The sequence below is a fragment of the Dermacentor variabilis genome, chromosome 11, assembly GCF_050947875.1.
Source record: "Dermacentor variabilis isolate Ectoservices chromosome 11, ASM5094787v1, whole genome shotgun sequence".
Classification (NCBI taxonomy): Eukaryota; Metazoa; Arthropoda; class Arachnida; order Ixodida; family Ixodidae; genus Dermacentor; species Dermacentor variabilis.
In genome coordinates this window covers 12398606-12470694 of record NC_134578.1, presented here as the reverse complement: position 1 = coordinate 12470694, position 72089 = coordinate 12398606, and the positions used below count along the sequence as shown (strand labels likewise).

The following is a 72089-nucleotide window of genomic DNA, read 5'->3' as shown; positions in this document are numbered from 1 at the left end:
TGTGTATACAGACGGATCGTGGCAATTTTGTCAGCATCCTAATTTGTCATACAGGGCCTGATAGAATAAACCTTTAAATTATGTAAAGTGACATCGTCTGCCATCACCGAACTCTTTGCTATCTTCTCCCCTTTGCGCTTCATAGCGTCAGTAGATATCACACAGAAGTTGCTTATTCTCAGTGATTCATAGGCTGTCCTCGGCACCTCACGTCACTAATGAGCCCCGACCGAGGGGCCTTGATTGCACATTTAATATATGCAAGCTTTAAAGAAGACAGAAAATCCAGCGCTTGATATCACATTAGAGCGGATCAGTGGATACCAGGAAACTGCCTTATTCGTGGAAACAGTGCAGCGAACGCTGCGGCAAAGCAGTTGCTCGAAAATGAAAATGCATTAAATCTTACCCATATGACGTCCGTCTCTTGCTGAGACAGGCATACTGTCGGCTCACTACAAACACCTGGTTTGATCTAAAATCAGTGTTCATAGCTGTTCTTCACAGACCTTAACATTAAATTGTTCATTCCACTAAAGTTGACTGAGAATAGTAATTGCGCAACTTTTTTACGCCGCCTGCGTATACGTGTTGCTTTTTGTACACATATAAATGCGTTTCTAGTCCAATGTGCCATTGCGGCCGCGCGGACGAAGACATACAACGCGTCTTGTTGAACTGCCCACGATACGGCACTGCGAGACAAAGACTATAAGCGGATTTATTTGTGCTAGGCCATCCGCCATTCACTAAGAAGAAAATTCGATAAAACTATAATAGTGTTGAATATGCTATAGCCATTCCTCATAATTTTCTTACGATAATGAACTTCCAAACTAGTGCAACCATTTAACAGTAACCGTTGTTCTTCTCTTGTTTCTTATGCACTCTGCAGCTGAGGATCCAATGAATCACAAGATTGTCACCATGGATACCAACCACACATGCTTTGTCGTGGTTCGAGTTAATAATGCTACACAACACGGCAAGTATTTCATCATCACAACTCATTAGCTCTGCCAACAGCGAGGTATCGCGCGTGAAAGCGGTCTTTTTTTACCTGTTTCAAGAATGTACAAGGAAGCTTATTGTTAAAGCGCATAACAGCAGCGACCAGTGGAGCCATTCTACAGTGCGTCTCCCCTATAAGCTGTCCTGCATGCACGCTATGCGTATTTGTTTTTTGCCATAAAGGAGTAGCAACATGTCTGCCTTTGCTGTAAGGTTGCTCATCAAATAGAGGAGCCAAAAAAATGCCACGTAAGCAGAATGCATGCCGAAATCCATGCTGCGAGCGTGCCGTCTCTTGCCAAAGAGCTCTGCAACTAAGTGGCGATATCGGCGCTGGGTAGAGACGCATCGCCGCATTAACGCTTTAGTGAGTCGAGTAAATGTAACCAATTATTCGTATCATGCCAACAGCAGAGCAGCGCAGTGGACACGTGCGCCCACACTGACCTTTGCCATTAGAATTAGTGCAGAAACTCCCCAATGGGGCTTGTCAGACAGTGCGTAAGCATTATTTTCAGTCGCTCATCTTGCACTCGTGCAACGAATAATTGACGATTAATAGTGTTTTATGGCGCAAGGGCTACAACGGCCAAAGAGCGCCAGTAACGAATGATTGATTTGGTGGACGAGTTACGCACACCGCGACTCACTGTGTCGAGGCAAGTATGGCAACGACCTGTCGCAAATACTTAATTGGGGTACCTAATTAGTCGGAATTAATTATCTCGGGCGAAGTTAATGTAATCGAGAATGATCTGAATTAGGGTTAAGCAACGCAATAGGAATTCATTATGGTTCACATCGTTAAAGTTTATTGCGCTTAAATAGTGCATTCGTAATTAATCCTGATCACCCTTAGTTATTCCTGATTAGCCCTAATCAAGTTAACATTAATCAATCGGTGTTTGGCTCAGTTATATTTCTTTATTATTTGAAGGTAAATCACAAGCTCCCGTCGGAGCACTGAAATAATCTTAAGTACCCGCAATTATTTTTCAATAGGCTTGAACAATTTCCCCTAATTACTCTAGGCTAGGTTATTTGATTTAACCTAATTAATTTTTATTAGCCTGTAGTTCTTCATTATTCATTCGACATGATGCTTAAGTAGTCTCATCAGAATTAATCTTTGTTAGGTTTTCTTACAATTTATGAGTCTTCATGAGTCTTAATTAGGCTTAGTTATTTCATTGTAAAGACAAACGGATTTTCGATTATTGTAGCCCTAGAATGCTTACGCTACGAAAGACTGAGCTGTAGTTAGCAGCTTAGACGACAGCGCTGATATCGTTTGTGTGGCCTTTCATTTTGCTGTGTTCTCTTACCAACACAGAAAGCTAAAGTTGAGCAAGTCAACTAAGTTCAAAAGGGCACACACATTAAGCACAAGAGCGAGAAGAACCTTTCAAATGAACTAACTTTATGCCTTTTGCCTTCTTTATCTTTTTTTCAGAGTGCTACCTTGCAGTCACGAAGAGCGCGGCAGAGCAAAACGTTCGCGGTCAATGCGAAACCGTTTACAAAGATTACTGCGGTGGAGAAAGTGTTACCCTTTACGACAGTACCTGCCAGTAGTAGTATAGCCAGCCGCCAGAATTGTGTCTACGCTTAGAATATACATGTAGAAATAAAAGTGATTGTCTAAGCATTCATTTTTTTCTGTTTACTTAGATAAAGCTGTTTCAAATGATATTTGTTGAACTAGTTGAAATAAAACTAGCCCGCTCCTGCTTTTCACGAGTGGGGTCAGGTCAGTTTTATTGTAATTATAACACAGTCTAATGCACTGCACATGGGATGAATGAAAATTGTTATGGCAGAAACTCCCCAGTGGTACTTGTCGGATAGTCAGTAAAAATCATTTTCAATCATTCACCTTGCACACACGCCTCTATGACATTCGGAGCGCGTGTGGTCGCATAATGGCGGCATTTGAATAATTGATTATATAATTACTTATTAAGGCTTCATTATTCGCATTATAGTGAAGTTTGGTTAATGAATGAAGAAGAAACTTTATTATAAAGAATGGTCCGGCAGTTTTTGTTGTGGAGGCCTCAGGTGGCGGCTCGAAATGCTTGGACTCGGGTGTCATCTTCGGCTTGCGGGACGGCCCAGAGCTGGTGTTCCAACCCCGAACTTTTGAGAGCCGCCTCCCAGCGGTGGCGACGCCGATGGAGAAGTTCCCCGGCGTCCCCCGATGCTGGGGTGGCGTCGAGAATGAATGAATTGAATTATAGCTTACTTGATAGAATATTCGAATAAATAAATATTCAGCACTTAATTTGTTAATAGAATAGTTAACCATTAATTGGACTAAATGGTTGTATGAGGACGCCATTTGCTAAATAATTTAAACATATAATTTATAACTTAGTAAGATAAATGATCTTAACTACCATTATTATTTTTGTACTGTATTATTTATATTTGACTTTAATGACTCTACATTAGGCTCTTTAGTTTACCATAAATAATTTTAACTTCTTTCATTTCTTCATTTTCTTTATTAACCTCACTTCGTCATTATGCTTACGTAATTTCTTCACAATTCATCTTCTTTAAGCTTCCTCACCCTTCATAAGTCTTCAAGGGTCCTATCTAGGCTTGAATAATTGCATTGTATTTACTTCTATTAGTCCTTTGTTAACCTTAACTACTTCTAATAGCTCTTCATTACTCACTCTATATAGTTATAATCATGAACCTCAGTACTCATACATAGTCATAAGGCATTCTCATATAGTGCACCCCTATAGGACCCCATGTACGCCTATGGAGCACATCGGTTCACGCGTTACACATAGATGGGCGGATGGACGGACATATTTCCGAGGGAATTAGCCCTAGAATGGTTACCCATTATTATAAAAGAGTGTCCGTACAGAACCACTGGATATATTTGTTGCTTAGGAGGCGCACCAAGATTGTTTCTTTTTATTAGGCCCTCTTAATTGGGTTGACATAGACTTATTTATAGGCTATCAGTCTGCACATATAAACAAGATTTCTGCAACTGTATATTGTGCAAATGAGTTCGTTTGACCACGCTCTAAATGTTTTACCATACCATACCATATAATAGCATAATGTTTTACCAGAGTTGTGGACGCTATGTGAACGATATTGTCATCTGCGAAAGCTTGCCGGAATCTGAGCCGACGAGGAAGAATTGCGCCTATGATTCAAATATCGCCACTCCTGCATTTCGTCACATTGTCCCCGTTACCTTGCGCATTGCTTTCATGAACCTTTGAATTTTGACTTAAGTGTAATGTCTTGGCGCGCAGTGCTTCAAAGAGAGAAAGAGGAAGAAAATACAGGGACATTTATTAGACACCGCTTTTGTGCGGCAGCGAGCGGCAGCGTTTGCCACAGCAACGTTTAAACTCTATAGCGGCTTGCCGTAGAAAAAAAATGCGCAGATCCAAACCCCGTTCCAAGTCATGTGAATTCGTGCTATAAATGGCAATTCAATGTTATAGGAATAATGGCAATGCATGTGTTTGAATTTATTTTTGATCCTATGCGTGAGGTGTATTCGTATGAAATATGGTTCTGTTTATGCACTGCGCCAACGTTAAGCAATGCCGAAATGCAAGCACCAAATTACGAGGATGCGCAGTGCAAGTCGTCTCCGCGGCATTGTCAGGACGGCAACAGCGAGGTACACACAAAGGAGAGTTCCTCCCGTCAAGATGTTGTCTCGTGCCTACAACTCAACCCTTTACACCCATAGAAAAGGTTGTTTAGGTGAAATAGTACACCCATTTAAAACGGTGATTTTTATTATGCCCTTGATTCCAATGTTTGTTGCCCAAATGCACACTAGATTTTATTTTTGCCCGGCATTATCTTACATTTTATCACAACCATAGTCTTTCGGACGTGAGACTTGGCAGTGGCGACGATGTGCCGTCAGCATCGTCTAACCACTCTGTAATTTTAGTGCGAATTTCTGCTAGTAAGGCTGCGCCTGTAGCACTGGGAATGCACCAGCCAGGCACGTGTCAACGCTGGAAAGCATGCCGGTTGATAGTTCCTGCGATGAGCGCGTAACGTCACCGGAAGACTACGTGAGGACACTCCCCGCTACAGGCTCTTTCACTTGGCAGTGCTGACAACGTGCCGTCGGCATCGTCTAATCACGTTGTATTCTTACTGCAGGTCAATTCCTTTAACCATGTCATTTTTAACCTTTTTGATGTACTCGTTGTGGTCGCTGCTGCCTAAATTCAACTTTTCTTGAGTTTCGTTGTGTCTTGCATTCATGGGAGATATGTCGAAAGACATGCCAGAGGACTCTGTAAAATTCAAGGTAGATTTCAGAAGTGAATTGCTTAAACTGAAGGAAAGCACTCTACGGACAATAAAAGAAACAGTTGAAAGGGATCTCAGAAAGGAAATTTGCGAATTGAGAACTGAACAATAAAATATGATGCAAAATATCGAATTTGCACGCACGGAAATCGAGAACTTGAGGGAACGATTGTATGATAAAATTGCCAAGAACGCTCAGTTGAAGAATAAATGAGACACTTCAGCGTGAAACAGACTGAAACAAACATGAAACGCGAACAGAGGATATTGAAAAACGAATCATTCAAGCGGAACAGTACTCCAGGAACAAACATGTTGAAATGCAGGGTGTTGAAAGAAAGGAAAACGAGGGCGTTTTAGACACCCTCTTTAAGGTAATGGATGCTATCAGTGAACCAATTTCTAAGTCAGATATCGAAGTAGCCATCATGTACCCACCCGTTAGTAACAACACTAGCATCTTCGTGCAGTTTAAATCTCGTGCTAACCGGGACCTTGCACTTCGAAAGGCACGAAGAACACGGTCCAATAATTTAAAAATCGGACTCGACAGTCAAGCACCGAACTTTGTGATTGAACACCTGTGTCATGCCCAAACACGACTGCTTGGGATGGCCTTCAGGAAAAAGTATGAACATCACAGAAAGTCAGTGTGGACGTACAGTGGACATATCTTCGCCAAAAATGGCAATTCTGCTCATATACACATCAACACGAAGCACGCCCTTACAGAGTTTAACAGCAGTGAATAGCGTTAGGCCTCCAGCACGCCACACAGCCGCTCACCACTAATCCCTTTAGTTTCACGAGCCTTCATATATATATATCAGCTCTAAAACTCACCGTTTGTTCCGCCTCTTTCAAAAATGATGCCATCACTGAATTTCTGAACACTTCTTCTTTCAAGTTTCACTCATTATTCTTGACTAAAACGTGGTACTCTGATGATCCCACTATACTTTAACTTGTAGGTTACAATAATTATTTGATAAATTGGCCTCATCAGCGCAGATGGTGGGTCGCTAGATATGTACAAAACCAAATTCATTACGAACTTATCCACGACCAACTTTTTTTTTTAGATAGAACGAACTTTTATTCATGTCAATTCTTGTACACCAAAATCAGGCCTACCAAAGCCTCCCGAAGGGCTTGAGTGGCAGCGCCTGGCAGACAGCAAAACAAAGGAAAATAGAGATGTTGCAACGAACTCGACAAACAAACAAAAACAAAAAAAGAAAAATTTAACAACTCAGAGAGACAGATATAGAAACAACTATTACAACAGCAAAAGGATGACAGTAATGCGAAATTAAGACAGTAACACTCGATTAAATCATTATGGGGCAGGAAGTAATGCGGAGACATACCGCAAAATTTTTTTCAGGGTGTATTTTGTTCTCATGCGGAATACACTAGGTGGCATACTATTGAAACAGGCAGGTACGTAGTATTGACGTGTGCTCTTTCCGTATCGGGTTGAGGAGCGAGGAATGCAGTAACGGTATTTTGGTCTTAAATCACGTGCAGGAACATATGGAAGGTGAAATGACTGTACCAGAAATGTTTCAGCACAATAGTTTCTGTTAATAAAGCGTTAAAATTTGGAAGCTTCAACTTGGCGCCCGTTCCGGACAGGATCACCAAGAAAATCCTGAGGAGCCTGAACGACGACGCCATCGAGAAGCTCTGCGAGTACATCAACGCGTGTTAGAAGGAGGGCCGAATTCTGCAAGAGTGGAAGACCGCGGACGTTATAATCATACCAAAGCCGGGCAAATCGCTGGAGGTTCGAAACATGAGGCCGATCTTCCGCGCGTCTTGTGTCGGGAAAGTGATGGAGCATGCTTGCCTCAACAGGATGACGACGCTGCTCGAGAAGCAGGACGCCTTCGGCACCTACATCATCGGTTTCCGCAAGGGACTTTCCACGCAGAACGCCATGCAGCAGATCAAGGAACAGGTCGTGAACGCTCCGAGCACGCACGTGCGCGCCCTGCCCGGGCTGGACCTCAAGAGCGCCTTCGACACTGTGAATCGTATGGCCATACTAGAAAAGATCAGCCGACTCAATCTCGGGGCGAGGTTCCACCGATATGTCAGCAGCTTCCTGAATGGGCGCTAGGCGACGGTCAAGATCGACGGGGCACCGCCACGAACGGTCTGAATGGGTGGTTTGGGAACCCCGCAGGGCTCCGTACTCTCCCCTATCCTTTTCAAGCTCGTAATAATCGGCCTGTCGGAGCGTCTTGACGCGATAAAGGGCATCTATCATACGATATACGCAGATGACGTGACGGTGTGGATCCCGGAGTACACTAGCGTCGGTGAAATGCAAGACCGACTGCAACAGGCCGTCCAAGAGGTAGAGCGGCACCTCGAAGACACGGGACTCGTCTGCTCACCCGAGAAGTCGGAGTTCCTGCTCCACAGACCGCGCAAGAAATGACCCCTCCCGCAGGTTGTGCTAGACGCCCGTCGTTTGGGCGTCCGCGTCACGCGAGGGAGGGGAACCGAATACCGACGATGTCCAAGTTGCGAGTGCTCGGCCTGTGGCTGGAAGAGAACGGTGCCAACCGCGAGCTAGTTGCCCTACTGCAGAAGAAAGTGGCCACCGCCACACACCTCGTACGGCGGGTCGCGAACAAGAGAAAAAGAATGAATGAACACAACGTTACGAGGCTGATACAGGCCTACGCGCAGAGCCACAAAGCGTGCGTTGCCGCTTACGCCGACTGCAACAGGAGTGAAACCGACAAGCTGAATGTGGCGATCCGCAGGGCGTTCAAGACCTCCCTGTGAGTACCCCAGTACACGCCAACCCACAGGCTCCTCCAGCTTGGCGTACACAACACCCTCGAGGAGATCGCCGAGGCGCAGAGAATCGCGCAGCAGCTGGAGAGGCTGTCCAGCACCAGAACGGGAAGACGAATCCTAGACTTGCTCGGGATTCGATATCACGAGGCGCATGGACTAAAGGAATCACTGCTACCGGAAGTCAAGGACGCCATACAGACGGAAAACATGCTGAAGAATATGCACCCGGTGCATTACGTGCAAAGACGTATACGCAGGGTGGTAGCAATCCTCGATAAGCACGGAAGACGAGAAGGCGCCCTCTTCGTCGATGCAGCCAGGCACCCGTGGCCACTCAGTGATTTTGATGGCGACGAGAGACGTCGACCACCACCGCCGCTACAACAGAATGTGCGAGACGAACCGGAATTACCAACACCACCATCACTACTACTAGTACAACAAAAACGGCAGCAGAAACAGCGGCAACATCGACACGGCCGGCCGATGGCGGCGGCGCCCGCATTCTCCATGGCAGTCGTAGATGCAAAGGAAAGGATCTGATTCATGGCATCAGCGAGGCTGCCGTCGGCCGAAGCAGCGGAGGAGATGGCCATAGCCCTCGCGGTACTCCACGGAGGTGCGTCGGATAGCCTGATCATCCACGACTCCAAATCAGCGATTCGGAACTACACCAAAGGTTGGGTGTCCTCGAATGTGGCGCGCATGCTCAATGCCCGAGCCAGGGACTTCGGGTCCGGCACCATTACAAACAAGTTCCTCAAGTGGTTCCTCGCGCACGTCGGCGAGATTGACAGTAACATCAACTACTGCCGCGACAACAACGACAACAACAATGCTAACGGCCGAAGACGCACCGACACCCCACCCAGCCACAACGAACGCGCCCACCTCGTCCCGAGGCATCTTACCCGCCGCGACGCGGTCACCCAGAGGACAGCCGCTGCCGTTGTTGTGCGGGACCCCAGCGAAGGAGTGATGGCGACGTCGGCGGCCACCCCGTCCAGCGGCGTCGCTGTCGTTAACAACACAACCCAAATCACGGCGGACGGAGCTGGGGATCACGGGGACGCTGACTGCGATGTCGAGGAGTTTCCGGCAGCGTACCGAGAGGTGCTTGCTCACAATAGGAAAGAACGAAGAAAATATCCACAACGCCATGGGCGGGTGGACATGTCCCAGGCGGTCGACCTGAGACGGTTGCAGACGGACACTTTCACCAACCCCTACCACCTGCACCGCCTGTGGCCCACGCTACACTCGTTGCCAGGCTGCCCGTGGTGCGAGCACCAACGGGCCTTCAGAGGGTCCTAACAGCAGGACCCTCTGAAGCGGGGCGCCTCGCTGAGAGATGGCAAGCCGCCCTACTCAGCGAGGCACCCGAAGACCAGGAGTGGGCCGTGCAGCGGGCCAGGGCCGTTGCCGAGGATCTCGGAAGATTTTCCTCGGCCGATGGACCGCTGACCGCCTAGCCCCGGGCACCAACAGCAATACCCGTTGGACAAATAAAGTTTATTCCTATCCTATCCTATCCATGAATATAGGAAAATAAAGAATGACTTTGAAATACTTCTGTTACGAAACTAGCTGGAAATAATATGTGAAATCTGTCGCCCACCGAACGGAAAGTATCGCGATTTCTCAATTTTTTCGAACTCTTTCTAGATTATATTCCTACAAACAACTATCTTATATGTGTTGGTGACATGACCATTAACATCTTAGAATCTGGCAGCGTGGCCATTACATTCACAAACAATAATTGCCATTGGCTTTGTAAACCATGTCACAACACCAACATGCATCGCTGTGTCTACTTCGTCTGCATTAGATCTTATAATTGCAAATTTATAAAGTTATTTGACATGTCGGTACCGTTGCTTCCGGCATCAGTGGTCACTGTCCGGTTTTCATGTTTTACGCATGTAGGACAGTCGACTCGAATTGTCCACCCCAGGAGCATTTTATTTATCAGATTATAGCAAACGAAGCCTCAGAAACATTTGGTCTCGCCGTCTTCACGTTCGACTCGTCTAGCGTATTAAATCAAAGCAACATGGACGACGCGTACTCGTAATTCATCCAGAGATTTGTCCAAATCTACACAACTCATTTTCCATTTATCAAGATCGCGCGATCAAACAAAACAAGAAACCAATGGCGGACACGCAGCCATATTGTCATGATAAAAGAAAAAAATCACTTTTACCACAACTGCCCGCATCCTGGAGTAGTAGAGGTGCTCAACGATTTTAAGAGAAAAGTAAATGGAGTAAATGTTAAACTTAGACGGGCAAAGTCACGTTGCTATCACGAAGTTTTCGCTCAGATTAATTTTAGACATCCAGATGCCGCGCCGAAAACGATGAACGAAGTTTTGGGTCAACGATTATGCAATGCTTTGCCTTACGAATTTTTCACGATGGCCAAAGACTTTCTGGCAGATCACTAGCTTATCACTTCAATCGGCGATGGAAAATACAGTTTGTCCGGCAACACGAGGTTTGACTTCGATCTACGCCAACGATATGTTTCTGGCACCAATCAACAGCTTTGAAATTATTAGCCCATTCATGAACTTAACAGCAGAAACCTACATGCAGACAATCTACAAATTAAGCCCATTAAATACGCCTTAGAATTTTCCTTAACTACGTTAGTGCATATATTCAATTTGATTCATTCGTCGGGTGTTTTACCTTAGGCTAATGAGAAAGCCAGAGACTCAGTTCCTTACAAGAGTGGTGACAAAAAGCTTGTTGGAAACTACAGACCGATGAGTACTGTTCCAATTTCTCTAACGTCCTTGAAAAAGTCATTTTCGCTCGCGTAACTAAATTTTTCGATCAAGTAGGCCTAGTCTCTGACGCTCTCATTGGATTTAGGAAAAGTAGATCAAGAGAAAATGCCCTATGAGTAATTAAAGATTATATATTACCATGTAATTAAAGTGACTTTTGAGCATTAGGCCCTCTTGTGCATTTTTATAACGCATTTGACTGCATCACTCGTCAGATTTTATTAAATAAATTATTTCTATGGAATTCGCGGCAACACTCTTCAGCTATCTAAATTTTACTGAAGTAACAGGAGCCAGTCAGTATGCGTTGGCGGAGCACCATCTTCTTTCCTCACAGGGTTAAGTTGAATCCCGCAGCGCAAGTTATTAGGACATTTTGTATTTAATTCCTTAATTACAAATATTGTCAATAGCCATAAAACAACACGTTTTACTGTATGTACAGATTATGTTACTGTACTGTTTGGTGGACCGAGCGCAGATGACAGAAGAATGTAATAACTTACTCAACCGACCACTCTCTTATTCTCTTTCTAATGGTTTGTAATATAATCCGTAACAAACGAAAGCTGTTCTGTGCGAAAAACAATTTCCCAATTCAAACAACGCTACAATGCATGGTGGGCAAGAAATATAATTGGTTGACGAATATAATATACGTGGTGTCTCATTTTGCTCTAACCTTAGTCGGAACACTCAAATTAATAGGGTTCGCAAAAAACTGTCACCTGCGAAACGAGTGATATAAAGCTATCGCTCTTTTCTTGCTGTTCGAATTAAGCCTCATATGTACCCTGCGCTCTTCGGATCACAGCTTAGTGCAATTTAATATGGAGAACGACGGCTACTATCAACATGACCAAAATTCTGGCACTTCAAAATATATTCATTCCTTACCTGGCGGATCTTCCTTAACAGCAAATAGCTTTTACGTGAAGTCTTCAAAACTATTAAATATTAAAAGTGCCACACAAGGTCAGTGCTCAAATTATAAAGTGATGTGACGTTACCGGCGCGGCTCTTTATGCGAACCGTATTAGCGCCTGTGTGATGTCACTAAAGACCGTACACAGTGTAGCAAAGCTTTTCAGTGTGCTAGAAATTTTAGCACAGTCGCAAGATTGTGCGGCTGCCCTGGGTTGCTTTTACTATATATCACCCAAATTACTGAGAACGTTGTCATGTTTCTATTTCACCGCGTACATTTTCCTCTTTCGTATTCCAATTTTAATTCCTACTGGTATCATGCTGCCTCCAATTATTTACTGCTTTTCTATGTTTCCCGATGCCATAATTTCGGATACCACTTCGTTTCTTCTTGTTTATCAGCTTTCACACTTGAACCGATTCTATCAGATCTCTTGAGCTACCGATCTTTATGCTTACCAGTTTGTGTTCATAGTGTGTTACCTCCAACTTCAATTGCCGCCTCTGAAGTTAGTCTAGTTACAATCGCGTTCATTATCTGTACGTTCTTTTTCATGTGCCTGTTTTCTAGCTGCATAATATATACGAGTCCGTAACGCTGCACCAAAACATAAGTCGCCGTTCGGTAATCTGAATCTCTTGGAGCATCTCAAGCGGGTAAATTTTTAGATGAGTTTACAGCTTACCTTTGGTAGTTACAATGCCTACAGGCGTTTTGCGAAATTCTACTTACACGTTAGTAGTCCATTTGAATGGGATGGATAACCTAGATGTAATATTAGGCGTAGTTTGCAGGATACTTATATTGTTTTTACAGCTGAGTTGCAAATGACGAAAAATACAAGCTGAAGTATCAATTTTACAAGAACGTTTGAAATAATTTGCTGCGTATATAAAGAATTCACTTCCTGAGGTCACTAAAATTTATATTTTTCTCTTACAAAAGACATCGTCAATATCCATGCAGCTGTTGACACGCAAACAATTGCCTCGTTCCCTCGTACTTATAAACGGGGCCCGTGCTAGAACTTACTCTCGACAGTCCGCTTTATGTGAAAGTTCTGTAGAACGCTTGTTTTCGTCTCCCCTTCTAGTACGTGCGTGCGTATGTGTGTGTGTTTCCGCTTATTCTCCTTTCCCATCACTAGTTATCAAGGCCAACTAACCGAACAGTTCGTACTTCTTCAGTAGAACGTATTCCAACTTGGATTGCACGTGGTATACACTTGGAGACACAGCACACACTCGTTGAAGGCTACGACGAAAAGATTGTGCACAGCTGCACAGAGCACTGTTGACCTCGTCGCTGCGCTCATTTACTCGCGACTCCCCACACTAGCGGCAGCTGGTGCGTTTTCTTGAAAACAAAACTCACGTACATCTTAGTGTTGCTCATAGTTCGCAGCACTGTATTGTCAAGGATGTGCAGCGATTTCTTTAATGCACATGTATATAGCCTGTGTTTGAATTCTACAAAGCTAGTTTCTTGATGAATTTTATTCATTCGCTGCAGGAAATTTTCTTTTGATAGGATAATGTAACAACTCGGAATTTAGTCATCGTTTACGCCTGAGATAACATTACCTACATTCCGAAAAAAACAAACGGCATGAAGAAAAGAGGTAGGGGCACGTGTTTTTAAGGAATAAGAATGAATGCACTTGCGAGAATTGAGTTCGTTACTATGTGTGGACGGCAAACGAAAAGCTCTCGATGCAAGGCATAATATGTTAATTTAGAGACAAGCGGAAACATGGCAAATGATGCGTCAGTGTGGGGGTCAAGCCAGCATCGGGCACCTTGAGGCAAAAATCGGCTCTTCCGTTCTAAAACTGGCCAGGTATAAACCCTGTCCTGAGCTCTCTGAGAATATATACAGCTGTGGTATAGCTGCTACAATGTCTGGCTTCCAGCTGCAAGTTTGCGGTGTTATACAACGCCGGAGAAAATAAGATTGCGGCGCATCATCTGGGCAAGGTCAGCGCCGAATCCCAAACTATCAGTTTTTGCTTAGAGGGACGCTAAAGGCAAATACTAAGTTCACGTTGACTGTTTAAATACCATTCCAGAAACCTCGCAGCGCTTCTTTCGTGCCAAGAAAATACTTAATTAGCTTACAAGAAAACTGCGTTTTAAGGGTTGAGTAAGGCTTTTTGCAGACTACTGTTCCTTATCTATTATCCTCTTAACGATACTACCCATTATGTTGAATTACAGAAGGAATAAACTTCAAAGGTACGCTTAGGTTTGCAAATAGACATGAATAGTAAAAAACAATGTTAAGGAAACTAGCACCCGCACTGATATCAGAACTTATGCGTAGACAATAAATGTATATGTGTAGGTTCGCTTCAAACGCTGTTGCATCTTTTATGTATTTATTTAATTGTTTTAAATCTCAGTGCGTACGGCACTGAGCGGTAAGGTTATAGTAGTTCTAAAGCGGCGAAAAACGGTCACAGGAAAGATAGTACCCAAGTGGGCGTGTGAGCATAGTAACACGACTCAAATATACGACTCTAATAATACTGTAGTACAACCCAAACTTGAGTATGCTGCTTCAATCTGGGATCCAGGTCAAATAAACCTAACGCATTCACTGTAAATGGTTCAGAACAACTCTACTCCTTTCATTCTCTCCAAATATAACAAAACTGCAAGTAGCAGTGCCACGAAACCTAGCCTTAACTTACCCTCCTTGTCATCACGTCGCAAGATGTTCCGTCTGTGCCTTCTCATAAGTTATTTCGTCATCCGCTGTTACGCAGGAGACTCATTTCCCCGCCTCTGTATGTATCGCCTACACTAGATCGCATTCATAAGGTCGGCATTCCATTATGCAGATCCAACGCTTTCTTGCAGTCATTTGTACCACGCACTTCCAATGAGTGGAATCACTTTCCACCCTCGACGGCCACCGTCGAGGACCACCTTTTTTCTTTCACATTGTTCAATCTGTACTCACAACGCCATAGCTAACTTTGCATATCTAGGCGCTATTTGTTGTTTGTTTTGATATATATATATATATATATATATATATATATATATATATATATATTGAGCTACCGCGGCGCGGTTTCCCCATCCACTTTCTTGGGTATTTATGTGTTACTACAAGAACTAACTTTGGAAGTGTTCGCCAGCGCCACCACTCACAAACCGGCGGCGGATGCGGAACATCTTTTCGGCCGCAGGCGTCACGAGTACGTGATTTTTCTGGGTAAAAGCAACGGGTCACTATACCCGCACATATCACCTGAAGGCATCAATGTTGCCGGATTCGAGATCCTCGTTGTGTAACAAGAAGAAAGGGGTTAATCGAGGGGCCCGATTTTTATTAATCATATCATGAGAAGCCCCCCAACAAATAAAGACACCAAAGAAAACAGGGGAAATTACTTGTACTTACATATTGGATGAAAACGTTAAAATAATAAAGCAAACAGTAAATTATAGGCATTTAAAGTGGATGAAAAAACAACTTGTCGTAGGTGGGGAATGATCCCACTTCTTCGCATTACGCATCGCACGCGTAATGCGAAGACCTGGTATCGTTCCCCACCTGCGGCAAGTTGCTTTTTCATCTTTTCATTGCCAAAATTTATCATATTAATTAACATTATTAAACATTAATTTATCATTATGCACGCAAGGTCACGACACTTAAATTTGGTTTAGAGCAATGCGTGAACATTGAAATGCTATAGCTTCCTTCCGTATTCATAATATGGAAGTGGATGATTCGTGTTTCTCATAACCCAGCTGCTAGACTGAGAACAAATTTCTTGTAAGGTCATGACGCGCTTAAATTTGATTCTCAGCGTTTAAATTCAAATGGTGTCGCTTCCTTCCGTAAACACGTTTTCGAAGTACCTGCTTCACTCATCTGTCTCGCAGAATTTCAAAACGTCAGCCTTCTCATTTCTGAATGTCGTTTCACTACCTTTAACGAAAAGGTTTTACAGGACATTTAGGTAAGTGGTATTTGAAAAGGCGGCGGCGCAAAAAGCGACACGATCGGAGACAGGACGAGAAGGGCGAGCGCTGAACTTCCTACACAATTGCGACTTCTTCACGAACACATATGTTATGTTCGAGCCAGGGGTTATCATCTGCGCATGTGTAAGTATTCCAGCTCTTTGTCTAAAAGCATGATGAGGGCCATGCTGACACATCTTTCCCCAAGTATAGAAATCAGCTCGGATTCGGCAGTTGCCCGCGCCACACGCGTTCTTGCTCTTCTCGATAATGTAATTGTTTTCAAGGCCGGGCGAACAGTCCTTGCAAGTCAGACAATGACTTTTCAGAAAAATTTCAAAATCCTTTCCTCCACACGCATTTCTTACGTTGTGTGCGTGCTCCGTTAACCTAGCGTTAACACATGTCCCAGTTTGGCCCAAAGTATCCTTTTCCGCACCCTAAACTAATTCGATAGACTGCGCCCTCTGCGCATTAAGGCGAATTTCAAGACTTGGGGACAGTTGTGTCAGCTGCCTCCATAACACTTTCAGACAAAGAGCTAGCATATCTACACATGCGCAAATGATAACCGCTGGGTCGTACAGCACGTATATATCCGTGAACCATTCACAATCGCGTTGTTGGAAGTTCAGTGCTCGTCTTTGTGGCCTCGTCTCCGTCCGTGTCTTTTCTTGGCTGCCGCCTTTATAAAATATGCAGCAAGACGCCAAATTTACCGCATTAATTAGATAAACGGTAGTTGGGCAAAACCACGAACCCACATGCTGCGTTCGCTCGGTGCCGTTGTCGCTCCAGCGCAGCTTCGAGCCGTAGTTAGGCGGCCGTAGGATGGCGAGACTGGATGCAAAATTTAATATGCCATGCTTATGTTACGTGTTAATGAACCTCAGGTGGTAGTATTCATCTCGCTAAAAAGCGGCATGGCCTTCACTACAGTATTTATTTATTTATTTACCTTCGGGGCCGAGGCATTACTGAGGGGAGTGGGTAGAGAATAAACATGGTACAAAAAAACATGATGATGATGTGTGGTGTTTAATGGCGCAAGGGCCAGGTTCGGCCAAAGAGCGCCATGACAGCTGGTAATGTTGACGATGTATTGTGGATGACATGCACAATGAACTCGTCATGGTAGATGAGATATGGCTGTAAAAGGGCCTAAAAACTTCCGCTGTAAGTGGAGTAGAATACATAGGTGCTAAAATAATGACGATGACTAGGGTGTGATATGGGCTATGGCAATGGATTTTCGTTAAAACATGATGCAATAAAACTTAACACTGACAAGAGAGTTTCAAGAGGGCCCTTGAATGCAGGGCTGTTAGTCGTGTGCTAAAAGTTGCCTGGCCAGATGATTTTCAGGGTGTCTGTTTCGGCTAAAAACTCTAAGACTGTTTGCAGATTAAAAAGCGGTTCATCGCTAAGAAAAAATGCAGGGTGAAGGGGTAAATTCTCGCGATATGCAGCAGGGAAAAACTTTTTCCTGTCTGTTTCTATTGCAGGGCACTGAATAAGAACATGGAGGACAGTGAGACTATTGCCGCACTTAACACAAGTTGGAGGATCGCCCCCAGTCAAGAGATGAGAGTGGGTACCGTATGTGTGGCCTATCCTTAAACGGCAAAGAAGTACTTCCTTGTAACGTGCTGTTTTCCCACTTATCCAGTTCCCCAGTTTTGGTTTTATTATGTAAAGCTTATTCATTGCTTGTGTATCCCACTTGCCTTGCCAATAATTCCTTAATTTACGGCGTAGAAAAGGATTTAGGTCTGTGGTAGGGATGGGAATATTTCTATCTCTGATGTAGGTTACTGATGTAGCGCTTTCGTCAGCTACTTCGTTCCCTTTTATACCTTTGTGACCGGGTACCCAGCATATGACAATCACTTGATTGCACATATATAGGGTGCACAATAAATTATACAGCTCATTCAAAACGGAATTCTTATGATTTTGTAAACTAATTAGTGCTTTCACGACACTTAATGAGTCTGTGAAGAGAACAGCCTTAGCGATGTTTGTGAGCCTGATGTGTTTAATAGCCGAGAGTATAGCGTATGCTTCCGCTGTAAAGATGCTTGTGTATGGGTTTAGTGTCCGAGATATTGAAAATGATGGTCCAAGAGCTGCGTAAGCAAAACCAACAGCAGATTTCGAAGCATCCGTGTAAAATTCAGCACAGGAATACTTCTCTTGTAGTTCAAGGAAATGTGATTGTATGTGAGCCTCAGGCGCTCGTTTCGATATTTCTAAGAAAGATATGTCACATTGGATAGTTTGCCACTCCCAAGGCGCTGGGAACCGAGTAGGAGCCATTGGGATATTTTCTAGAAAAGGGACGCCTGTTTCTTCTGACAGTCCTTTCACTCGGAGGGATAGAGGACGCCTGATGGCTGGGCGGTTACGGAATAGCCTGGCAGTGGACAAGTCACTAATTGCAAAATGACATGGATGCTGAACATCTGATTTAACTTTCAAGGCGTAAGAAAAAGATAAATATGCCCTTTGTAGATGAAGAGACCATTCGTTGGATTCAACGTACAGGCTCTCTACAGGACTAGTCCTGAAGGCACCTGTAGCAAGACGGATACCCAAGTGGTGAATCGAATCTAACATCTTCAAGGCACTAGACGTAGCAGAGTTATACACTATAGCACCATAGTCAAGGCGTGACCTTATCAAACCTTTATATATGCTCAAAAGGCATCTTCTGTCACTTCCCCAGGATGTACGGGACAAGAGCTTCAGAAGATTCATTGTCTTTATGCACTTCGCCTTCAGATATTTCAGGTGGGGGATAAATGTTAATTTAGTGTCTAATATGATGCCCAAAAATTTATGTTCATGGCTCACTGGGAGCTGTTGTCGATTAAGGTAAATAGCGGGTTCAGGAAATATGCCTCTCTTGTTCGAGAAGAGAACACACGTACTTTTTTGCGGGTTTAATTTAAACCCATTCTCGTCAGCCCACATTGACAATTTGTTTAGCCCAAGCTGTACATGTCGCTCACAGATGGAAAGACTGCATGATTTAAAACCTATTTGTACGTCATCTACATACACAGAATAAAACATTGTACGTGGTATGATAGCGTAGAGTGAGTTCATTTTTATATCGAATAGAGTGCAGCTAAGCACGCCACCTTGTGGTACACCTGTTTCCTGTGTAAATAGACGAGATAGCACATTACCAACTCTGACGCGGAACGTGCGGTTAGACAGGTAACTCTGGATGACATTCAGCAAATTACCTCGGACTCCCATTTCGGCCAGGTCACGGAGAATTCCGAACCGCCACGTGGTGTCGTAAGCCTTCTCCATGTCAATAAATACTGACAAAAAGAACTGCTTGTGCACAAAAGCATCGCGAATATTCGTCTCGATGCGGACAAGGTGATCAGTTGTGGATCTACCTTCCCTGAAACCACACTGTAGGGGATCTAATAGTTTGTTACTTTCAAGAAAATGAAGGAGACGCCGGTTAACCATTTTTTCAAAGAGTTTACATAGGCAACTTGTCAACGCTATAGGCCTATAGCTGTTGACTGAAGTTGGGTCCTTGCCGTCTTTTAGTATTGGAATAATTATTGCTTCCTTCCAGGCGTATGGAATGTAACCAGCGGAGAACACAGAGTTGAAGAGTGACAGTAGTGTTTTGTGGGTTTCAGGGTGCAGGTGTTTGATCATTATATACAATATTCTGTCACTTCCTGGAGCAGACTTGTTACAGCCATTCAGCGCAGCCTGAAATTCCGCCATGCTAAATGGGCGGTTGTAAGGTTGGTTGCTATTTCCTTTCCGACCCAGAGGCAGTCGTTCCGCTTGTTGCCGGTATCTCAGAAATGTGTCTGAATAGTGGGATGAGCTAGAAATCCTTTCAAAATGTACCCCTAGAGAGTCGGCTTGGTCAATGAGTGTGTCTCCTTGTGTATTTACCAATGGTAGAGGATGAGTTTCGCGGCCTTTTATTTTGTTTACCCTGTTCCATGCTTTTCCCTCGTCTATATAAGAATTAATACTAGAGATGTATTTTTGCCAGCTTTCCCTTTTGGCAAGGCGGCGCGTTCTTCTACCTTGTGATTTTATTTTCTTAAAGCTGATCAAGTTCTCGGTAGTTGGGCAGTCGCGAAGGCGACCCCAAGCCTTATTTTGATTTTTGCGGGCTTTCTTACACTGCTCATTCCACCAAGGAATACGCCGTTTAGAGGGTGATCCATTCGTTTGAGGGATACATATTGATGCAGCATCAGTTATAAATGCCGTCAAATATGATACTCTATCATCGATTGAGAGGGTACAGATGTTATCCCAGGCCAAATGCGTCAGCTCTCTGCATTGTTTCCAGTCAGCACAGTCGACCTTCCAACGTGGCAGATGTGGGGAACACTTATCGCCTTGTGTTAATTTTAAGAGAATTGGGAAATGGTCACTACCATATGGGTTTTTGATCACATTCCACTCCAGATATGGCACTAGTGTACTTGATGTTATGCTTAAGTCAATAGATGAGAATGTTTTATTTGCCACGCTGTAGAATGTAGGTTCTTTCTTGTTCAATATGCATGCATTGGAAGATAAAAGGAACTTTTCTAATAAACGCCCTCTTGCATCACAACGAGAATCTCCCCAGAGGGTGTTGTGTGCGTTTAAATCACCTACTACAATGTAACGTTCGGGGAGTTCTTCGATAAAACTCTGGAATTCTGTTGTAGAAAGTTGATGGCATGGAGGGATATACAAAGAGCTAACGGTTATTAACTTATCAAATAGCACGACTCTGATCGCCACTGCCTCAAGGGGTGTTTGCAGATGTGAATGTTGGCAGGCGATACCCTTATCAACTATAATAGCAACACCACCTGACGAGGCGAGAGCGTCACTGCGATCTTTGCGGTAAATGGCATATTGTTTCAGAAAGTTAGTATGTGAAGGTTTGAGGTGTGTCTCTTGCACACACAGCACCCTTGGGTTAAACTTGCGAAGGAGTTCCTTAATATCATCAAGATTGTGTATTAAACCTCTCACATTCCAATGCATTATCTGCGTGTCCATATTGAAAGTGTTTTATGGTGTGTGTCAAGAGATATTAGGTTGGCTCAAGGGACCTTTCCAGGCCCCTTGATGCGGGGTATTTCTTTTTTCTTGGCGCGCTCCAGGGAGCAACGCCGTTCCTTCGGCGTCTGAGACGCCGGAGAAGTTTTTCCTACATCCATCGCCTCATCAGAGGCGCTGGATGATGCCCGCTCAGCGGACACGCGCGGGGGTTTTTCGGGCCTGTCTGCGCGAGCAGTGGCCCGGGGACCGGCAGGCTCGGAAGTCTGCTGGCCCTTCGTGGTAGGGGGCGGAAGAGCAGTGGCTGCTCCCGCCAGGGGGGCTGATGGCGTAACCGCCGTCACACTCCGTGTGACTTGCGCGGCCGCCAGAAGATGTGGCGCTGCCCCCCGGCGCGTCACATCGCTGTAGGACGGATTCGATTGATTGTGGACACTAAAACGCTTGCGCGCTTCTGGAAAAGTGATGTTTAGTTTTACCTTGAGTTCGATTATTTGTTTTTCTTTCTTCCATGACGGGCACGATCGCGAATAGGCGGGGTGGTCTCCGTCACAGTTAGCGCAGTGGGTTGGAGAAGAACACTTGTCTGAAGCGTGGTCTTTAGATGCACATTTTGCACAAGTGGCACGCCCTCGGCAGCTCTGAGACCCATGCCCAAAACGCTGACACTTGAAGCATCGGCGCGGATTGGGAACGTACGGTCGTACGCGTAGTTTACAATATCCCGTCTCTAATGAATCAGGTAGTTCACTTGTTCCAAATGTTATTATTAGATGCTTTGTTGGAATTTCCTTGTCGTCACGCCTTAACTTAATTCGTTGCACCTTCACCACGTTTTGGTCTTGCCATCCGTCCAACAGCTCGCTCTCACTAAGATCAAGGAGGTCGTCATCAGAAATGACACCACGCACAGTGTGCATAGACCGGTGGGGGCCCACAGATACAGGGATGTCACCAAACGCAACAAGTTTCGTCAGTTTGCTGTATTGGAGCTTGTCACGTACTTCCAGAAGAAGGTCGCCGCTTCCCATCTTAGTTACTTTGTTACCAGAACCGATTGCTTCTGTCAGGCATTTTGCGACCACAAACGGGGATATTGTACGGACTGTCTTTGTTTCGTGTTGGCTATGTATTATGTGGTACTTGGGAAATATTTCTTTTGGTTTGAAGAGAAAGTTGAATGTTTCATCGGTGCGCCCCCTCTTCAGGGAGCGATCAAGGAGTGGGGGGAAATTTGAAGCCATATTTAGGATTAGTGTATTCGGCAGGAATGCCCGCCGCCCACCTCGGAGCCCAACCTGGGGACGTCACAGGATTAGAGACATTTTATTCTGCGTACGCCAGCGGTACAATCCCACTATAACCTAATATATATACCCAAGACTGGATATATTACACAAGGTTAACCCTTGCCGCCAGGAAATAAGGAAGTAATAAGAAGTGAAGAGAAGACAGGAGAGATAGAAAAGTGGGAGAGAAAGACGAAGAATGGAGAGGAGGACAGGAAAAGGCGACTGCCGATTTCCTCCAGGTGGGTCAGTCTGGAGGTGCCGTCTATGTGAAGCCGAGGCCGAAGAGGTGTGTTGCCTCCGCCGGGGGGCCTTAAAGGTCCAAACACCCAGCTTCAGCTCAACCCCCAGGATCCCCTTTTCCCCAGACACGGCTAAGCCGCGCACGGCTACACGCGGGAGGGTCCAACCCTCGTGTGCTCGGGTCCGTGGTGTCGCAACACACCAAACGCCTGCTTGCGCAGACGCCCCTGCGGGGGCAAAATAACATAATAACAAAATAATAATAAACATAATATGACAAAGCATGGTAAGGCATAGTAACTCCTAATTGTACAATGTTAGCTAAGGCAGATTTAAATCGGGTGTTATCATTAATGGAAACAATGTCGGAAGGAAGGCGATTCCAGCCTTGGGAAGTTCGAAGTAAACAAAGAGTAAAGAAATGTTTTAGTATGACACGGCTCGATACCAACCTTAGAGCGATGGTCAACAGGGTCAGATATATAATGTGGCTGAAGAAGGAATTCGTCACGGAGGGTCGGGGGATAGTAAAGCCGATGGAAAAAGTTCAAGCGAATTTTTTTCGGCGGGGTGCTAGAGATGGAAGAGAGATATCAGACTTCATAGAAGTTATACTGGCAGTTCCGTTATAACAGGAACAGGTGAAGCGAGTAGAACGCTTCTGCACCATTTCTAGTGAGGCAACCAAATTGTTAGTGCTGGGATCCCAGACTGGAGTGGCGTATTCTAATTTAGATCGAATGAGTGTTTTATATAGCAAAAGCTTTAAAGATGAAGGGGCTTGCTGAAAACTTACGGCGTAAGTGACCCAACCTGCGATCAGTGTTGTTAATTATCTTCTCTTATAACCATCAGGTCAGTTTCTAGGTGATAAACCACATAACTTAATTTTTACGTACACGCCCTCTCACGCAAGAGCTGTGTGGCGTATGAAGGTTTAGATGCTGTGAGGGAACACTCGATAAGGACAGCCGTCCACTTCTACCGCGACCATTTTACCCCTGAAGTGCCTGTCGGAGAATGTTCCAGTGGCACGGAAAGAGGAGGGCAGTCATGTTCCACACCGATGTTCGTGTCGCTGTGGCGAACACACAAATAACTAGTCGGCTCATACGTACAACCTCCTATACTATCACTAATGATGTGCTTGCTAATAGCTATGTTCTCAAGAAAACTATAAAATGAACCAAGAAACTTTACCTAAATATGCTTCCTACAAGGAATATGCACCTTCGAATGTAATATTCTCCTAATAAAGCAAATAGCTTTCTAGAAGCGTGAAGCTGTTCGCTTAAGTTGACAATGACCGTTTATATTTCCATGCAAATTTTTGCTTTCCTCTTCTAGACAGCAAAGGATGGGCGTTATCTGTTTAGAATTTATTCAGTTTGCCTTGATAGTTATTGAGAATACCTTACCGATAACACGGTACTTCTGATCTAAATCAGAAGACCTGTTTATAGTTAACATTGGCTGTGTTAACATACGTTTCTGGACGTTATTCCATTCCATACAAAGGGCTGATACGCTTCTTTAAATTGAGCAACGAGCCTTTTATATTAGTCACAGGGGCATCGCAAAAGTTTATTGACGCAACGTGAACATTGCGTACAGATATGTAATTTTCAACACGATGAGCAAAACGTGAACAAGGTGAATGCAGGAGCCAACGTTTCGACAAGTGGACTTGTCTTCTTCAAGGCGACATATGCTTTCCTCGCCACAGATATATAGGCGGGGTTCTTCTAAAGGGGAGAGGGTGTGAGGCGGGAGGACGCGGAAACGAGGGAAAATCTGTTAGCGTGTCGAATTGAGAGTAAAGCAACACTGTGTACAAGGTCAAAGCCAGGGCACCCCCCACCACCTAGGTCTGTCAACACACGCGCGTTAGCCGGCGCGTCAAGGGCGTCTGACACGCCGGATTACCAAAAAAAAGGAAGGCAAAGCGGGGGAAAAGGGGCGAAGGATACGCCAAAAAATCTTCGAGCTATACTTCAAGCTATAAAAACTTCAAGCTATAAAAACTTCAAGCTATATGCAACAACACTTAGTTTCATTTCTTGGCGTATCCTCCCCCCTTTTTTTCTCCTTTCCCTTCCTTTTTTTGGTAATCCGGCGTGTCAGACGCTCTTGATACGCCGGCTAACGCGCGTGTGTTGACAGACCGGGGTGGGGGGGGGGGGGGGAGGGTGCCCTGGCTTTGACCTTGTACACAAGGTTCCTTTATTCTCAATTCGACACATTAACAGATTTTTCCTCGTTTCCGCGTCCTCCCGCCTCACACCCTCTCCCCTTTAGAAGAACCCCACCTATATATACTGTGGCAAGGAAAGCATATGTCGCCTTGAAGAAGACAAGTCCACTTGTGGAAACGTTGGCTCCTGCATTCACCTTGTTCGCGTTTTGCGCATCGTCTTGAATTTCCATCTCCCGCATCCCCCGTCCTTTCTTATAATTTTCAACACTAATTCATGAACGAAATGAGTTTTAGAGGCTAGTATAACTCATTTTACAGAATTATCATGACCGACCGTAGCATCGCCTCAAAATTAAGCAAGATACATAACGTTTCTGTGCCGGACAGAGCTTTAATCAACCATACAGATGTGGTCACGAAGACGGCATGTGCACAGCAATGTGCACACTTCTTCAGCACTATCAATATTTCTCAATTTCACCCTTTTATTGGAAGCTTACGAGCACTAGCACCAATTACCGGCAAAGTGACCCCCGAGTAACGGGAATTAAGGTTGGCTGGTAACACCACAAACAACTCGCTCCTCAAGGTACTTTGGTATCAGATTCTGACACGAGTAATAAACCTCACAAAAACCCTACAGTGCATATGCCTTTCCTCTGTGTGAAGGATACAGTGCGCATAGGTTACTTATGCTTTAAAGATTAACGGTGACCACAGAGTCAAAGTAAAAATAAGTCACGCTAAATTAGTTCTGCCGAAGCGCAAAAAGTGGATCGAGGAATATTCGTAAAAGGGAATACTGTCATCCACCCGACTGCAGCACGATGCTACAAGGAAACCGTTTTAGGCTTTGCCAGAAAGTTTTGCTGTTAAATAACAATTTGTGCTGTTCTGGGGACCTAACCAATGATCAGCGCCTTTCCAAAGCTAAGGTTTCCAGAAAAGTTTCCTTTATAGCTTACTGTGTCACTACTTCGTTCCCCAATGCAATAACATGTAAAATGATGCGTTACTTTCCCTATAATATCCCTTCATTCCAATAATAGATTGCTTTAAGCTTTCTTTTTTTCACACACTGTTGAATTAGGGCATAACTTAGATGGTTCTCTGCGTTTATTGCCGACTAAGGAATTTCAGAAGGAATTGCTTAACGATGTTATTTCATATTTTTGTGTTCATATGTGCTATGTCTCTAAATGAGATAGCGCTATTTGTAAATAAAAAAGCTAGATATTGTAGCTTTACCGTATATAAGTGAATACAAATTTGGATATAAAGGGACTTTTTCAATTTATATAGCCAGTGAAATCATATGAAAATGAAGGTTATTCCTGTGTCGAAAGCAATTTATAGCAGAAATTTTCATTTCGCTTCTTTTTTTTTTTTGTAAAACATCCTAGTCAACTCAGTCTAGTGAATGCAGTCCTTATAGTCTACTCAGTGCAGTCTATTCATACCAGAACCTCTTCCCGAAGGTTCTGCACCTCACCGGCTGACATTTCCGCATGCATCTTGGAACATTACATGTTGACATTTCTCTTACATACACATATGCATCAATATCATTGTAGTGCAAAAAATGTCTGCAAGCTCATAAGCTCTTGATCTTAGCGATTGTATAAATACAAGCAATGTGATTTTCATGAGATGTCCTTGTGACACTGGAACATATGTTAAATACACTTCAACATGACATTACATGTACACCTTCAGATAAAAGTCGTCTATGGTGAGAATATTTATGTTAGGTTGTTATGAAGGTTATTGGTGCGTAAGCACATGTAGCATTTCCGGTGTTCAGCTTCGTTTGTATAAAAAGGTGTCTTCATAAAATCAGGTACGATCCTCACAGTGGTTGAGACACCAGTGGCATCATGCTTATTATTCTGCTATTTCTGTGTATGATGACTGCAGCAAGCGCTGCCAAGCGAAATAAAGGTCGCTATGAAGAAAGCCCAAAACACTACAACGAGCAAAAGCTATCCGCGGTAAGCATATTTCCTTTTGTTTTCTGTTCACAAGAGTCCCTTTGGTCACGCGTGCATGTTTTTTTTTCGGATCAAGAATCCTTTGGCTAAGTATGAGTCTGATACAATAAAAGCGTCATTAGACATGACCTACCAGCAACTTCACGATACCAGTGGCAAGAATATCTAGGCTGTGGCGGCAAATGCTGCTTCATGTGCCGAAGCGCATGCTGATTATCAGCACTCGATCCAGTGCTTAGGCTCGACAGGATTGCCTGTCGACGCAGCTGAGCGGAGCTGCTGCCAAAAATAATCTGCATGGAGCCGAAATTTGAAGTGTTGAGTCACTACGGCCTACCATAACTGTATTTGAATCTGTCATGGAAAATAACTACCAGTCAGCTTTGTCAATATCTGTCTGCCCGAAACGCTGCACCTGTCTCCTGCAAACGTCTCAAGCCTACGTTCAACTTCTGCTCTTCATTTAATGCCAATGTTGGCAACGGCTCTTCGGAGCGCTCTTGTCAAGCACATTTTAACATCTGTTGAATACAAGGTGCCATGACAGCATGCTACACTCTTCTTTAACTATAAGCATAGTGTAGAGGCTAAAAAGCTTGTTTCTAAATACTCTCCTTCTCATAATGAAGAGAAAAACATCTCACTTCATGTATTTGCGATGTCATAAGCCTCAATGAGACGTGGTTATTGCCAGATATATCGTCCGCAGAGTAGTTCTCTCAAAGCGATCAAGTATTCCGTATCGAAAAATTTTAACACGAATGAAAAATCTGGTGCCGTAGTATTTTAATCGCAATTGATAGCTACCAATAATGTTCGTGCCTATCTGACTTCAAAGTTGAACGCAGTGTTGTCTGGGTTAATGTTCGCTGCTGCAAATTCTTGCTGTAATCGTTTTACGTCCTTCTGGTTTGCACCGTCATTGATTTTCACCGGTGTAGCTCATTCATTGAGAATGTAGTAAAGCCTAACTCGATAGAAGCCTAACTTGGATTCTACTGACAGGGGTTTTATATTGCTGCTGGGATAATATAAGAGGAATATGATGTCTCACACTCCATTTACCATACAAAAATAAAAGGCGAGCTTCCTCATATACTTTACTTCTATCACCAACTTATGACAGCGTGTTACAAATGAAAATATTTCTGGCTATACTAAACCTGTTGCATCGAGCACATGCAGGGTATGGTCAAGCCTTTTTTTTCTTAAGTGGACGAAATGGAATACCACCAGCCGTCCTAAGGACATAGGGATGACTAGTATCTCCTGTTCTTAGTTATATTTTTAAAGGTCCCCTTATCGTGTTTTACTATTTTAAACAGACAAGCGCAGTGTATACGATCCGCGCAGAAGATCGTGTCTGCTAAGTTGCCACCGCTGCGCGCCTCCCACTCGAAAACTGCTGAAATTTAAAAATCGAACGCCGCGCACCCTTCTTTTTGACGGCGTCTCGCTTTCAGCCGGATAATCGAGGTCATACACAGAAGTGCGCCTGCGTAATCCGCATTGCTGAACCGTCACTCACCAAGACACATGACTTGTATGACCATTCGAGGCTAGGGCAGTTATTTGTTTCATCTGTTGCTTGAATTAGGATTTCATGTTTAGAAAAATAATAAAAGCTACAAACTGAATGTCTGTGAATCTTTTACTCCGTGCCGATGTATTTCCGTTTTATTTGCTTGTTCATACTTCGCGATGTCACGACGGAGAAAACGAAACTATCTCCAAAGATGCAGGCACTGAGGCATCCGTTTCAATACACTGCAGAAGCAACCGGGCAACGAACGCAGGTCCTCTCGTGAAAAGCCCGCAGAGGCGTGTAGATCGCGAAACGAGACAAGAGCAACAGCTCACGCACGAGACCATTGGCGAAGTGCGTCGCGCAGCAAAAACGGAAGAAGAAAAAACAACGCGGAGCTGTAACACAAGCGGGACGCATTCCTCCGGCTCTCGTATAGAGGAACGCACGCTTGCGCAGGCTAAACGGGAGCAAGTAGACAGTGTCCAGATTGGTATAGTGAAACCCACCTCCTGAAACGATGGGTTCGTCGCACTTCAATTATCTCAATCTATGCTATCACGGACCCAATTTAAAGAATTGCGGCGCTAGAACGCTCCCTATAGGGCTCGAAACAACTTGCATTGCATAACTAAAACTTGCTATGAAATCTGGTGAGGCGCTCTTTGACAACTCCATGGAATTAACACTTTCGGTAGCCTAGAAGAAAGGGCAGTTGCTTTCAGATTTAAATGTGGCATTAAATCAAAAATCGGGATCAACACGACATCTACAGTGACTATCTTCCAAGCTTTTTGGCACCATTTCGCACCACATCCTTATATCGGGAGTGCAAATCTTACTGAGTTCTTTTTTTTTTCAAGCTGATGAGCACCAGTTGTAAAGTTCATTCTATGTATCGTCATCTCCATGAAGCATTTGAGTTTATCACCTGCACTTAATTCGCAATTTACTCCACTGTTTTCAATCCGTAGGATATTACCAGTAGTAGTAATTTTTGTATTTGCAAATTAACCGAACATCTGTTATCTTGCATGTCTTCAAAATGTCTAAACCCTACATTTACCGCGTGTATCTTTATTCTACAAAGAATTTTCGAAAATATCCTGTGGCCGATGGTGCAATTCTAGTCCCATTCAGCTTGATGACTCATTACTTGTACGAATAATCTAGAATAATTCACTCCTTGTTTCAACTCCAACAACGAAGTTTTTAATAATTAATTTACGGCGCCAAATGAAAAATGAATAGTAGCCGGTCCTAAATTTATCCACGCGGGACGAATTTACTTGAATACATTGGTTTTCTCACATCCATTTCCAAAGTGCGCGACGAAAAACATTGGCGTGCCAGTTACATTCGTGTTTCAATGGATAAAGCGGCGTTTTGCCATAAGGTAAGTTAAAAAGTAAGGTAAGGTGTTTTGTTAACAGGGCTTTTCAACCGGAAGTTTATCGACTCATATCTCGAAACTAGTGATACGCTCAGAACTTGTTCCACGTGGACATGTCTTGCAAGCCAACTGACTCCCATTCGTAAATTGCAATATGTCCTGTAAAGTCAGTAGTAAAAAATTTTATAAGTGAGTTTTCGGTAATTATTCAAATATGCATTCAATTATTGTGGAAATATTGGAGGGCTGCCTCTCCGAGCAATCAAGTTCAAGGTTTCTGCTATCTGTCACAGGCAATTTAAAGAAATCCGTATAGTCTAAAAAGCATCAGGTGGTTAGGCCTAAGGCGGTGTTAAAGAAAGCTTAAAAGTTTGTCCACTTGGCCGAGTAATGATACATTTTACCTTGCGAAAGCACGTTACTAATGAGACTTAGACGACAAAATATGTTTGTTTTAAATGTATCTTTCTCTAAGTCCCGTAAGTAACGCTCTGTAGCAAGTTAAAAAACGCCAGTTCCTTCTGCATATCGTTCATTGTCAGCACGTTACATTGGTGGCTAATTCGTGGATTGTTCGTTTTCAGATGGCAGATGTGACAGAAACTCTTTTTGTCATAGAAAGAAACTACAAGATCAACACTTCATTCCGCTGCCTCTCGGCCAAAAAAGTTCGTGCTCTGGATGGAAAAAAATACGAATACAGACTAAAAGCGCGCAGTCCAGATGGCAACTAGTAAGTAGGCAGGCTACTTAAGCTTGCGGCGCAGAAAACTTACGGCGATTACCCCATACGTATCGCTTTTATTCAAAACTTACTCGTAAGGGCAGACATAACAATAACATAATTTCTAGGTATAGTTATCTACAGTGAAATTGAGAATGGACGAGCATTCTTTTAAAGAACCGAACAAGTTATGTGGCTAATAACCTATATTTGATAAACTTAGAACCAAATTTATAACCATACTTAATTCTTAAAAATAAACATTGCCTAATTGTGTAAACCACTGGATCAAAACATGCATTGAGCTTCATACTCGAAAACAAAGACTCAGTGAAGTGAGCGAGCGTGCGCGCTATAGGTTACTCAGAGACACTCTTATAATCATATCTAAAATGTATATGCGCCCTATATTAGCATTTGGCTGTGCTGTATTTCCGGAAAGCCCTTTTTAAAAAATTAGGCTTTCTGTCCTACAAGCATTATGAAACATCGTTCCAGCGCACAATTGAACACGGACGAGAAGAGAAAGACAACACGAACGCCGGACTTCAACTGAATTTTATTCATTATTCAATTGTGCGCTGGAACGATGTTTCATAATGCTAATCACAACCAACTAGCCCAGCTGTCTATAGTTAGCGATATACTGTCCTAAAAATATGCTAAGCACTACGTCTGTGCCTGCGGCTATCAATGTTTATAGCGATCGATGTTCAATATCAAGAAGCGTGACCACCAACATTACCTTGAAGATTCTACTTTCTCAAAGTCTCAGCATTTTACAGCAAAGTTCTGAGCCACTCGTTGGTCAGAATTTCTCGCGTGTGCGTCCGTGGCCAAAAATATGGGCCAATCCAGGAGGTTGCGTAATGCCGTGCCGACCCACGGTGGACGCGAAGCAGGCTTCAAGCACTGAGCAAAGTGAAACAAAAAGTACGTACATTATTCGGATCACGCACGCAACATACAGAACAGCATTTCTTTCAATAAAGGCTCCGAACCACATAATTGTTGATAAGGCGCTCCTGATAAAAATATGAAGCACGTGGGGCTCCCAGCATACTTTTTCCGCAAAACTTTACTGCTGCGCAAGCTGCCGCAGCGACGGCAGCTTGTGACGTGGTGAGAGACGTCACTAGCTTTTCTTATACGGAAGTACCAGCCTGTAGCAACTGATTTCTTTGTTTCTACAGCACCGCTATGGGTAGGCAACGCATAGTTAGGGCTCCCGAGGAGCGACGTGAATGCGAGGAGCGGCAAAGGGGAAACATGGCAATACGATCAGCGGTGCCGTGTTGGGAAAACTACCATTACTACGATTATTTTAATGCAATAAAGAATTGCACACCCCTCTCAGCAGTTGTGGTGGTGGGTTTCAGCATCTACATTGGACATTCAGCGGGGCACTGCAGGGATGGCGAGCCAGATTTTTAAATGTTTGACTTTCCTCCAAGACGATTGCTATATCTCTAATAGAGATCCAAATTCTGTTTTTGTTGCACATTGGCCAGGATTATACACTGGCAGAATTTGTTTTCACACAAAGGCGACTAGAACCTTTAAATCTACATATCTGAGGTATAACACCAGTAAGTACCTAATCATAATCTCAAAATTAAATTACACATTTGTTTGACATAATAGTTCTGCGGAAACCCGCCAGGTGGAGAGAGGTAATTAATGCAGGGGAATCAGAGATCCATCCGTTCGCACGAATTGCTCCAAAGGAAACCCATACCGGTTCCTCGAAAGAAAAGTCTCGCAGTTGAAGAAAAATTCATCCTGGTCAGGGAATCGAACCCGGGCCACCACCTTTCCGGGGCAGCCGCTCTGCCACCTGAGCTAACCGCGCAAGTTAGACTTCGTCCTGCCATCTGCTAGCCGCCTGATTAGCTCAGATCGTAGAGCGGCTGTCCCAGAAAGGCAGTGGTCCCGGGTGCGAGTACCGGACCAGGACGAATTTTTCTTCAACTGCCAGGCTTTTCTTTCGAGGAACCCGTATGGGTTTCTTTTGCAGCAACTGCTACGACATTTGTATGCTTAATACAAAACTTCATTAACAGAAATAATTAAATGGCTCATTGCAAGATTACCTCGGTCACGAACACACTAGACCCGCCGGGGTCGCTCAGTGGCTATGGCGTTGGGCTGCTGAGCACGAGGCCGCGGGATCGGATCCCGGCCGTGGCGGCCGCATTTCGATGGAGGCGAAATGCGAAAACACCCGTGGAACTTAGATTTAGGTGCACGTTAAAGAACCCCAGTTGGTCGACATTTTCGGAGTCCTCCACTACAGCGTGCCTTATAATCAGAAAGTGGTTTTGGCACGTAAAACCCCATTATTTATTTTTTAACGAACACACTAGCAGCAAAGATGCATGTGTCCTCGAAAATCCTTAACCAGTATTAGAGGCCGTGCTGAATAGTAACACAATGTAACTACCACTTGCTTCCAGTATTCGTAGTTATGAGCGCTTGCATACTACGTGTTAGACTAGTTTGTATACTGTGCTGAAGCTCACTTCTGACCGTCATATCTCTGTGCGTGCATTGTTTTATCAATGTGTAATCCTCATCTGTTTACCTCCTCATTGCCGACTGCTTCGCGGCCACGTGTGTGTGTGTGTTCGTGACTGTTTAGGAACTCAGTGTAGTGCGACTTGTCTTCGCCTTTTATATATTTATATGTTCCTGTACGTATATGTATACGACTTCGTGTTGTTGGTTTTTCGCTCTAGGATAAATTCTTTTTCATTGTTCTTTATCTGATGCTAAAAGAAGTAGCGTCATCGTTATAGGGTGACTACATATCATTTATATTCATTTCAATAAAACAACGCAATAACCACACATGCTTCAATGTGGGAGGAAATGGCTGGGCTATTTCCCCACATTTATTCGACTGATTATTTGCTTCAAGACTTTGCAATTTCATTTCTGAATATTAAGCTAATTTTTTCGAGGATTCTTGTGGTGCGATTGTGGAAATACAGTTGATGCTGTGATTATAACAGATTCTATTTCAGTTTATTATTCGCTCAATACCCTATCAATTTCGCGAGTAAATAAAATGTTCGTGTCATTAGTTTTAATCCACTTAGGTATTATTACATAACTGTGGGTACCTAGTTACAGTGCGTAATATTTGAACGGTATGGCTCATTCGTTAGTACAATTATTTTTTAATGGACCAATCACTTCTGTTTTATTTTCCTGCTGGTTCATAACGCAAAAAGGTTACTTTAAAGCTTGGCTTCGCAGGCAGTGTTTAAATTTAGGTGCTTCGCTCCCGTATCTCTCGGGGCTTCAACTCGACGTTTTCGCCACAAGAACCTGCTTGGCGCACTGTGTCATTACACTTGGGCCACAAAATGGTTACCATGCTGATCACAATTTTCCTTAAAATTCCAGTCGCACTTATAAATTCCTTCGTGCCTGAATCATTCAAAGAACCAAATTTTATTTCATTGAAATGTTATCATCTATCTATCTTGTTAAACTTCCCTGAAAGTATTTATTTCTTCTTTTTTCAAGTTTTGCAATTATTCCTTCGTTCCTATATATATCAGTGCATTCTTGCCCTCCGATTCCTAACATATCTCTTCCTGTGGGTACCTGCCATATCTTGAAGGCTTAAAATAGGCATAATTATCACACGTAGCTTTCGCTCAGATAGCTATCTGAGCACAACGAGGCCTTTGCTTTAGCAAAGCTAGCTTTGCTAAAGCAAAAGCCTCGTTGTGCTTCTTAGACCATCCGAGCCGTCCTAGATGATGACAAGTAGCACGCCATCTTTTGCATCCAGTTCGTCTCTACGGACTTGGGCCTCAGTGCTATAGCGCAAGTCTCGGCGCATTTTCATAGAGTTGCCAGGCTCATGTTTCTCCAGCAGCGAGACCATGCGCTCCTGTCAACGACTGCACCAGACCGCGTCCTCCTACTTAATGGTTGCCCATGGGCTTCTCGACATCTCAAAAAGAAACTAAATTCTATGCACGCGCAGATTCTCAAAACCAGTCTGGGAAATGCGGCTCCTAAATCACAAAGTACGCTTGAACACTGCGGAAAACATAACTACGGTGGAAATAGCGACGCAGGCCGCGCGTGACACATAAAACCATGCGCTTATTTGGACATAGGGGTCCATTCGTTAATTGTGCACGGTGGTCGCAGTGGGGCAGGCGCCATTTTCCATGTCATCATTCACACCAGCGACGAAAGAGGTTCAGAGGTTTCTGTACAGCCATCGACTTTCATTACTGTGGCCGCTCGACGAGCGTCAAGGTTCTATTCGTGGGTGGCATCGCACTTGAACATGTCGACGTCGGCTAGGTAAGACACTCGGGCTGTCTTTATATATATATATATATATATATATATATATATATATATATATATATATATATATATATATATATATATATATATATATATATATATATATATATATATATATATATATATGTGTATGTGTGTGTGTGTGTGTTTGTGCACGTGCGTGTGTGTGTGTGTGTGTTTGTGTGTGCGCGCGCCGCCCAGCGCAATGTCATGAATGCTTTAACTTAGGTCATGTCAATGCTATCTGCACAGGCCGGATGGTGTGCCTCCACTCTACAAGCAGTCATGGAATTTTCTCATGCAGAGTGAAAAAAATTGAGAAACTATAGTTTTCATGGACAACACGAGCAAATCCTAAAGATTGTCTCAAACAGAAAAAGGGAGTACAAATACCGAACCGAATAAGGAGGACCAGTATACCTCACAAAAAGGTGGCAGCCTCGGTACACACGAAAGGAAGCGGTCGCTTCATGGACGTGGGCAAGCTTTAAGCCCAAACGATAGCTTCCTTGCTCCAATAGCGCAGGTACAGCATGAGGGCGTTGAATCGGCATCGGCTTATCTTTCTGTGTCGTTGCTTCAAGACAGTAATGTAAGCTCGGAATTGGACACATCGAAATGCTTACGGCCACGGCACTGCCTTTTGAATTTCAGCACGACAAACCACAGTGCATCGAAACAGCTCCATTGGACTTTCATCATGGTCATGCTGCGGCAAAACATCCGCTCCCTGCAGCTGCGGATGTGCAGTTTAGATAGGCTAATGGCGCGAGTAGTTGGAAAATCATGCAAGCTGTCCAGAGAATCCTAGCTCCGCTGCTGTACCCTTGACCTCTGCCCGTGAAGACGCATATACTTCGAATTATCAATGTATGCTGTGCTCACAAACAGTGTACTGAACAGCTCTACTCATAATCCATTCCACCATACCATCTTCCTTCCTCTTCCCATGCAATCTCTCTTGTTTTGCTTAACCGCTGACCCAGTGCGGAGTATCAAGCTAGAGGCACTTCACTCAGGCTGACCTCCGTGCCCTTCGCGCCACTAAACTCCTCTCCTTCTCCCCATGCATTGAACTGTAATAATACCAAACAGCGATCTTTCTTTCTTAAATTACAGTGAAGCTACAGTGAATTACAGTGAATTACAGTGAAGAGGGATTTTTTATCTTAGTCAATGGCTAGATATCCTGTTTTCAGATTGAGGAGCACGCTCCTATAATGCTCGGTTTCTTCCCTTGACAAGACTGGTTTTATCAGCCCCATGGCCTCGCATGTTTCTTTAAGGAAAAGCGTGGGATTTCTAAATTTTCTGCTAGATATACATGCAAGAAAATGCTGGCATAGTCATACGTACGATTCCTAGTCCGGATAAATCTGAAGCCGCTGAGCTGTTTTCATGTACACAGAAATTCACACGCTCGGTTCTATCGTAAATAAATGTCACATAAATACCATCATATTTTCTTTCACCTATTCGGGCTATAAAAAGTTATTTTGGGGCAACTGTGTAAGCTTAGTTTCCCACACTCTTCATGGTTAACTGGTTCATCCAGTTAATTTATTAGTACAGTTCCCAATGCCTATATTACGTCAAGTTTCATTCCTACCAGCTACTACAATTTGCACGTCTAACGAAGCGTTTAAAAATTGTGATGCTTAAATATTATATTAATTATTGGGCCTATGTTTCACAAGTCTATCATATGAACAGAGGCTTCTCTCATTAATGAAGTAAAAAGAGACTGTCGGTTTCTCTGAGTAAGATACTGCACTTAATTTTCATGATATTGACAACGGGTGGCATTTCCTTCAATAGGAAAACGGGATATTTTGTGAATGTTTGTAATACAACAAGCGAAACATTCTCAGCTGGCTAACGCCATATTTCAATAACCAGTATACGCTTTGAAGTACGTTTATGAACATTCTCACCCGCCCTAATTTAATAAAATACCGCTGCCACCATAGTTCACTGCTCAAAACTGGGTTTGCTATGAGTATAACTTGTTGCTGGGCGAGTTGGTTTGGATCTAATGAATACATTAGGAAAATAAAGACTTGGGAAGGAAGAGTGCTCATTCTGTCGTTTCGTACTCTTCCTTCCCAAGTCTTTATTTTCCTTTTCGGCGCAACAATGTATTCATTGGGTTTGCTATGCACGCCCGTTCATTATTTCCGGTACGCCGTCACTGCGCAACCGCGGTCGTGTCATCGTCGTCAGGCGAGCTCTTCTTTAATCCACATCCTTCTCATCCCCGCTTTGTGAAAAATATTGGTCGGGAACCAAAGGGACCATACTAACAACACACGATTGCGTCACTAATGCGACACTGAAACCGCTGAGCTCATTCATACTTACTTGGTTCTGTGATTGCCGCCATAAAAATGGACGTAAAATTACTGGATTTCTGGCAAGCAATCGACCACATGTGGCATAGCTAGCCTTTAGTGAAGGTGTTCCCCCTAAAGACTATTAGACTTTTATTCATCGGCCAGAGCACCTTGTAAAAAGAACGCCAGAAATTTACTTCTGCAATCAGCTACACAGCTTTCCTCACTAGTTTAACTTGCATGCTAAAGAGCATGGGACTCACTTGGTAAGTAAACAAATAAATTCAGTGTTTTTGTCAACGATTATGGCACCTCTTTTTATACCCGTACAGAACAATATGGCAAAGCCCGACGAGATTAAGACGTACTTCAGGAAATTAATGGCCCAAAAACAAGAGGATGCGGGAAAACAACTCATACGACAGGATGAGCATCAATGTCGCATGTGTTGTTTGTCGGCGTATTCTTGCACTGGTTTTTCTGAAACTCACGAACTAATTTGGAAGCAGAAATTTTCCCTAGGGGGGCGGCCAAACTACCTTGCAGTAGCCCCTGTTTTTGTTCGGACGTGTATGCCAAAATAGTAGCGCGAACCAAGATTTTGCTTGAGGTTAGGCCAGTTGCAGCATGATTTAGAGATAGCTCTAAACTTAGTCAAATGGGCACTAACGACCTTGACTTGAAATATAATTGCATGAAATGCCACAGACTCGACGTCAATAAGCAGAATCACAACGTTCAAGTACTTGTGGATGCGCGTAACTACTTGTCATTTATGGATTTTCTACAAAGACATTTGGCACTGAACAAAGCCTTGAATACCAACTCTTTCCTTCGAAAAGGCGCCACAAGATATAACGAAACCAGCATACGAGGCACAAGTCAACCACATGTTGAATGCGTTTCTCTCGCCTGGCACGCTTGTCAGGGACACTGGCTATTCTTTTGTTTCTTATGCTGTATCACTACGGAGCGCCTTTATCAGTATCACAGTCTTAGCTTAAAAACAAGGCGCTTGTGCAATGAAATGATTCTAATAAACAAAATTGATAGACTATACATTTGAACTCGACGGCCTCATGTGTTTCATGTTAAAGCATTTAAATCGCTTTTCCGCCCCGCCTTCTTTCTTTTTTGCTATGTGCTATATGCTATATTCGTATGAGTTTTCCTTTTTAGCTACATGCTATATTCGCATGATTTTGTTAACGTATGTTTGAATTTCGCTTCATGCGCTGGTTGTATGAATGCCTTGTTTTGTTGTTTATTTCCTGTTATTCGAATCTCGTACTTTCAATTACGCTATAGCAATTCATATTTATTGTGCTTGCAATTGATCTTGTCTAGGTGCCCTACATGTGGCAGTAAAAAAAGGTATTACTAAATAAGAAGACGTAGCTTACGAAATTTACCGACATTGCGCTGTTTTGTTAATACCTTAAAAATTTCCCCAGTCGCAACCTAATGAAAATATTACTCTCTTCTGAAGCAAAATATAGAGCCGTTTCACATATCGCTGAAGTGAAAGAACTTTTCCTAATCTATACATATATCCTAAAGATCAACCTAACATGCAATAGCTCGTCGCACAAAGAACCTGTAAGGTGATATCCGAAATTTCCTGTGATCAAAGCCGCTTCGATAGAGCATTACGTGAATGCATTATATTCGAAGCAAGTTACTATGTTTAATGTCGCACTCCTACTCACGTATCATAAGAAGCCAACGAACAAAGACATCAAGGGCAACACAGGGTATATTACTTGTACTTGCTAATTAAAATAAAGAAAATATAAATTAACAGAATTGAAAGTGGATGAAAAAACAACTTGCCACACGTGGGGAACGATCCCACGTCTTTGCATTACGCGTGCGATGCTCCGCCAATTGGGCTATGGCGGCACCGTCTTTCCATCCACTTTCTGGGGTATTTATGTGTTACTACTAGAGCTAACCCTGGCAGTGTTAGCCAGCGCCACCACTCCCAAACCTTGGCGGCGGAGGCCCTCACACAGAAGCTACTCACACAGAAGCAACTCACATAGAAGCTTCGCCACTAATTCCAAAGAGCGTAGTTATATTTGACGGCCCTTACAAAGATTCTATGAAGGAAGCAATATTACTGTTCCTTATTCAATTATATTATATTTACGTCAAACAATATAAAAGCAGTAGTCCTCGAAAAAGAAATTAGGAAAAGCGCGGCATCATTCTGACGGGATCGTAGCCAATCCCGCCTGTGGCATTGACAGTATACCGAAATAAATAAATATGCGGGAAGTCAGGCATTTTCTCAACTAGTATTTAAAATTGCACGTGCTTGGTAAGGAAATTCATCATTACCAATGCTAAGTATTATTTAAAGCTATCCAGAAGTGGTTGGGATTGTAAGATTTGATATCTCTATTGGACTCCAGTCAACCGACAATATAAGTAATGTAATAAGAATATTGACACTTCTATCAAATATTGTTGACAATACAGACTTCCGATCTATTCATTGCAACTTTCTCGAAATTAAGTTTCTTGAATTTGGCATAGCAATATCAGGGCAAATTCCAATGGACATATTTTACATATACATCTTTTGGAGGGAGCTTGATTGTTCTAGTTGAGTAGTTCCCTTAGACGTATTACACCAAAAGACCAGTCTCTCGCTGCAAAAAGATTGCTGGTTGCGGCAATAATGTTACCTCTGAAATCAAAATCATTTTCTTTTTCAAAAATAATATTTAAATGTTAGGTAGTCAACCATCCAGCCTTAAGCGCACCAGGAACATATGAACATATTTTTCAGCACAAATTACCCGACACTTCTTCGTAAATGCTTCTCAAAACTTAAAATTTTATCCCCTAATCAATTTGGTTTCCGGAGGAGATAGTCTGCTGACCGTGCCTTGCCTTCTTTTAGCAGCAAAATTCAAAGCGCTGTTGACGAAGGCAAATATACTGGATCCGTTTTCATTGACCTTTCTAAAGCATTCAACTTGATCAGCAACATCATTTTATTAGTCACATTTTCTGTGACTGGCCTTTTCGGCACCGCCTCATCACTTATTAAAACCCATTTATCTAACAGGCAGCAAGCGGTCAACATCTTTCCAACGCTCTCTGAATTCATTACAACTAACGAAAGAGCATCTCAAGGCTCAATACTTGGTCCTCGATTATTCATACTTAACATAAGTGACCACCCCAGAAGCCTTACTGAAACTGAAGCATTCTTCTGCACAGATGTCATTACAATTCTTGCTAAGAGCTGGTCTATCGATTCTTTCCCTACTAAATTCAAAACATATTTACAGAACATTTTAAACTTGAGCTTACGTAACTCTATTGATATTACCCCTTCTAAAACATCTTTGACGTTGTTTCATTCTAGTAAGACATTTCTATCACCCATTTTTTTATTTCTTTCAACCAAGCTATATTACCTGTTGTTTCTGAGTGCTCACTTATTTGAGTAAGATTGACTCAAACTTAGCATACGCAAGTCATAACTAATTTAAAGCTTAAGTTAACCCCTGGCTTCAAAATATTACTGAAGGCCCGAGCGTCCGAAAATACATTAACTTTGCTTAGAGTAGTGTTCGTATTTACTCAAAGCCACATTAATTGCTACACAACAACATTGGAGAATACTTATGTGACGCATTCAAGTCCACTACAACATTTACAAAACAAAGCTATCAGAATCTTAACCTTTAACGCATTCTGCAGCGATACTTCAGTACTGCTTCATAAACACAGACTACTGTCAATCATTAACCTCGTAAAATATAATGTTTTGTTCATCTTGTACAAGGAATTTAGTGACCACCTTACTGTAAAGACTTTCTGCTAGTCATCTCTCGTTAACACAAATGATACAACATTCAAGGCACATAGCTATCTTGTTTTGCCGACAATATGAACTCATTATGTTAAACACACTGCGTACTTCCAGCATTATCATTTTCGAATAACGTCCCTTTATATTTTTCGTTGCCTTCATCGTTACATGTTTTAATGAGTATATTATTTTCTGTTAGATAGCTAGCTCTTGATATATGGTGCGCTATATTCTGCTTTCTTTTGCGAAATTTATGCTTATGACTGAGCCATTATTTTATGCACATTTAAGAGCTGCCTAATCACTGACATATTTAACGTTTAGTTTGCAGTTTTTTGTTGCTATCTTTCTTTAACTGCACGAACTTCCAGTGCTAGTGCCGATTTTAAGATTGTATTTGATCGATTGCTGCTTTTTATATTATAAGGCACAGTTTAGTGACGGTGCTTTAATCACTTTACCTTGGGCGAACTTGTGCCCGACAAACACCTAAACGCGAGCCTCGCTAGAACGTCCACACCCGTTTTTCGCAAGAGACCCGCACCTCTTCTTCTTTTCTCGTGTCCAGCGCTGATGGCACGTTACTCCGATTGCGCGTGCCTTGCGGGCCCGTGTTGCCCCTTTCACTGCCGCTATCTTTCGCAGGTAGCAGTAAGCAGCTGGACGGACGCAGGAGGCGGCTGGCGCGTAATTTGAAATCATCTTGCGTCATTGTCCCCCTTCCAAGAGTGCATCGTCCCGATGCGCATACAGAAGGCAGTGGTCTCTAGACTTTCAGGAATTCGCAATGTTTGTAGGCGGAAGCAGTTATTGCCTGTCGTAGTACGGTTTCATTCGGACGACATGGACGATTTCTGTTCGATGCCGCCGTCGTGATGAGGTTACTTGACCTTCTGGAGCAACTTCGTAGTTCAATGGACTGATTCGGCGAATTATCCTATACGGGCCAAAATAACGACGAAGAAGCTTCTCTGATAGGCCGCGCATCCGTACGGGAGTTCACACCCATACTTGGTCTCCAGGTGCATGCTGGACGTCTCTTCGTCGCAAGTTGTATCCGTCCGCGTCAGTTTGTTGCTGCTGCTGAATGCGGTGTCGCGCCAGCTGCCGTGCTTCTTCAGCTCTTTGTGTGAAGTCGCTGATGTCATTGTCATTTTCGAAGGTCTCATCTACTGGTAGAATTGCATCGAGGGTTGTGGTGACGGTCCGGCCAAAAACGAGTTGGAAAGGTGTCATTTGAGTCGTCTCTTGCACAGCGGTATTGTGCGCAAACGTGGCGTACGGTAGTATCCTGTCCCATGTTCGGTGCTCCATCTCCACGTATATTGACAACATATCAGTCAGTGTTCTGTTCAGTCGTCCAGTCAGTCCATTTGTCTGCGGATGACATGGGGTGGTTTTTCGGTGACTGGTGTGCGTCAATTTCATGATGGACTGTGTCAAATGGGCAGTAAAAATGGTTCCTCGGTCCGTGATGAGAACTTTAGGAGCACCATGCCGTAGTACTATGTTAGTGACGAAAAAATCAGCGACTTCACTGGCCGTTCCCTTGACAAGAGACCCTGTCTCGGCATATCGAGTTAGGTAGTCAGTTGCAACTATGATCCAACGCTTTGCCGATGACGATGTAGGAAAGGGGCCAAGTAAGTCCATTCCCACTTGTGCGAATGGAGTTTCCGGTGGCTGTATCGGTTGTAGGAGGCCTGCTGGCTTGAATGGTGGTATTTTACGTCTTTGGCAGTCCCGGCAGGTTCTTACGTAGTGTTGCACAGAGTTCAATAACTTTGGCCAGTAATACTTCATGCGGATGCGTGCGAATGTTCTGCTCAATCCTAAATGTCCTGCTGATGGGTCGTCGTGGCATGCTTCCAATATCTCGAGTCGTAACTTTGAAGGTACGACGAGCAGAAAAGTCTCTGCACTATGTTCAAAATTTCTTTTGTACAGGACACTGTTTCTCAGGACGAACGACGACAAGCTGCGGACAAAAGGTCGTGGAATGTCAACAGGGTGTCCTTCTAGGTAATCAATGAGCAGGCGTAAATCCGCGTCGGATCGCTGATGCTGAGCCATTTGCGATGTTGTCACAGCTCCGAGGAACGGGCAATCGTGTTCATTTTCCCGAAGCGTAGATTCCGTGTATTCAATCGGTGCACGTGACAAGCAATCAGCATCACTGTGCTTGTGACCGGACTTGTATACGACCGTTATATCGTATTCCTGCAGCCGTAGACTCGATCTTGCTAGCCGTCCAGATGGGTCTTTGAGATTCGCCAGCCAGCACAATGAATGATGGTCGCTGATAGCTCGGAAGGGTCGGCCATATAAGTATGGTCTAAACTTGCTGATGGCCCATATCACCGCGAGACATTCTTTTTCTGTGGCTGAGTAGTTGACTTCAGCCTTCGAAAGTGTTCGACTAGCATACGCAATGACTCGTTCCTCTCAGTTTTGCCTCTGAATGAGAACGGCACCGAGTCCTACATTGCTTGCGTCTGTGTGAATATCAGTTTCGGCTTCCTCGTCGAAATGAGCAAGAACTGGGAGCAAGAACTGAGCAAAGCTCCATTGAACTGAGTTCAATGGAGCTCTCCGTTCCATCCATTGAACTCAGCGACTCGCTCAAAGCGTTCCAGCCAGTACTCTGCGTCTTCAAATGTGTCGCCGTGGAAAGGCTCTGGCGTCATTGGCGAGTTCACCACGATGTGAGTTGGCGTGGTTTGAGTTGTCATCTCGGTAGCGTTTCCGCTAACCGATGCTGACGCTCCGATCGAATCCGGTCAAGGGGAAAACTCGGGGGGCTCACCACGTAGGCGACGACTGCTGGGTTGGTGAACAGGAGTCAACTCGATGGGTCCAAGTCGCCGTGAGTCCGGGCTCCTTTCTGTAACTTGAGAAGGGCTTGAAATCATACCCAGCACCTCCACCAGATTTGTAACGCACAGTTGAGTGACGGTGCTTTAATCACTTCACCTTGGGCGAACTTGTGCCCGACAAACAGCTAAACGCGAGCCTCGCTAGAACGTCCACACCCGTTTTTCGCAAGAGACCCGCACCTCTTCTTCTTTTCTCGTGTCCCGCGCTGATGGCACGTTACTCCGATTGCGCGTGCCTTGCGGGCCCGTGTTGCCCGCTTCACTGCCGTTATCTTTCGCAGGTAGCAGTAAGCAGCTGGACGGACGCAGGAGGCGGCTGGCGCGTAATTTGAAATCATCTTGAGTCAATATGTAGTACACCTTTCTTTTGCGGACAGTAGGTCGCCATACAGCTTTATGCTCTGCGACCTCCTACTGCCTAATATATTATGAATGTCGACTACTGACTAAGCTGAAATAACAGAAACTGAAGCTGAACAAAAGAATCCTCCTTTACAGCTGCTCGATCTTTCCTGTTTGCTTTGCTTTTGAGTAATCATGCCAGACGCCAGCCATTTTTATAGATATCGCCTTCGTGAGCGTGAGTTGACTACGTTATTGACGCAGGGCAACATACCGGTAGTGCGCAACTTTTTTGTTTGTTTCTTTTGTGGGGTGGGGGTTAGTTGGAGCACTGGAAGCTCGGCGAGTTCGTATGTCGCCATGGCTGTAATGTTGAAAGCAGCCCAAAAGAACGCCCTCAGCACCTCTGTCCGTGTTTTTTTTTCGTACTGCTTTCAACATTCCAGTCAGGGCTGGTTAGAAACGAAGCATCTCTATGTTGAGGGTGACAGGTGAATTGGACAATTCTGTTAGTACTCACTAATTTTTGAAATTTAGACTACGATGAACAAAATCAGTGACGTAAAAACAAGTTCGCTGCTGCGAGTAGTCAGCAATGTCATTTGGGGGTAATATCGCGATTTCGCAAGGCTAAAATCAGGTATGAAGGCACAACATCTTTCTGTAAGTTTCTGGCTCGATTGAAGGAGGCGTTGTTCCAACTAGTTCTGAAGCCTAGTTACTGTTTATAGGTTAGAGGTAACTTCCGCGCCCCTCATGAAGCACAGCGGCTCGTTGTGGCATTTGTAGGGTAGATTCACCAAGAAATGAAGTATTTCTGGCAGCAAAATTGAAAATACATTTTTCGGAGGATATTAATTGACTGCCTTTCTCCTTAAGTATTTGCAATAATGGCTCGAAATGCTTGGAGTTCTGTCCAGAGTGTAGCGCAAGACAAATTTACATTTCCGACCTGACGTCGCATAAGTATCCTTCGCACGGTCGTCACGAGTTGCGTTCGAGGTCAAACCTACACCACCTGCAACTTTGTCGGAATACAATGAAAAAACGTGTTTAGTTTAATTGATGAAGCCGTGTTTCCTCTTATTTTACAGCTTTAACTACACCGTCAAGATGATCGCTAAGAAAACTGGTGGTCACAGAAAACCAAATGCAGTACTATACCAGGAAGACCCAGGTAAAATTGGCTTTTATTCCTTAATTATATATATATATATATCAAGCACGTATAATAACCTAAGTCGCTAGAAGCGTATTTATTCAGGTACCGTCAAGGACGATTAACGAGAGGTTTGTATACGGCTTTAGGCGACCCTAGAGAGAAACGACTCATAAGCTTTGACTAATCAGCTACTAATTCAAAACTCTATTTCTATTAATTTCACAGTAACAGGTTAACTACTCGAAGCTAGAATACAGGACAAATTTATTTTTTTATTCCGTGCTATATCCCTAGTGCTAACTTGCCAATTTCTTATTTTGGCTCTTTCGAGTAAAATTCAATGCATTTTTAGCAATGAGCAAATGCCTAGACACATTCAGACACCGTCAAAACACATTAAGTCACTGTAAGATGGTGCGGAAACTTCAGGATACGACCACCTTTCTTTTTTGAGTGACTTTTTGATGTTGAGGAAGAGTAAATTATTAATGCAGCTGAATTGTTTCTTCTTCAGTGTCGATTTACCAATCAAGCAATTTACACTGTGTGCCCTTTTGCAAGTGCGACCTGAATAATGAAGTTTTGTATTTTTGTCACCTACTGGCAAAACGAATGAATAATGTCTGCAAAAATGACGGATATGTTCACGGTACTAAAATCCCTTTTGCAACATTCATGGTAATGTCACTATGTCAACCGTTACGTATATCGATATAATAATACTTCAACACACAACTTACCATGGAGCAATTGCAGTTCTCATTATTTCAACGTATTCTGAGCTTTTGTCCAAGAAATAATGTTGCTACGATCATATTTTGTACGCGTGAATATTCAAAATACAACAAGGCAACTTATGTCTTGGCAGCTAGCAATAAACAGAAAATGCCACCAATTAACAAAGGCTCACTTAACGCAGCTATCAAAAAGGCCCGTTGTTCAACTACAAGTTCACCGCCATAGTACATATGGTTTTGTACACAACCATAAGCACACCTAAAAAAAGAATTCTGAGATCATCAACGAAAGCAATGGCGAATAGCATAATGTGAACTAGAGTACTAGCAGTTAGCACGAGCCCAACTCTGATTCCTCTTATTAGAATACTTGAAAAGCATAGAAACGCTTTTCTAAGCTAATCACAAAGCGGATTTTAATGAAACTTGTTGCATTAGTAGAGAGAAAGTGATATTCCAATGGTCATTAGAAAATAAATTTCTGTTTATTGCCTGACTGTCTTATGACAAATTTTTAAAAATGGTAAATTTTAAACAAACAGAAGCAGAAAGTTCACAAGTTTGTAGCTATGCACCAAAAACAGATGTCGCAGATATGTAAACCGCAAACGGATAAGTTTTATATATCAAATTATACATTACGTAAGTTTGTTAGATTCTTGACAAACTATTGCAAAAGCCCCACTCACATATTAGTGGTCTATTTGAGTGCAATGTACAATACATCAAATTGGCCGCTTCAAATGTTATTAGACGCCATTTACAAAATTATTGTATCTTTTTTCATTGCTGAGTTACTGAGTTATAAGCTTATCGTTTTGTTTTCTAGAAGCTTGCGATTTTAAACAATTCGTATTAAAACATCGGCTGCCTAAATCGAAAGTTAGCTGCCAACAGTCACTAAATTTTGACATTTTCTTTCAAATGAAACAAACCTCATTACATTTGGTGCTATGGTTGCCGAGAAAAACAATTTATTCTTTCCCATGTAGGTTGGTAGGAACCCTCAAGCTAAAGATTCCTCTTTAGCCTTGTTAATAAAATATATGTTTGTTGGTACTCTGCATGGTCTAAGATATTTATATACTCAGACGTGTTACTATATCCTCCGAATTTCTTCGTAATCATATCTGTCCTTATCTATCTTATTTTTTCTCGTCTACACTCCAGAGGAGAAAAACATGACTCACAAAATTGTGACAATGAATAACAAACACTCATGTTTTGTCTTGGTGCGAGACAGCGGGAAAAAAAAGAATAAGAAAGGCAAGTATTTCAGCGTTATAACGCATAACGCGTGTGTGCAGCGCAAGGTATTGCAACCGGAATAGTCAGCCATTTCTATGCGTAGGAATAAGGACGTTCTTTACTGTGAAGAGCGCCAACTGCACTGCAGTCACTGGAATCAGCATTCAGTACGTGTGTACGGCCCTAGTTGTTTTGCATGCTTTCCTCGTTTCTTCCTTGCCCTACTCCGACTATCAACGCACTTGTCTTTGCTATATGCTATAGATTTACACTTTACATGAACGTGCAAAATATTTTCACCGCAGAAGCCGTACAGCTGCCTTCTCTTGGCAAATATAATTCAGAGGCAAGGCACAGCATGTGCATCCCGGTGTCCAAGACACGCCGCATAGAGAAAGATGCTCTCTGGCGCTTGTAAATATGACCGGTATTGGTGCGTTAACGTGAGAACAACATAAGTCAAAGTTCAGCATTACGTGTCTACAATCCAGGCGTACTGGACACGCGTACGCGTAGCAATAAATGCTCCAAAATATATGAACTGCACATGAAAATAACGGACTCGGGACGGGAACACTAACTTTTGCGACACTTTTCGCGCTTGCACTGCCCGTTCGCGAGCACAGTAAATGAGGGTTTCAAAAACACACTAATTTTTATACATATTCCACTGTTTATGTTTCCTCAGACTGTTTCCTTGCAAGGACACAGAGAACAGCTAAGAAACGGATTTATGACCGATGCAAGAGAGTCTTCAACAATTACTGCGGTGGAAAAAGCATCAGGCTTTACCATGACGACTGCGAAGCGTAAAGCCCGAGACGACAATCGCGCCAGTGTAAGGAAGCTTAAGATAAAATAGGCATTGAAGAAGAAGAGGAACCGAGGGCTCCGTTTATTGTTAGTCATAACCATATGAAGCCAAACATTCGTTATGACATGTAACAATAAAATGTTCATCAATGCATTCACTATCTGTCTTTACGTAGAAACAAAACTCCCTTTTCTGAATTACCATCTTTCAAGAAACCAAATTAAAATTCATGTAGTCGCACTTAATACGGGTATAGCCAAGTCAGCATAACACTGGCAATATAACGCTGACCTGCACTGCCCATCGAACAGGAGATTGCCTCGGCAATATGGTGGATGTGCTGTTCAGGTGTGGTGAACTTAATTTTAGGCATTAGTGTACACGACTCCTTTCTTTTGTGATATGTCTCGTAGTTACTTAGAAAAATCAACGGACATCGAGTCACAATGCACTCAATAGCAAGTAAGCTGGTATTACGTTCATGCTCCCCCACTGCACCCGTGATCTTAACAAAAGTCAAGTTTTACGAATAGTGAAATTTCCCAATATAATATAATAGAATACGAATACTCAACAAAAGCGTTCTGTGATTACCTACTCGAAAATGAATATTTTGCATTTCTCTAAATAAAATGAACTACAATGTTTGTGTTCAGTGCACTTAAAAGCTTGTGAATGTCATTTCACACATGAATCTAATTCCATTCACAACTTGACATTTCATCAAGTGATACACGTATTAATGATAAACTACTTTCAGTTATCTGGTAGACTGACAATGATCTGGAAATTGTCAATCTTTTGTGATAAATTCTCTCAGAGTATTCACCAAGCTCAAGATGGTATCTTAGATAAAGGCGATTTCAAGCAAGTCCCTCCGACGAAATTCAACATATTATTCGTGCAACGCACCAGAGTTGCCTGCAGTCAAAAACCTCAACCGACCGTGCGTCGGGCGTGTGTTCTCCAAAACGAAGCCCCGCTGAGGCTGGTTTGCTTGAAGGCCATTTCCATGAGGAAGTGACCACCGCGGCACGGATTCAATATATTCCTTCCTGTAACGCTCCCTTTGTATATTGAACTGATACCAGATCGCTCAGTCTGGTCCGATGACAACCGCACGAGAGGGTTACCTCTTTACAGGAGTGAAAACCTTGCCTATTCATAAAACTGCATGTCCTTGCAAATATTTGCCACTGTGTGCAAACAGCAATCAGGGCGTCTGCTACTAATTATGTAAAGGGATTCATAGCACCTCCGAGTTCACTGTCCAGTGTTTTATGAGGCTGCTGTCTTCGAAACCCAAAAAGGAGTTCCAGTCTCTGGTCCGTTTCATCACGAAGTCAAGTTCCTAGCAACTGATACCAACAGCTCTCAGAGTGGAAGGCAGTGTGAAGATGTCAGTGCTGCCAACAACTTTAAAAGCGTTATGCTCATTTTTGTCTGAACATGGTAAAATTGAAAAGGGGAGGCAAATTATTCCTTCCTACTTTACGAGCCACGTGAAAGCCGCCCTAGAAAAAAAGTCTACTGCGTCATTCTGGTAAAAATTTAATTATTTGATGGCACGCATATGAATTTGAGAATATTGTCACGTGGTGGTGACGTTGAATAACACAGTAGCAATACTGTGAACGACAAAACTAACTTTTATTGCGCGAACCTGTGCCCACAAAACAGGCTACACTTATAGCACAACGATAGCGGCGAACACGCTCGGCGATCGTCGAAAATCTGATCAGCGGGTCAAGTGCGTCGGCTTTTATACAGCAGTCATCGAATATTCCAGACTAATCGTTGGGACCCGCATGCCTTCCACAAAGTTCTACAACATTCGAGTCACGCGATGAAATCAGATAACACAAGGTTCGGCGACAACAGACAGCGGATAGAAGCATCGATAACTTTCCAGAAACTTCGGATATATGCAGACGCGTCCCGCGCTGTGCGATAACATTTGTTAGGCGGCGAAACGTGGTCGCCCGTTAAATATAAGTACACGTGTCAATATCTAGACACTAGTCCAGCTCATATAACCTTCACTAGATTCTAACTCAGAGACTCAAATGATTGACTTCAGTATGACTGATGTCGCAATAAAAATAGCGGAGTATACTTGGAAGAGCTGGAAACCTTAACGCGTCTTCAAAATTAAATCAGAACTAATCACTACTGGCCAGAACTGTGTGAATATGAGCGTCGAATAATAGTGTATTGAACTGCATAGGAAGGCGATGTACTGAATAGACACATTTGGTGGTGATTTAACAAAGCTTAAAGATATCTATGAACTTTTTGTTGTCTGTTCATGTTCGTTATAGATGTGCCAGACTGCACAATTTTATGTACAATGTGCTTTTGTCACCATAATAAAGTAATTATTTATTATTCAGAGATTCAATTTTGGCTATAAAAGAGTGCTTGGCCAAAGTACGTGAGGCGTAAGTTACATGAAACTTATTTATAAAAATTACACCTTTCGAATGCTTCACGACATCGGTATAATGTATTGGCACCCCTGTATCTATTACTAAAATTATTGTTACCTAAATAATGTATGTTTCAACAAAAAAATATTGCATAAGATGAAACGTAGGCTGTAGCAAAGTCGGTATAGAGTAGAATAGGGTATTTTTGGCCGCCACGTAGGGTCTTGAAAAATTGGTTGGTAACAATGGTACGCACCGGCAGGAATCGCTGGCTGTCGTGCTCAGCTGCAACAACCTCGCATTGGTATTTGCTGTTGCTGCCCTGATACAACTGTTCTCTTATAAGTCAATGTTCATCTTCCTGCGGGTAATATTATCCGTGGCTGTTTTCCCAGGTAAGCGCGTCGCCTTTCCATTATAGTGCGCTGTCTCAGGGATGGCAGGTGATGACGCGCAAAAAGAAGGAACGCGCTGCAAATAATCGCTAAACGTCACGAAAGGGCAGCGCAAGACGACAAAGAAATTAAAAAATAAACGCTACTTGCACTCTGTATCATGGAAGTTATTTTTTAATTTGTTTTTTAATCTTTTCGGTTGGTTGTAGCATAACGCGCTTTTCATCGATCGGTCTTGAGCAAAGTCATATTGGCAGACCTACTACATCTGTACCATTTCTCAGCTCTGCCAAAATATGCCCATGATTTTTTGTCACGTTTTAATTTTGCATTTTCAGCCCAGATGCTTGAGCTTGGTGCGTGTACAGCCGGCATAATGCGCGTGTCCCTCCTGTTTCAAATGCAAGCTCCGAAGCGACTACGTGACCAAGTGGCACGCTGACTACGAAGGTTTGTCTTCCAGCAGCGACCTTCGTCTTTTCTTGTGTAAAAAGACTTTCTCATGATTCACACTTACTTGGGTTTCAGTTCAATTTGTTATCATTTCTTTTTTCGTGTACTCAGTCGCGTGTACTTATTACAATTTAGCTGGCGGTAACATACGTGGCTGAAGGCAGCAGAAAGCCAATGTTGTCTCAAAGCGAGAATATGACAGTTCACTTGCGTTGGACCCCTTTTACTGTCGTCAGACATCGCACGAATTGCGGGAGCTGGCACCAAGTATTTACCGTTAAGGTACGTTCGGAATATCGAACATGCATTATGGACCTTAACGGTTATTGCAAAGTTTCGACAGTTTTTTTTTTTTTGTAAATCAACAGACAACTGAGCAAATTTCATTCTTGAATTATCTTATAGCTATCTTGGCATCTCCATTAACTTTGCAATACAGAACAGAAACAAACGCTATATATAGTAAGCAGCGATAACATTGATGATCCCACATCTGATCCGCGATCACATTAAAAGTAAAGTGTTGAAATAGTGAATTTTCGAATAAAATTCAATGCAAATATTCAATGAGCTCAGGTATTTGCATCCGCAGGTTAGTCATATGCGTGTGTATCGTTGTCATTTGTGATTCTAATATTGCTGCAGCCGCTGCCAAACATTTCTGCTGAACTTGTGTTAACTTGTACTGTCAAGCTTGCGTCGTCTCGGATGGCCTTCCGGGTCTGGTCGGTGAACAATGCCTACAAATGCGGAGCTCGCCAAAAGAATTGATTACATTGAACCCAAGCTTGGAAACGTAAGCGAAAAACTTCTTGATGACATTTTTGCAAACTTTCTGCTGAGGGCGAGCAAATCGGGCATAGACGTCGTAGAACCTAAGAAAAGAACTGATAGTTTGGAAACTAGCGTGCAATTTCTAAGCAAACGCGTCGAAAAGCTGCATGCCAAAAAGAAAGAGCTAAAGGCCGAAAACAAAGCTTTACAAGCAAACGACAACACTCTCACAAAGAAAGTTGGCGAGGTGGAGCAATATTGTCGATTAAACAACGTCGAGATTAACGGCACTCCTTCCACAGAAGGAGCGGACTGTGCGGCAGTCATACAAACTATTGGCAACAAAATTGGTTGCCCAGTAACGGCCACTGACCTCGACGTTATTCATCGTGTTCCTACTAAAACAGAACATAAAAATATCATCGCTCGCTTCTGCACGAGAACGAAGAAAGCTGAGTTCGTCGCGAAAGCACGGAAAGCTAGACTCTGCCTCAGTGATATTGGCCTCGCAACAGCAAAAGAGAACCCTGTCTTCGTTAATGAACATTTAACACTTGAAAACAAAGCTCTCTTTTCGAAAGCCTTGGGTCTGAAAAAAAAACGAACTGTAGATTTCTGTGGACAGAAAACTGTCAAATCAAGGCCCGGAAAACAACTGAAAGCCGCGTCTTTCGCATCGCAACCGAATCCGACCTTTCTGTGATAAGCTAACTCTAATCCACCTTTGCGTCACGCCTGTCACCTAGGCAAGCCTCAAAATTTCGTCCTAGCTAACAGCTAACCAGTTAAACAATCTTCTTTCAAATCATCAGCGATCTGTCTTGCACTTGAATGCGCGCACTCTGCGCAAGCACTTCGATGAATTCTCTGATCTCGTTTCTTCATTCACTTTCCCATTTTCAGTCATCGGAGTATCTGAAACATGGTTGAACGACCACGATAAACACCTTTTCTGTTTTTCTAGTTTTGTTCCTGAATACTCCCATCGTCCGTTCAGCGACCATGGTGGCGCAGCGCTGTATATCTATTCAGATATTACTTACAACTGAAGGAACGATCTTGAACTTAATGTAACTAATAGTGAAGACGTTTGGATTGAACTTAAAAATGACTTCTTGAACATAGACAACAAAGACCTAATAATTGGTTGCATATATCGTTCACCCTCGTCATCAGCAATAGATTTCTGTACTGCTCTACATAAAGTCATGGGACTGCTAGCAGACGAAAACAAAAATTCAATAATAATAGGCGACATCAACATTAACTACGCTGATAGGACGTCTACTAATGCTTTACATTATTCTGATTGTTTTAACAGCTTTGGTTATAGATGTTTAATTGAGATACCGACACGATATGCTAACCACCCCATAGGTACATTAATTGACCATACATTATCAAATTTGGCATATCCACCAGACGCAGGTGTTATAATGACCGACATAACTGATCACTATCCTATATATTTAAATTTTCATTATACTCATGGCTCCGAAAATATCACGTACACGAAGTTTATACTAGACAAACAATCATTCCTTGACGCCGTGTCGAAGCTTGACTGGTCCCCCATGCTTTCTACAAATGATCCACAAAAAGCATTTGCACTGTTTATCTCTATGCTTAAGTCATGTGATGATCGTCGTTCCGTTCAAGTTAAATGCAAAAAGAAGTATGCGTCACCTGAAAATCCATGGATAACAGATAAGCTCATAGCTTTAATGCGCAAAAAGGATAATCATTATAAGAAAACCAAACGACAACCATTTAACAAGAATTTAGCCATTCGGTACAAAAATTTTTCTAACCAGCTTTCTGCTACATTGAAAGAAAGCTAAAAAAACATGGTACGAAAGAAAAATTTTGGAATGCGGTAAAAAGTAAAAAAGAAATGGGAAATTGTTAACTCCTTCTTAAAGAGGGCAAATAATCGCGAAGCTATAACAGAAATTGCATATCAGGGTATGGTACACAAGACCACCAAAGAAATAGCTGATGCGTTTCTGATTTCTTCTTTAGCAGCGAGCTACAGTCACCTGCGCATGACAATCCCGTGCCCCAGCGCCTGCCACATTCTTACTTTTTATTTCCAACTACATCCCAGGAAGTTCTGAACATTATAAACAACATGAAAATAACCGGCGCCGGCATCTATAAATTACACCCTTCTCATATAAAATTATTTTCACCCTTAATAAGTGATGTCCTTGCAGACAATCAACTTCATGTTTAAATCAGGCAGCTTCCCACAAGAACTAAAACAAGGCAAGATCACCCCAACTTTTAAGAAAGGTGACCGCTCTTTAGTTTCCAATTATCGCCCCATCTGCGTATTACCTTTCTTTAGTAAGGTAATGGAAAAGCTAATAGAAAAAGGTTTAACTAATTACTTTACAAAACTTAACATTCTCTCACCATTCCAATACGGCTTTCGCTCTGGTTACTCGACCGAACTGGCTCTCGTTGCTCTAACCGATCAACTAAAGCTCGCTATCGATGAAGATAATTACGAATCTTTAGTATTTGTAGATTTAAGCAAAGCGTTTGAGAAAATAAATCACCGCATCTTATTTCGTAAGCTTGAAACTCTTGTTACTACAAAATTATTTAACAGACAGAATGCAGGTAGTACCCATTTCAGGCGTTCATTCTAAAACCATGTTCACTAATATTGGCGTGTCACAGGGTTTCATATTGGGTTCGCTTTTATTTTTATTGTGCGTCAATGATCTGCCTAACTGCCTGTCCTCTTGGAAATGTATACTTTATGCAGATGATACTACTATTCATAATTCCAATAAATATATTACAACCTTAGTATCTAACCTTAATGGTGATTTACACAGCCTGCTGGAGTGGTGCCATACTAACCAGCTACAAATAAACCCGTCGAAAACAAAATTTATTGTATTCACTTCCCACCAACGAACACTTCACTCCATTCCTCCTATCTTTTTGGGCGGAAGTCCTATCCCTGCAAGTTTTTCATGCAATTATCTTGGCATAGAAGTAGACAAACATCTTAAGTTTACTGAACACTTAACCAAACTACGAAGTACCCTACGGGATTAGGGTACTTCTAAAAGCACGAAACATATTTGACCATCAAATATTACTATCGTTATACTTTTCATTTATTCATTCCCACATTAACTACTGCGTCACTTGCTGGGGAAACACGTAACCCATTTAAACTCATTAGAAATTCTACAGAATCAGGCTATTAGGATAATTACAATTAGCCCATATAACAACAACGACATATATTTTACGAGCTAATCATATTCTTAGTCCCTCAACTCGCTAAATATAATCTAGGTATCTTTTTGTTCTGTCAAATCAATTACACACGGTGCGATAGCTTGTTGCCACAATCTTCTGTATTAAATACTAATATTACCACATTTGCAATAAATAGGAACTTCATTTTACCTAAAATACATACTAATTATGACAAACAGAGAGCCTATTTTTCATCTATCGCATTCTGGAACAAACTACCATTACACATAAGAACACTTAAAATTCACGAATTCAAGAAACAACTAAAAGATTACATTCCGTCGAATACTGATGCCTAATCCATACTCACAACTATTCTTCCAGGGTGCTTTCATTTCATTTTCATTGCCACACCGTTAGGTTTCTGTTTCTCCCTCACATATCATCATCATCATCATCAGCCTAGTTACGCCCACTGCAGGGCAAAGGCCTCTCCCATACTTCTCCAACTACCCCGGTCATGTACTAATTATGGCCATGTTGTCCCTGCAAACGTCTTAATGTCATCCGCCCACCTAACTTTCTGCCGCCCCCTGCTACGCTTCCCTTCCCTTGGAATCCAGTCCGTAACCCTTAATGACCATCGGTTATCTTCCCTCCTCATTACATGTCCGGCACATGCCCATTTTTTTTTCTTGATTTCAACTAAGATGTCATTTACCCGCGTTTGTTGCCTCACCCAATCTGCTCTTTTCTTATCCCTTAAGTTACACCTATCATTCTTCTTTCCATACCTCGTTGCGTCGTCCTCAATTTGAGTAGAACCCTTTTCGTAAGCCTCCAGGTTTCTGCCCCGTATGTGAGTACTGGTAACACACAGCTGTTATACACTTTCCTTTTGAGGGATAGTGGCAACCTGCTGTTCATGATTTGAGAATGCCTGCCAGACGCACCCCAGCCCATTCTTATTCTTCTGGTTATTTCAGTCTCATGATCCGGATCCGTGGTCACTACCTGCCCTAAGTAGATGTATTCCCTTACCACTTCCGGTGCCTCGCTACCTATCGTAAACTGCTGTTCCCTTCCGAGACTGTTAAACATTACTTTAGTTTTCCGCAGATTAATTTTCAGACCCACCCTCCTGCTTTGCCTCTCCAGGTCAGTGAGCATGCATTGCAATTGGTCTCCTGAGTTACTAAGCAAGGCAATATCATCAGCGAATCGCAAGTTGCTAAGGTATTCTCCATCAACTTTTATCCCCAATACTTCCCACTCCATGTCTCTGAATACCTCCTGTAAACATGCTGTGAATAGCATTGGAGAGATAGTATCTCCCTGTCTGACGCCTTTCTTTATTGGGATTTTGTTGCTTTCTTTGTGGAGGACTATGGTGGCTGTGGAGCCGCTATAGATATCTTCCAGTATTTTTACATATGGCTCATCTACACCCTGATTCCGTAATGCCTCCATGACTGCTGAGGTTTCGACTGAATCAAACGCTTTCTCGTAATCAATGAAAGCTATATATAAGGGTTGGTTATATTCTGCACATTTCTCTATCACTTGATTGATAGTGTGAATATGGTCTATTGTTGAGTAGCCTTTACGGAATCCTGCCTGGTCCTTTGGTTGACAGAAGTCTAAGGTGTTCCTGATTCTATTTGCGATTACCTTAGTAAATACTTTGTAGGCAACGGACACTAAGCTGATCGGTCTATAATTTTTCAAGTCTTTGGCGTCCCCTTTCTTATGGATTAGGATTATGTTAGCGTTCTTCCAAGATTCCGGTACGCTCGAGGTTATGAGGCATTGCGTATACAGGGTGGCCAGTTTCTCTAGAACAATCTGACCACCATCCTTCAACAAATCTGCTGTTACCTGATCCTCCCCAGCTGCCTTCCCCCTTTGCATAGCTCCTAAGGCTGTCTTTACTTCTTCTGGAGTTACCTGTGGGATTTTGAATTCCTCTAGGCTATTCTCTCTTCCACTATCGTCGTGGGTGCCACTGGTACTGTGTAAATCTGTATAGAACTCCTCAGCCTCTTGAACTATCTCATCCATATTAGTAACGATATTGCCGGCTTTGTCTCTTAACGCACACATCTGATTCTTGCCTATTCCTAGTTTCTTCTTGACTGTTTTTAGGCTTCCTCCGTTCCTGAGAGCCTGTTCAATTCTATCCATATTATAGTTCCTGATGTCCGCCGTCTTACGCTTGTTGATTAGCTTAGAAAGTTCTGCCAGTTCTATTCTAGCTGTAGGGTTAGAGGCTTTCATACATTGGCGTTTCTTGATCAGATCTTTCGTCTCCTGCGATAGCTTACTGGTTTCCTGTCTAACGGCGTTACCACCGACTTCTATTGCGCACTCCTTAATATACATATACACATATATTCAAGTTAACCAATTATACATTATACCAATTATTACCATTATACCATTATTACCAATTATTAACCAATTATACATATACATTCAAGTTAACCAATTATACTGTGTTCGTCATGTCATCTACGCAGTTACATTATCATTCGTCAACGAGATTGTGTTACAGTGCTTTTTTTTCATTACATTTATGCATATGTAATATCTTCAATCATGATACTCATACTAAAACCTGTAATTTTTCTATGTTAACAACTTGTTGAAACTGCTGTACGTTTGTTTTATTACGTTTACTTTGTAAAGGAGGTCCCATTGCAGTCTTTGACTTCGGGACCTCCTTCTGAATATTAACAACTTGTAATCTTTCTAATGATCTCAATAAAAACCGATTCTGATTCTGATTCTGAAGAAAAGCACTGAAGACTTCATTGGGATATGTAATCGAAAACACAATAAACAAAATCAGGTATAAAGTTTATGTGGAGTACACTTACTAAAACAATAACTTATGAGCATTACTCGCTACATGCGTGTAATGCCATTCGTAGATTGACGTCTCATCAATTGGCGAGCTTACGAACGGCAAACAGCTGCCTTCAGTTTCCTAATACACGCTCATAGCGACCGCAACAAAACAAGGAAACAGCACGTAGAATGCAGAACGTAGATTGCGTCATGCGTAACGTGACAACGGTGCCGTATCTGTCCGCGGCGCATGCGCGATCGAGTAATGGCTCATTTCGCCTAGGCAACGATACCAAAGTAAAGCGCATGACACCTCCACGAGCATTCGAAAGCTTACATCCTTAACCTATGGTACAACTACTGGCGACCCTATGGTGTGGTTAGGCAATCGGGCTCGCTCCCTAAGTGCAGCTTTCGGGCCCTCCAAACCTCAGCAATTTCAGGCGCGAAAAAAATTTATCGGGCCAGATGGCATCGTTAAGGCAAATCATCGAAGAGCAGCGACAAAGGGGGTATACGACTTGCAAATACCCAAAGATCCTATATAAGCTGCGCTGCCGCCAACTTAGGGTGCAGGAAGACGCAGCAGAGCAAGAAAGACAACTGCTTTCAGTGACCGCTGACCAGAACATGAAATGGCTGCCCCAGTGAATCATGTGGGATTGTATATAAAGCAGTGTTTGAACACAAATCTTTTACAATTTTTATACTTTTTTTACGGAAGACAACGTCCTGCTATTTCACACGGCCTTAATCTCCCATCGACGTGAGCATTGTGACGTCTGCCAAGCGCCCCCATGTTTAGAAGTGGTAGCGATAGTCGTCAAGTGCCAGGATTATTATGCTGTGCTGGCTAAAATGGCTACATTTGCTTGCACGTGTAGTGGGTTTTGCTGAGCACTAGCAATAATAGGAAAACAGTGTTAAGTTTATTAGTTCTCAGCAAGCACGTTTCAACGATGAGCTCCACAACTGAACTGTATACATCTGTAAAAGTACATTACCTTCAAATGCGTAATTAACGAGGGACAAAAGTAGATGAGGCATACACATCGCTGTGTGTGTCTCTTCTACTTTCGTCAATTGTTCTTTTTTTGTTTCTTTGTGCGCTGCTATTTGACGATCATGAATAATCAACTAGCGCGAATTTCAGCTGTAGGGAAGTACATTCTCCAGCACACTACTACATACCATAGCATTTTATTTAACACGCACGTCTAAAGGGAAGAATAATGGTCCTAGTTGAGAAATACGAAACCATCTACCAACCTTTGTAATTGTGGTAGTCAACTTTCATCTCCTACGGCGGAGATACACTAAAATGGCAGCCTTCGAGTGCAGCCACGGCCTGAGGACAACTGTTTACAGCAAAGTACGCTTTGATGTGATCTTTGATATCCCTGGAGTTCACCATTCGGATCCACTCGGATCCGAGCCACTAGATGACTGCTTCACTGAAATGTCTGTGCATGATATTCACAGTTGATCTACCAAGTGGAGGATGGAGGTAAGCTAAAGCTAGTTATTTTCACTTACGAAATAGCTGCGTAGATATTCAAAGACATACACCATCTCAAAACATACTGATATTCACTATCTAGTATAACTTGATGCGCTCACGCATTTCTTTTCTCTGGTCACACGAATAAGAAACGCTTCGTAATATTTCACGTACGTTTTTGCCGATGTATTTGGCCACAACTTGACAATCGTCAAAACTAGGGCGGCTGCACTCGCACTTGAAACAGTGACTTCCAGGTGGCTGCAAATCCGATTGGTGCGCTCTCCTAGGCTGTCGATCCCACGTATTATTAATGTAATACGTAACATTACCATGCAATACGTAATACTACTACATTATGGATAGTATTAACGAAAGCCTAAGACAGTTAATTTATCACTATACAATGAATCCGATGCCTCAGCCTTAATATGTTTGAGCCCTTCTCTAGTCATAATGTATATCTAGCTTGGCAAATGAGATGATCAGATTGTTTTATTGCTAAATTATTTTATTATAGGATAGAGGGATATTTCTGCAGTATTGCTCGGCCTGTTTCATTGGTCTACTTCTTTGGTATGGCACTGAATGTGGATTGCCCTGAGGAGCATTATATGCAGCATCTTATTACTGTCTTTAAAAAGGAAAGGTTCGATTTAGAGCATTGGGCACATTAGATTACTTGCATTCTCGCCAGTTATATCCTAACTGTTTCTTGCACAATTTTCAACCAAGTATAATAAATATTGCATAGTTCTATGTAGTTAATCCAAACGAATTATATACGTATGCTTGCAAGCTTGACAAGTTGAAGCTCATCAGCTTAGAAGACGTAAACTTTACACTAGATTACGCCGAAGATTCCATGTCGCTTTTTCTGAATATACAGGCTACAATTATTAAAAGCCTCAAGCTTAGCGTGTTAAAGAATTGCAAATATATATAATTTTTTATATTTTTATAGTAAGGTGAGTTTTTTGAGCGCGATTATGAACTGTTATTCTAGAATGCTTAGGTGTCTAGTACGGTGCCTCATAATCAGACAGTGGTTTTGGCACGTAAAACCCCATAATTTTTAGGTGCCAACAGGTCACAGTCCAGGCGAACCTCGTTTTCACCTTTTATTGCTCGTCTACTCCAGCGCAGCAATATGCTAACGCTGAGCCCGTAAATCTTCCAACTGTACAGATATCACGTGAATCTCCAGCTGTGACCGTTGACGTGCTTCAATAATGATAAAATTATACTATATACATAAAAGTGCAGTCGGCATGATGGAAACATTTTTTGTACAATAAGACAAGCCTCACTAAGTCGGTTCTGTTTTTGACTCGCCGCCATTGACATTGAAGACACCTTTTTTGGCCCCGCCTGCACCAACTGCAAGTGTTTTTCGCTCACACAATTTGAATATTCATCATGAATAACACGCCACCACACGCGTCATGGCAGGTTGTTGTTCTGTGATCTGTTCCTGTTTATGAAGGGCTCGCCTTGCGCGACTATGCATTCTGTGCTTAGCTTCGAGGAAACTGTTAAAATTATGTTCACGACACTAGTCAGTCTTTGCGTGTTGTTTGCTGCATATGCTGCCAAAGAAACCAATCCTGACTATGAGGAAGACCCCCGACACTTCAACGAGCAAAAGATTTCAGCGGTGAGAGAGCGTTACACTGCGTGTATTAGGTTCATTAACTGCTTCCTTATCAAATTTGCATTCCTCCCATCGCAACCAGTTTTTCCCGCAGCCCATTTATTGGAGAGGTTGTCTCTCAAAGAGAATGGTGGGTTCTATTTAAAAGATTGTGATAAATATGGGTCTTCTATTTCGCCGGCAGGTCTATGTCACGCATGAAAACGGAAAACTCACTACAGCGTAAGAAAGTGCCTCATTTCTGGGTTGCGTCACGTTTTCTGCATTTCAGTTATCTTTTCACACGTTCTAGTAAAACGTCCAAATAGGTATCACCTAGACACTATCACGATATCTCGTTTAAATAATTTGCCACTGAATAAAATCGTGTGGCTAACTCATTTTCATCAATTCGTAGTGACAGTTAACCCCTTAAAATAATATATACTTGCAGTTTTGGTTCAGATAAAATCGGAGCACCCAGCGAATTGATTCTGAAAGGACTTTCACCTAGTTTTGAAAGCTTTTCCAAGACGCTGTTCAAGAGAATGTCCAGGACTGCGCGAAACCTTAACGATGAAACAGCCCAGGCAGGTTATTGTACAGCGCACCTGCTACAGGTTGACAGCCGGACAGCGCGTACCTATTATTCCTAGCAGACATCGTCACAATCTCCTCAATATCGTCGAATGAGCAATTATTTTAGGAGTACAGTAAACCTTCCTAATTATTGACACCTCCTTGCATGTAAAGGCGCAACTGCAGGTGGGCGGGCAGGTATGGCGAAAGTTCAGAGACACGTAGCCATTGCGGTGGCATATTCGTTCTCAAAGAATACCGCGTATAAACTGCTTTCAGCACTGGGTTGCCTTGCATCACGGAATGAAGGCAGTGGGAAACTCATAGGCAGAGCAGTGAGCGGCTCAATTTGTTGAGTAACTAGGCTCGTTAACTTCATGCAAGGTGCCAAGAATTACTCGGACACATCGCAGAAACGAATCATATGTCCAAATGTGCAATGCCTAGAGCTTCAAGCCTGAGAGGCTCATTTTTCATCCATGCGCTTACCTTCAGAGTCGTTCATGGCTCTTGGTCCATCAAAATGTCAACTTCACCGTGCGTGTGACACTGTTTGTGACATTGTTACCTTTCGTTCGTAGTAATAAAAGTTGTAAGACCGACAGTTTTCCATTGAACCAATTTTGAATTGCGGTTTTAGTTTAAAGAAACTGAGTAGGTAAAGAAGCAGCCACTCCCCCCCCCGCCCCCATTAAGGGCTGCAAGAACTACAACTAAAAATGGAAAGCACCATTTGTGACCTCACTGCACTGCATGCGCTCTTAGTAACGTCGTCGTCTACGAGCCGCTGGAAGATATCAGACTTTAGCCATTGCCAACTGCTAAGAAACCCCTGTTTGTTTGTTTTTTGTTTGTTTCTTTCTTTCGCTCTGTAGTGTTCCCTGCGTCGACATTGTTATTTCTGTTGAGATTACCTCTGGATATCCAGCTCTCTCATTCGAACGTCATCTTGTTTCAACGATGTATGTATGCACAAGAGTAGCTTTACGGGTATAACTTTAATGTCTATCATTATGTGCTTCTTTTGTGTATAACACCACATGACATTGCTCTGCAGCGCTTATATAAGGCATTCCTCCGGTCGCTTGAGGTAACGCAGCAGAGCATTGACTTGTTCAGCGCTTAATAGTGAACCTAATTGGCATTAATTTCCGTCATTTTTCCTGCCCAAGGCGCGCGCACGTTTATTTCAAGCAAGGTAATGAGTTCATTGTAGCCATAATTTTGAATCGCGTTGCACGGGGTATTCATTTCAGGCCGAAAAAGAAAGCAGTACTCACTTTTTAGCCCCCCGCAGGGGCGTCTGCGTCAGCAGGCGTTTGGTGTGTTGCGACACCACGTACCCGAGCACACGAGGGTTGGACCCTCCCGCGTCTAACCGTGCGCGGCTTAGCCGTGTCCGGGGAAAGGGGGATCCTGGGGGTTGAGCCGATGCCGGGTGTTCGGACCTTTAAGGCCCCCCGGCGGAGGCAACACACCTCTTTGGCCTCTGCTTCACGTAGACGGCACCCCCGGACTGACCCACCCGGGGGAAATCGGTAGTTGCCTTTTCCTTTCTCTTTCTCCCTCAAATCTTCGTCTTTCTCTCACTTTTAATCTTTCCTGTCCTCTCTTTATTTTCGTATTACTTCCAGCTTCGTAGGCGGCGAGGGTTAACCTTGTGCACTATATCCAGTCTTGGGTATATGTATTTGGTTATAGCGGGGTTGTACCGCTGGCGTGCGCAGAACTGAATATTTCTGTCCTGTGTCGTCCCCTGGTTGGGCTCCATGGTGGGCGGCGGCCATCCCTGCCGAAAAAACCATACTTCTAATGGCCACTTCCTTTCCCCGACTACCTGATCGCCCTCCGAAACGAGGGCGCACCGAAGACATTTTCCAATTTCTTGGGAACAAACAGCCAAACTTCCCCCGATTCCATGTAATTCATTCAAACAATCCTGAAAAGACCATGAGAATGATTTCTCCTTTCCTCGTATCTAAGCACCTAACTGAAACTCTTGGTACAGGCTATAAAGCAACGAAAATGGCTAGCGGCGATCTCCTTCTGGAACTCCGCAATCCGAAACAGCATGAAAATCTTCCTAAAGTTCAGTCATTTGGGGAAATCCCAGTAACAGTAACCCCACACCGAACTATGAACACCAGCCGTGGTGTTGTTTCTGACAACGATTTGATGGAGCTCACAGAAGCCGAACTGTTGGAAGGCTGGAGTGAGCAAAACGTGATCAATGTTAAATGAATCATGCTAAGGCGCGACGGCAAGGAGATAAAAACCAAGCATCTTGTATTGACTTTCTCCTCAAGCATTCTGCCTGAGACACTCGAGGCCGGCTATGTAATGCTACGGGTCAGGCCGTATGTTCCAAATCCTCTCCGCTGCTTCAAATGCCAGCGTTTCGGCCACAGTTCCCAGAACTGCCGAGGCCGGCAGACATGTGCAAAATGTAGTTCCCGTGACCATGCCTCTGAAACGTGCGAAAACGCTCCACACTGCGTGAACTGTGATGGCGAGCATGCCGCATACTCGCGGTCATGCCCGTCGTGGAAGAAAGAAAAAGAAATAGTCACAATCAAAGTAAAAGAAAACATATCATTCAAAGAGGCACGCAGGCGGGTTGCATACCTTCCTAAGGCCAGCTTTGCCGAAGTGGCGCGTCAGGGGGCAGCGTCACAACGGCTTCCGGCGGCTGTCCGACCCACGAGCCGTGAGTCGGCAGTTACGCCATCTGCCCCCGCGGCGGTTGCAGCTAGCGCTGCTCCGTCAACCCAGCAGACGGGGCCACCGACCCCGAAGGTGGGCGCAGCCGAGGCTGTCCCAACCTACCCGGCCCCTTCCAGCGCTGGCAACAGCCGGCGCAGCCAAATCCCTCAGGGAGCCCCATCGACCTCCGGGCTGGTGGGCGCAGGGGTCTTGCCCTCCAAGGCGAGACTTTCCCGGGAACCTTCTCGCTCGCAAGAGCACGTGTCCGGCGCCTCACCAGAGGCAATGGACACTACACCTATCCTCAAGGCGCACCAAGCGCCTAAGGAGCGGCGAGGTTCCCTCGAACGCTTCAAAAAGAACAAAACCCCGGTTACAGGGCCTCGAAAGAGCACTGTAATCTAAGGCATAACTTCTATTTCCGTACACACAGCACCAAATTAACTTCATTATGGACACGCTAATTATGCAGTGGAACGTCAGAGGTCTCCTCAGAAACCTTGATGATGTTCAAGAACTTCTTTACGAACTCACCCCAAAAGTGCTGTGTGTACAGGAAACTCATCTTAAATCTAAACACACTAACTTTCTTCGTCATTATGTTATTTTTCGTAAAGATCGTGATGATGCCATCGCATCATCTGGCGGCGTAGCCATCATACTCGATAAAGGTATAGCGTGTCAACATCTACAACTACAAACACCCCTAGAGGCGGTGGCCGTTCGAGCCATACTTCTAAACAAACTTATTACCGACTGCTCTCTGTATATACCCCCGCACTATCATCTCCATAAACATGAATTCCATGCATTAATAGATCAATTACCCCAACCCTATTTGGTTCTAGGAGATTTTAATGCACACAGCAACCTATGGGGTGACTCTCATTGCGATGTGCGAGGTCGACTGATTGAACAGTTTCTCTTTTCATCTGGTGCATGCCTTTTGAATAGTAAGGCACCTACATATTGTAATACTGCACATAAGACCTATTCCTCTATAGACCTCAGTATTGCATCTCCCACCCTTTTACCTGATCTTAAATGGAACGTTATTAGAAATCCATACGGGAGCGACCATTTCCCGATAGTTCTGTCTACACCGAAGACGAATGAATGTCCCCCACAGTTTCCTCGGTGGAAAACTGATTCAGCCGACTGGGAACAGTTCCGAAAAATTACTGTCATATCGTGGGCTGACGTTTCCGCTCTAAGCCTGGAAGCCGCGGTTGAATACTTCACTTTTTTTCTGATTGATGCTGCGACCAAATGTATCCCAGAAACAAAGGGATCATCTAACAAGCGCCGTGTTCCATGGTGGAACGAGGAATGTCGTAACGCGCGTAAAAAGCAGAACAAAGCATGGGGGCTGCTCCGCCATTCTCTGACTGCAGAAAACCTTGTTAATTTCAAGCATGTCAAATCTCAGGGAAGGAGAACGCGCCGACAAGCTAGAAGAGAGAGTTGGCAAAATTATATATCAGGAATTAACTCTTACACGGATGAGACAAAGGTCTGGAATAGAGTGCACAGAATAAAAGGTCGACAACCTTACTCGCTACCCTTAGTAAATACACAGGGAGATAGTATGGAAGACCAGGCGAACTTTCTAGGCGCACACTTTGAACAAATATCCAGTTCGTCGCACTACTCGGACACATTTCAAAGACATAAAGCACGAATAGAACGGCAGCCATTAGTACGAAAAACTGCAAAATATGAGGTATATAATAGACCATTTGGCATAGCAGAACTACAAGCAGCACTAAACGGCTGCAACAAATCTGCCCCAGGCTCTGACCGCATAATATATGAAATGTTAAAACACTTGCCATCTGAAACACTAAAAACTATTCTTTTTCTTTACAATGGTATATGGTCTTCTGGCCAGATTCCGTCTGTCTGGAAAGAGGCCATTGTAATTCCCATTTTGAAACAGGGTAAGGACCCTTCCTTGGCAAACAGTTATAGACCGATAGCGTTGACAAGCTGCCTATGCAAACTCTTTGAAAAGATGGTGAATAAACGCTTGCTCCACTATCTTGAAACCAACAAAATATTAGACCCATACCAATGCGGTTTCAGGGAAGGTAGGTCGACGACAGACCAGCTTGTCCGTATGGAAATGTACATCCGTGAAGCCTTTATCCACAAACAGCTTGTCGTATCTGTATTCCTTGATATGGAAAAGGCGTATGACACTACGTGGCGCTTTGGGATCCTTCGGGATCTTTCTGGAATGGGTATACGTGGCAACCTGCTGACCATTATTGAAAGCTACCTGTCTGACAGAACGTTTCGCGTTAGAGTTGGCAATGTACAGTCACGATCATTCGTGCAGGAGACAGGTGTACCGCAGGGTGGAGTGCTGAGCTGTACACTCTTTATTGTGAAAATGAACTCCTTACATACCATCATACCTCGCACACTCTTTTACTCGGTTTATGTGGACGACGTGCAGATAGCTTTTAGATCGTGCAATCTTAGCATCTGCGAGAGACAGCTACAGCTCGGCCTAAACAAACTCTCAAAGTGGTCAGAAGAAAATGGTTTTAAATTTAACCCTCAAAAAAGCACATGTGTTCTCTTCTCAAACAAGAGAGGCATATCACCAGGACCGACTATTGACCTTAATGGAGAACGACTGTCGGTCAGCCTTGAACACAAATTTTTAGGTATTATCTTGGACACAAAACTTAATTTCATTCCACATTTGAAATATCTCAAAGCGAAGTGCCTGAAGACAATCAACCTGCTGAAGCTACTTTCTCGAACAAGCTGGGGCAGTGACAGGAGGTGTTTGCTCAGCCTATATAGGAGCCTTGTACGATCACGCCTCGACTATGGAGCTGTGGTGTACCAATCCGCATCGGATAGTGCTCTCAGAATCCTCGACCCAGTCCACAATCTAGGCATACGGCTGGCAACAGGCGCATTTAGGACAAGTCCTGTGGAAAGTCTGTATGTGGAGGCGAACGAATGGTCGTTACATCTGCGCAGAACGTATTTAAGCTTCTCCTACTTTTTAAAGTGTAGATCGAATAACGAACATCCGTGTTATTCAACCGTACTTGACTTGTCTTCTGCAAGACTTTACCACAACCGCCCATCTGTTCGAGCTCCTCTGTCTGTGCGCTTAGAACAACTGGCTCACGAAACTGGTATTAAACATCGAGAAACAGTCCTAATGACTCCCACTAACCTTGCACCACCTTGGGAATGGCAGTCTATCCAATGTGATATGTCTTTCGTCGCAATAACAAAACATGCGCCTGAGGTGCATATACATTCACACTTCCTCGAACTCCAGGCGAAGTACTCCTGCGCAGAGTTTTATACAGACGCTTCAAAGACTACTCATGGTGTAGCTTATGCAGCGCTCGGACCTTCATTTTTAACGTCCGGTGCATTAAATCCAAACACCAGCATTTTCACAGCGGAGGCATACGCGATCCTCTCTGCTGTGAAACATATAAAACAAACAGGTATAATAAAGGCTGTCATATTCACAGACTCATTAAGCGTTGTTAGTTGCATATCAAGTCTACGAAAACACAAAAACCCCATCCTTAATGAACTGTATAACCTTCTATGTTCAGCATACATGTCTAACCAAATGATTGTTCTTTGTTGGGTGCCTGGCCATAGAGGCCTAGAGGGCAACGTAGCTGCTGACGAAAGGGCTACATCCGTACCTTTTTGTGATGCAAACATTAATATACCTGTACCGGACACAGACCTTAAGCCATTTTTACAGCATAAACTACGGAAATATTGGCAACGGCAATGGGACACTCAGGTATCCAACAAACTGCACCTAATCAAACCGAAAATAGGAAACTGGATCTCTGAGAAAACAACGAGACATAAGGAAGTACTGCTCTGTAGGTTAAGAATTGGACACACCTATAGCACTCACTCGTATATTCTAACTGGAACTAACCCTCCGACATGCACTAGGTGTGGAAGTAGACTTACAGTCCTTCATGTTCTCATCCAGTGCCCATTATTAGAAATGGAGAGAAAAAAGTTCTTCCCTTCCTTATACAGTCATAATATACCTCTGCACCCAGTCTTCTTTTTAGGCAATGACCCTCTATTTAATTTTAAATCAGTACTCAAGTTCTTAGAAGAAACTAATACCATAGCAATCATTTGGCCAGGCTATTTGTAGCACAGCCTCTGCTTAGAGGCTGTAGCTGCAATGAAATCACTTACAAGCACATGCCTCGCAGCCCTTGCACTGAAGGGCTCTGCAGAGGCACTGGTGCTGCTATAAATTAACATGTTTTAGTATCTTATTGTTCTCAACGTTCTTTTACAACCATAGGACTCACTTTTCATTGACATTATTTTAATAGATACATATTTTACACCACTTAAAGCGAATATTTTAGGCCAATATACAGCCACTCGATTACCGCCATATTCATCGATATTCATTGCCATTCATCACCAAATGTCATGGCGCTCTTTGGCCATTTCTGGCCCTTGCGCCAAAAAACGATATCCATCATCATCATCACTTTTTAGCCTAATCAAGCCTGACAGACGAATGACCATACGATAACTAAATCATGGTAATTGCGTAGCAAGGAACACACATGCAATACGGCATGCATACTTTCAGCAGGGACACATCTTGTATGATCAAAGCTTTGCTGTACACACATGATCACAAGTGTTCATTATATCAAAATTAAGCCTACCATCACATTTCCTGATTCAGGACAGCACACTTCGTTAGTGAGTAGCGTACAGTGCATTACATAAGCTGTGCCATTTAGGATGTTCGCTATAGATATTTTTTTCATACTGGTAGCTCTTATATCTTAACAAAACATTTTTTCTATTGACTCAAATACCACTTCGCCTTTCACAACAAAATATCTGCAGTTCCTCTTCACTTTTCCATGCGCTCGTTAAATCTATAATAGGGTTCCCTGCAAACCATGCAAGGCATGTTTTCCAAGTTTGTGACTGAAGTTTCATGTCATGCAGTCAAACGCTATATACATCCGACTGTTATTCTCAAAATGACTCACACATAGTTCTCTTTTTGCAGCTAGCGGGAATCAGTGAGCAGATCTTCGTCAGGCGACGAAATGTCGGGCCAACCGACTACAAGTGTCACTCGGTGGAGAAGACAAGCGAAAATCCTGGTGGAACATACACATACAAATTTAGCGTGCGATATGTCGCGAGAGAGTAGTAAGCGACCAAGGTTTACCTGCAAAATTGGCCTACTTGCCTTGCAAACTTCGTATTACGTTTCTCTCCTCTTGGTTGTTTGATGAACTGCACTTCGTACCATAGAATATGTTTGACCTGACACGTCTTTAAGAAGAAGTGACCGTAGAGTTGTGCTACCCTTTAGAATCACATACCCATTTCCAGAGAAGCAGATTTTTTTTAGCACCTACATTATGACCTTCAGATGCCTCCAATTCAGCCACACGCTTGAAGACCTTGTCCTCGTATTACTCGCCTTTGAAACGCTGCCTGCATACAAAACTTTCTAGTAGTTCTTTCAAAAATTTTTATAAAAGGCCACCGTCCCGCTCAGACTTTCAAATATGCATGTACATCAACCATATGGTCCCCAACATACGTGTCCGCGTGTTAATTACGCTAACGATAATTTCGGCACAATGACACTACCAAGAAGCGGGGCGGTACATATATTGCCAAGGTCAATTATATCCTTGAGATGATCACCACGTGTTGATGTTGATTTTTATTTCCATGACACATACCCGCAATGCGTCCAGGAAATGGCCGCTACATTTAAAATAAATAATAATGAATGTTAACAGTGTTAGCCATCGGGCTAGTCGCTATTCCATGATGTAACTTTGTAGCGCAGAAACGAAGGACGAGACAGAACGGAAACGAATTGTGCTGGGTGTTCCTTTATTTCTTGTCTATTTATCCCCGCTACAAAATTATATTCTCCAATAACAATGAATAAATGTATACAAGCCGAATCAAGATTTGTCCCATTGCGTAGCACGGATACACGAGAGAACGTACTCACGCCAGTTTCCTTTAAGCTAAACCGCAGGAAAGAAATCGGCGAATTTATAGCATTTCATTAAGCGCATCAAGAAAGTTTCGCTTCACATAGATTTCAACACGTGCGCCGGATCTGCATAGCTTTTCTTTCGTGGTTTATGGTGGTGGCTGTCCTAGTTATTTCACTACTGCTAGATAAATTCTAGGCCGTCGTTAAAGCGCACTTACGACGCTCCGGAACGCTTCTGCAGGTAATTACCTGCAGAAGTCTTATATTAACCACGTTAGTTAAACTTTACCTGTACCTGAGCTCTAATTTTTTTCTTTATCTTCACCAAATATGAGCTAAGTGCCTCGTTAGTTCGCGGAGGACATCGGCGAAACCTGCTGCGTGTCTCGTATTACGCACTAAAACCGGCGAAATACGATGGCTCATTAGGTTATTTAAGAAAGCTCATAATGCGGCCGAAAACGGTAATCATTTCTGCCAGAAATCACGCTTAAAATATCCTCCATTCCTGTCCAATGTAAACCGGTTGTGTTGTACAGTTATGTAGAAACAGCGGGGATGATAGCGCATAACGACCGCTGAACGCTTTTATGTCATTCACCGTTCTCTTTACCCTTTCCCGGCCTGCCGCTTCTTCTCAGCGACCGAGACCAATCTCAACCCCATTATGTGGGGATGCCCTGAACACCTATTACCCCCTCCCCTGAAAAATTCATTAAATAGCGAGGAGTAGCAGTGGGGGGCTCCCTTACGCAGCTCCAGGCCCGACGTTTAGGAGGCCATCTTGAAGTGGGCTGAGAGGGTGGCGGAGGATTACTTCGAGTAGACTCCTCTATCCTTTACCCCGCAGCCCCTTTCGCTTTAGAAAGGACAAATGAAGTTACTACTACTACTACTACTACTACTACTACTACTACTACTACTACTGCGTAACAAAAAAATTACCGACGATTACGATGCTCATTAATGCGAAAGTTGAGCGCACCTCTAACGTGTTTTCATTTAGCGATGTATTTATTGGCTGGCGCGGACAATCTGTCTCGTGCGGCACGTTGCAAACGGAGCGAAGTGTCGAGCGAGTGCCTCGCCAATCAGGAGATCGCGAGAGAGAGCGCCTGGGTGACGCGAGGGCGCGATTCACTGCAGCCACTGCAAACAGACCTCCGCTCATGCAGCGCTTTGTTTTCATATATAGTGTCCTTGGACGCGATCTACGCGCGTCATCGCTGAACAGGCGAAGCGAGCTGCTCTGGCGCCATCACGTAGCCATCGGAGCCGCAGACCGGCACTACGCTTTTCTTCTAACGCTTTCGCCATACCCTCCTCCTCCATTTTCCGTCTCATGCTTTCACTGAAGCCTCCTCCTCCTCTTTCCTACTCGCGTTCTCTTCGTTTTTTATCCCCCGCTGCGCTCCGCGTTCGCTCTTTAAACCTTCGCTCTGTTCGTTCACTCGGTTACGCCGATTATGCCGACTCCAAGGCATGCCGACGCTCACCGCAAGAACGGGCACTTAAGAGCTGCGCTCTAAAATAACTTCTTGTATGTAACCTGAACATATAATGTCGC

The 72089-nt window shown here is 43.2% G+C and overlaps 1 protein-coding gene across 1 annotated transcript; it reads left to right on the top strand.

The window, feature by feature from the left end:
* Positions 1 to 26417: 26417 nt before the first annotated feature.
* LOC142564955 (uncharacterized) lies at positions 26418 to 48108 on the top strand. Its single transcript, XM_075676169.1, has 5 exons — positions 26418 to 26631; positions 30134 to 30282; positions 45089 to 45171; positions 47064 to 47159; positions 47830 to 48108. Exons 1-5 carry the CDS (start codon positions 26518 to 26520, stop codon positions 47952 to 47954), a joined length of 567 nt encoding a protein of 188 aa, XP_075532284.1. The 5' UTR covers positions 26418 to 26517; the 3' UTR covers positions 47955 to 48108.
* The last annotated feature ends 23981 nt before the right edge of the window (positions 48109 to 72089 follow it).

Coding starts and splice junctions, on each gene's coding strand:
- LOC142564955 (XM_075676169.1), top strand. CDS start 26,518: ATGCTTATTATTCTGCTATTTCTGTGTATGATGACTGCAGCAAGCGCT. Junction 26,632..30,133: donor ACGAGCAAAAGCTATCCGCG/GTAAGCATATTT, acceptor GTTCGTTTTCAG/ATGGCAGATGTGACAGAAAC. Junction 30,283..45,088: donor CGCAGTCCAGATGGCAACTA/GTAAGTAGGCAG, acceptor CTTATTTTACAG/CTTTAACTACACCGTCAAGA.